Here is a 70596-nt window from a genome sequence, read left to right as displayed (position 1 = left end):
TTGCACATAATTTCTGGGGACTCAGACCCATAAATGGTCAACCCCAGGAGGAGGTGACCCCTGCTGGCTTCACGGATTCCCCCCCGTGTCTGTCCCCACCCCTGTGCATGCTCCCTTCTGGACCAATGCACTCTGAAGGTCCCATGTGTCAGGATGTCGATAAGCTACAGAGAGAAAATTATTTGATTCCTTTTTGCTTTTATCCATAGAAGCTATTTTCAATGTGGAGTTGTTTCTGAGGAAAAATACGATATTGTTTAATATGAAACTTTTATTATAGAAATTATTTTGAATTTTCTTCCTACCTAACCTCTGTTTATAAAATTAAATCGATTGCCTCAGTCTGCTCTAAAAATAAAGGAGACTATTTGATATGGTGATATAAAATTGGTTGTGTTCTTGTTTGATGTTTGAGGGGAGTTTGGCCTAGAAACCACACAAACGAACATTCTGTTGACCTTTCTCCAACTGTCAGTTCTCTTTAAACTCAAAACAAGAACACTCTTTAAGTTGTCCTTAAATGTGAAGGAAATAGCCCTTGAAACATGTATTATTTATAAACCCACGGCAGCAACACCATCATCAATAATTCAAGGCTCCCATCTGCCTTTCCTCTAACGCAACCACCCTTAACTCCCACGTGGCCCAGGCCCCCGGGTGGCAGTGGTTCACACCCACCACACTCCGCATTTCCAAGTCAAGTGGGGAAAACAAATCAGCAGGGGAGGGAGTCAGTTAAATGCTAATTTTGGACCACTAAGACGTGAATAAATGACAGATCAAAAGGCTGATATTGACCCTATGGTGCCCATCATTTGTCCATTTAACTTTTAAGAAAAAGAGAGAATTTTGGCATCTAGAATGAGTCAAACAGTATAAGAAAGTAAAAATTGGCTGGGTCTGGTGGCTCAGGCCTGTAATCCTAGCACTCTGGGAGGCCAAGGTAGGTGAATTGCCTAAGCTCCGGAGTGAGTTCCTGTCTCTAAAAAAAAAAGAAAGAAAAGAAAAAGAAAACTAGCCAGGTGTTGTGGCAGGTGCCTATCATCCCAGCTACTTGAGAGGCTTAGGCTAGAGGATTGCTTGAGTCCAGGAGTTTGAGGTTGCTGTGAGGTATGATGCCACAGCACTCTACCCAGTGATACAGTGAGACTCTGTCTTTAAAAAGAAAAGAAAAAAAAAGAAAGTAAAAATTACATCGAAAATGTTAAGACACCAAATAATAATTGTAGCTTCCTCTGAGCACTTCCTATGTGCTGATCACCTGGTCCAGGGCTTTACATTTCCACCTTAGGCTACTGAGACTCCAGGAGTTGGAGTAAGTAACTGGTCTGAGGGTCCATCCCCACTGATAAATGGCTGGATTAAATTTCCAATCTCAGTCTGTGTGAATCTAAACTTATGCTTCTGGCCGGGCACGGTGGCTCATGCCTGTAATCCTAGCACTCTGGGAGTCTGAGGAGGGTGGATTGCTTAAGCACACAAGTTCGAGACCAGCCTGAGAAAAAGCGAGACATCCCCCCACCCCGGTTCTACTAAAAATAGAAAAACTGAGGCAAGAGGATCGCTTGATTGCTGTGAGCTATGATACCACTGTACTCTACCCAGGGTGACAGCTTGAGACTCTGTCTTAAAAAAATAAATAAACTGACGCTTCAACCTTAAAGCCATCCTGAAGAGTTTTTAGATCCAAGAGTATTTTGTAAGTTCAATATATTTTTTGAGAGCTGTTAGAGAGTGGGTGGGGGTTAGCACACTTCCGTCCTCAGTGACTGCGGGTCCTTCGTCCTGCTCCACAGGTGCTGAGGAAGCTGAGGCTGATTAACAGAGGGATTGAAGCAGAGGACAGATGGGAGAGCCCAGGGGCCGCCCCGGCCCAGCCAGGGCACCAGCTGGTTTCTCAGCCCTGGGCATTGCTTTGCTGTCAGGAATTCGGTCACTTCCTCAGGTCTTTTCACTTCACTGTGTGGGCAGCAAGCGACTCTGGGCCCTTCAAGGCAGAAGGAAATGTGCTTAAATTTTAAGTCCCTTCAGAGGAAGAATTGATTCAATTATCATTGCCCTAGAACCCAGCAGTTATCATAATAAAAGTCACACTGTAGGCCCAGCTCTGTCACTGCATGTGAGGACCACAACACCAGTCTGCGCTTTTCTCCCAGGGCCACAGTAACAAAATACCACAACCCCAGTGGTATTTTAATAGAGCACAACTTTACTGCATCAAAGTTCTGAGGCTAGAAGTCTGAAATCAAGGGCTGGTGAGGCCACGCTCCCCAGGGAGGGAGGAAAACCTTCCTCGCCTCTCCAGCTTCTGGTCACGGAGGGCTTCCATGCGCTGGCAGCATCTCCCTGGCCTTGGCCTTTGAGGTTCGGTCACCTTCTCCGTGGCTCTGCCTCCTCCACTTCTGTCTCTTACAAGCAAGCCCGCTAGGTGATTTAGGACCTACCACGTATCTAGGATCATCTCATGTCTAAATTCTTAACTTGATTCCGTCTGCAAAGACCCTTTGTCCAAAGAAGGTAACATTCGTAAATACTGGAGGTCGAGACATGGCATGTCTTTTGGGAATGCCAGTCATCCCACTACCATGAGGCGGGATTGCATGGTGAGGATTTGATTAGAAATGTCTGTAACAGCAGCTACTGAATCACACAGGACAGTACACACTTCCTTCCTTCCAGAGAGCAGCACTTCCATGTGACAGCAAGAGACCGGGAGCCGGTGAGGAGACCCAGAAAGTCTGACTGATTTTACAGAAAATGATACAGATTTCTTGTTCTTTGGAAGGAAACAGAAACTGGAAAGCTGTTCCTATGATGGTTCCCGATTAACAGTTCTCAAATTTTAATGTGCCTCAGAGTCAAGGGTGGTGGCTGTCTTAGAAGATCAGATTCCCAGGCCCATTAGAAATCCGAATTCAGGGAGGCTGGAGAGAGACCCCGAAAAGTGCATTTTTTTTTTTTTCAGAAAGTGCATTTTTAAAAAGTCCCAGAAGTGTCCCTAATGCAGGTGGCCAGCATGACACATCTGAGGAATCCTCCTCCAGAGAGTTTCAGGAAGATTTCTGCTGGTCCATCTACAGTGTGGTTCTGTGATATCATAGACTTCGACATTTCTGGGACATCTGTGTCCCTGCAAATTTGAAACCCCCTAATGCTAGCAATATTCTGAAGTTGCTGTACAGGCACTGTGCTGTGTGAGAAAAGGCTCATTCAACATCAGGCTGAGTCCTACTGTGTTCTGGGCTCAGTGATAGATGCGGAAATATAGTTAGAAAATGCACATTTACTTTGTTAGGTTCTCAAGGAACATTTATGAAAATTACCTCTTGCTGACACACAAAAACTTTTGACAGCTGACAAAGAATCTATTCTAGAGAACATTCTCTGTCCACAAAGAAGAAAACTAAGAATTAATTCCAGGGTGGCGCCTGTGGCTCAGTGAGTAGGGCACCGGCCCCATATGCTGAGGGTGGCGGGTTCAAACCCAGCCCCGGCCAAACTGCAACAACAACAACAACAAAGAATTAATTCCAAAAAAATAAACCCAGCTTCCCCTTCCTGGGGATATCACAAGGTTATATCAGTCCTCTATTTTTTTTTTTGTAGAGACAGAGTCTCACTGTACCGCCCTCGGGTAGAGTGCCATGGCGTCACAGGGCTCACAGCAACCTCTAACTCTTGGGCTTACGCGATTCTCTTGCCTCAGCCTCCCAAGCAGCTGGGACTACAGGCGCCCGCCACAACGCCCGGCTATTTTTTGGTTGCAGTTTGGCCGGGGCTGGGTTTGAACCCGCCACCCTCGGCATACGGGGACAGCGCCCTACTCACTGAGCCACAGGCGCCGCCCAGTCCTCTATTTTTTAAGGTGTCAGTTAAGTTAATAAAGGATAGAACTTTATGGTAGTCAGGTGTCAGCAGTCTGTGAACACAAATGTGACAATATAACTGTGAGACGCTAATTACTCCAGTTCTAACCCTCTACAGTTGTGCAGCATGCAGCCCCCTCCCCAACCGTCCTTGTTATTTAGGCTTCCTTGCTTCTTGGCTGAGCAAGGTCATCTTTCCAAATGCCAAAGGCACCTTAGAGTCTGAGGCAGTGGAGAGGGATGTGGAATGGGAGGGGGGTCCTGCTTAGCCAGAAGATGATGGGGCAGTGTCTGTAAAGACCTGAAAGAAAAAAAAAATGCTGCCGACACAGTTTATTCCCAGCAGAAACGTATTTTACAAAGAAAGGTGAAATAGAATTTTTTACAGACATATAAAAGTCAGGAGACTCTTCCATCTTGAGAGGACACAGTGTTTGTACCTTCCACCTTGTGAAGACGCAGCAAGAAGCTCATCTTAGAAGAGAGCAAACCCTTTCCAGAGACGGAATCTGCTGGCACTTTGATCTTGGACTTCCTAGCCTCTAGAAGTGTAAGAAATAAATTTCTACTGTTTATGAAAAAAAAAAATAATAAAAAAAAAATAAAAGTCAGGAGACGACAAGCAGCAAACCTATGCTATTAGAAATGTTATTTTATAAAAATGAAAAGCAAAGGAAAGGAAAGTCCCAGCTACTCAGGAGGCTAAAGCAGGAGGATTGCGTGGGCCCAGGAGTTTGGAGGCTGTAGTGAGCTACGGTTGTACCATTGAGCTCCTGCCTAATGTGGTGAGCCCCTGTCTCTTAAAAAAAAAAAAAGAAAGAAAGAGACTGGGCACAGAGGCTCATGCCTGTAATCCCAGCACTCTGAGAGGCCGAAGTGGGCTGACCGCCTGAGCTCAGGAGTTCAAGATCAGCTTGAGCACAAGAGAGACCCCGTCTCTAAAAAATTGTCTCTTCCTTGGCTCAGCTCTTGTGGCTCAAGTGGCTAAGGCGCCAGTCACATACACCTGAGCTGGAGGATTCGTATTCAGCCCAGGCCCACCAAACAATGACGGCTGCAACCAAAAAATAGCTGGGCTTTGTGGCAGGTGCCTGTAGTCCCAGCTACTTGGGAGGCTGAGGCGAGAGAATCGCTTAAGCCCAGGAGTTGGAGGTTGCTGTGAGCTGTGATGCCACAGCCCTCTACCCAGGGTAACAGCTTGAGGCTCTGTCTCAAAAAAAAAAAAAAAATTGTCTCTCCCAACAATTTCATTCCCCTGAAGTACCATTATTAAGCATTTGTTGTATTAAAAAAAAAACATATTTAATTATTTTTTCACATTAGACTTTGTAATGTCCTTTTACATTTCAATAACATTATATGGATATCTGTGTCATATTTTAATGGCTACACATTACTTAATTGTATGGATTTACCCAAATTTATTTAATAATACCCCTTTTAATATTATTCAAGTTAGCAATATTTTGCTATTATAAACAATTTTATATCTTGAGTTCTGTTTTTGTTTGATAATAACTTTGTGAAATATTTTTTTTTATTATTGTTGGGGAATCATGGAGGGTACAGAGACCCTTCTTAGCTGTCTCTTTTGCTGGTTCTCCCAGGAAAACTTGCGGCTGGTCTCCTGGTTCATTTCCTCTTACCTGAGTACCAAGCAAATCCCTACTGTTGTTGACAGTGCTCTTGGTGCAAGCTCTGTTGCAAATAAAGGCAGTCTCCTTAGGAAGAGCTGTATAGCCCCCTATTCCAGCCCATCCCTGCTCTCGGGCAAAACCTGCATCAAAGCATTAGCGCAGGGAGCAGGGGCCACGGGTGGCTTATGTCTCAGTGTGACACCCCTGCCCTGAAACTGGACATATGGGGCATGATAGGCCCTGGTGAGCTTTTATCCCCATCCTCAGCTGGGTTGGACTCCTGGCTCAGTATCTGGAGAGAACGAATGGACCTCTAATCTTTTGCTTGGAGGAAGAAAGGAGCTAGACTCCAGTGTGTGTTATATAGACACTCAGAGGGTGTCCTATAGGTTTGCTCACACGTACCCCCATTTCCTAAATATCCAGAGCCCCCAGTTCCTGGGCCGTTCTGGGATATGCGATGCCGGTGGACTTCCTCTAGGGCTTTCTCCGCTGCTGGCTTAGGGTTCTGCTTTTGGGGTTCATCAAGTCAATTATCACTCATCCATGTCTCCCAGCTTCCAAGACTTTGTCCTTTTCTTTCAGCTCCTTTGCCTCTGTGAACTTACAGTCTTTCACTTTCTTCTGTGGCACTTAATGGAATTTCACTTCAATAAGAGGCATTTTTCCAATAGACCAGATTTAACTAGAAGTCTCTCCCCAGTGACTCCCAGGACAGAGAAGAACTTTCCCAGGGGCTCCCAAGGCGGACTTCCCCTTCATCTCAACTGTCAGAACTAAGTCACACTCCCCGTTCCAAACTGATACCCAGCATGGCCCACTGACATGCTGACGGAGAGTCACCCGGGGTGAGATGGATGTTTGAGATCAATCACAATAGCACCTTCCAGAACCTTCACTGGGGGTTGGAAATTCAAACTCCAAACCACTACCCAAGTCAGAAGATAACTTCTTACAGGCAGTGGCCTTATTTTACAAACTCTTTATATTTTTAGCAATGGAGATGGGTATTCGACTGAGGAAATGATTGATTACATAAGTACCAGCTATGGAGACCATTTTTATGCATGAAAGGGGTGCTGGCAAATGCTAGGTAATAAAGAAGGTTGAATAACTCAGACAAGACCTGGAATCACAGAAGGAGGAAAACTTTACATCTTGTGGTTAAGCCGCCTAAATCCTTCTGGCTAACCAGTATCAGTGAGTCTTGCTGTGTGAACAGGCATTTTAAATGTCAAGGAGCTAAAAGATAGGATTATAGTAGCTTGCAAGCTAAACACTAAATCAAATTACTTCAGGGCCTCTGGTCTTAAGGTCATATTTATAGAGCAATGGCCTAACTGGACTAGACGGAAGCGTGTGGGCTGTTTTGCTGACTGTGGCTTATGTAGAGCAGAGATGCTCATTTGGAAAGTCTGTTTCTATCCGGCAAGGCCTTAAGAGAGCTTGCGACCAATTTAATCAAGTGAAATTTGAGTCTGAAATTAAAATCGGTCATACTCATGAGGCTTGGGCTTACTATGAGATAGCAAAGAGAAAGTCTATTTATTAAACAGAATAAAAGACATGATCTTCTTCGATGCCTACAAAACAAGCACAGAGAAAACGTGGAAGGTCATATTTTCTCGTACAGGGAGTCCTAACATGTCTGCTACAAAACCTTATGTTCAAGAAAGAATTCATGAGGCTAAAGAGGTACTCTTTGTTTTTCACCTTCTGCTCTGGGAGAAAAATAGAGTATCTCTTACATAAAGGATAGCTGTTTTACTTTGGAAAACACACAGACGGATCCTTCTGCTGAGCAGTGGTTCTCAACCTTCCTAATGCCGTGACCCTTTAATATGGTTCCTGTGGGTCGCGAACTACAGGTTGAGAACTGCTGCTCTATAGCTAGTTGCTCTATAAAGCTAAGATAAATGTTTGTCTAATTTCTGTGGCACTCGGCTTCCCCACCCATAAAAGAAGAACATTTTCGGGAGTGAGTGTGAAAGCAGATTTCTGTAGCCTGTGATGGTCTGCAGCTGGGAGAGCAGGAAGCTCCGGCGACCAGGTGGCTGAAGCTTTTGCTCGTCCAGGTGTGCACAAGGCCTGCTGCACTGACCAGTCCTTTGTTGTCACCAAGCTGCGGTGAAAGCCCCAGTCTCAGAAGCTTTGCAGTAGTGGCAGCGGGAGAAGAAAAGCCAGAGTTGCCCCCCTGGAAAGTATATTAAATTTTGAAAGAAAGACCACCGTGCTGTTATTAGGAACAATGCGTACCAGGATGAAGATGTGTGTGAACAAGAAAACAAGGGGTTTAGCTAATGATTTATTTACTTTGGAGAGTAACATGTGATCAGTGTCTTTAAAGGAGGCAGTATTTTTCTGTGATGAGGAAAAGAAAGTTTTATGCTGTCAGTTGCTGCAAATGCTAAGCTTTTCCTGTCCCCTACTGGCTGCTGGTTGCAACAGAATTTTAGAAAGTCTGAATGAGACCTGTCGTATAAAGAATAACACCACAAAGGTGCATGTGCACAGCCCCAAAGGAAGTCACACATCGCCAGTAAGGTTTGAAGTCTCCTGTGCACACCTCCCTAAGTGAACCTTCCTCCCTTCAGAAACATCCCTTACCTTGGATTGCATGTAACCTTCCTCCCTTCAGAAACATCCCTTACCTTGGATTGCATGTCGATCACCGCAACACATTTCTTTCTTTCTTTTTTTTCGAGTCTCACTTTGTTGCCCCCGGTAGAGTATCCTTGTGTCACAACTCACAGCAACCTCAAACTCTTGGGCTTAAGTGATTGACTTGCCTCAGCTTCCCGAGCAGCTGGGACTACAGGTGCCACAACGCCTGGCTGTTTTTAGACATGAGGTCACACTCTGGTTCAAGCTGGTCTCAAACTCAGGAGCTCAGGCAATCCACCAGGCTCAGCCTCCCAGAGTGCTGGGGTTATAGGCATGAGCCACAGTGCCCGGCCTAACACATTTCTTTACAATTTTTCTACATATGTATGTTTCTGGTACTGGTGTTTTGCATTAAATTTATATAAATGACATTCTTTTTTTTTTTTTTCAGTTTTGGGCCAGGCCGGGTTTGAACTCGCCACCTCCGGTATATGGGGCTGGCACCCTCCTCCTTTGAGCCACAGGCGCTGCCCCATAAATGACATCCTTTTGCATGGAATCCGCTGTAGGTTACTTTTATTTTAACCAACATTGTATTTATCAGATTCGTCCATATTGACCAGTGCAGTTCTTTTCACTGCTGTCTCGAAATCCATTTAATGGGTATGTCATAATTCATTTGTTCACGCTCATTTTGATGGGCATTCTTCTTTTTCTTTTCTTTTCTTGTTTTCAGGCGGAGTCTCACTCTGTTATCCAGGTTAGTATGCAGTGATCCTGTTCCCTCAGTCTCCCAAGTAGCTGGGACAACAGGCACCTGACACAGTGCTCAGCTAGTTTTTCTATTTTTAGAAGAAACGGAGTCTGGCTCTTGCTCAGGCTGGTCTCCGACTCCTGAGCTCAGGTGATCCTCCTGCCTCAGCTTTCCAAAGTGCTAGGATAACAAGTATAGCCACCTCTCCCGGCCTGATGGGTTCTCTGGATCAAACTGGTAAATCCAGGTTTCATCACCAGTAACAATATCAGAAATGCATATAGACTCTCTCTGCGGAACCTGAACAGCGTCTCCACACACTGCTCAACATCAACACGGATCAAAGTGCGAGGCACACATCAGGACAAAGCTTTCCTGACTCAAAAAGAATCATGCAGGATTCTGGGCACTGCGGGCAGTCTGATCTGTTATTTCAATGTCCTTTTAAGGCCACTGAATTGCTTTTGCAACTATTTTTCCCACGGCAACAATGTTCCCTTAGTCACTGTGGTTACTAGACACACATTTCTCTCCTTGTCTTTCCGTGAAGTTTGGCCCCTTCTGAATTCTTGAAACCATTGAAAAATTGTTTGCGTGAGGAGGAGTGGAGTGAGGTCCCTGAAAGCCTGCTACAAATGCTCAAGGCTTTGAAACTTACTTATCCCACTTTTAAAATCATAGAAAACCATCACGTGAAAGTGAGTCTTCCCAACTCCACAGCTGACGCCCACTGAGTTCGGCACGGATGGGAGCAAATGAGGCCTCCCGGTAACACTGAGAAGCTGAATAAGTTGAAACATACACGGGTGAGTCAGAAGGGAACCACTGTCAACTGTGTTTCTTGGAAGTGAAATAATGGACCACAACATAGTCTGTCTCAAAACTTTCATAGTTATCTTTGTATGCTCTGATTCCAACAGATGCAGCAAAGATTGAAACTGGGTGGAACTCAGGTTTCCAGTCCTGTGTTCTACACATATTACTAAACCCTCACCTAGTTCATTTTCTACTTATATTAGTGCTTTCAAAATTATCCTACACTATTCAGAAATATAGAGTCCCCTTTGATTGTATGGAATGTGACTTAATAAAAAGTAAAGCGAATGCAAGTTTTAAGTTGTTTTTTTTGTAGAGACAGAGTCTCACTTTACCGCCTTCGGTAGAGTGCCATGATGTCACAGGACTCACAGCAACCTCTAGCTCTTGGGCTTACGCGATTCTCTTGCCTCAGCCTCCCGAGCAGCTGGGACTACAGGCGCCCGCCACAACGCCCGGCTATTTTTTGGTTGCAGTTCAGCTGGGGCTGGGTTTGAACCCGCCACCCTTGGCATATGGGGCCGGCGCCCTACTCACTGAGCCACAGGCGCCACCCTCATTTTAAGTTTTTTAAGAGAAAGATAAACTAGATCCTTTGATTGACCAATAATGACAAGTTTACAACAGAGTTCATTTGGACCAGGAAGCGACATCCCTCCATACAGACTTGTTTGAAGTCAACTTTACACTCAAACAGCTTAAAAAAGCAGACGTCAGGTTTCAGTCACAAAGCTGCAGGCAAGCAGAGCAGTGACACATTTGTCATTTATTGGTGAATATGTTTCTAATTTCTTAACAGCTATAATTAGTGTTCCTAAAAATTCATAATCCTTTCAAAGCCTACTAGATTTGCCAGGGTCTTTTTCTTTTAACACAGAAAGGGTGTATTTTGACAAGCATTAACTTTGCGTAAATAAGAATTGTTACTAATTCTGTTTCACCATGACAGTAAGGCATCTGAGAAGTGGCCCTAAGCTGGGCATAGTGGCTCAGATCTCTAATCCTAGGGAGGGTAAGGCAGGTGGATTGCTTGCACTTAGGAGTTTGAGACCAGCCTGAAAAAGAGGGAGACCCTGTCTCTAAAAAAAGAAAAAAAACAAAACAAAAAGTGGCCCAAAACATTCAGAACCTTAAGGTAAAATGCAATTACATAAGCAAATTTTGAATAATCACATTTTCAGCCCCTTTTATTCATTGTTAATTTGTAGATAAATGAATATCTGTTCTTGGAACTCATCTAGAAAACCCAATCTCCAGTCCTCTGTGGAAAACATCCCAAGGCTTCAGGGTGAAAAGGGAGAGCCAACTCTGACAACCAACAGTCTCAAGGAAGAAAGGGAGGAACTCCTTTCCCAAAAAGATTTGCTAATCTGAGTCTTGACCCTTTAGAAAGAGTGCAGAAAGGGCGGTGCCTGTGGCTCAGTGAGCAGGGCGCTGGCCCCATATAGCGATGGTGGCGAGTTCAAACCCAGCCCCAGCCAAACTACAACAAAAAAAAATAGCCGGGCATTGTGGCAGGCTCCTGTAGTCCCAGTTACTGGGGAGGCTGAGGCAAGAGAATTGCTTAAACCCAGGAGTTCGAGGTTGCTGTGAGCTGTGATGTCATAGCCCTCTACCAAGGGTGATAAAGTGAGACTCTGTCTCTAAAAAAAATGAAAGAGTGCGGAAAGTGTGACATATCTCCTCAGTAGTTATTATAGTTTCCAATAAGCAGTATTGGGTTGATCAATGCTTCACTGGTATACAAGACAGTAACAGAAGGTCAGACTTTGCTTATGGACTGAATGCTGGAAGATGGTGACTTAACCCTCCTTTCTGAGTTAAAAATCATATTCCATTTGGTTAATAATTCATTTTGTGGGTGGCGCCTGTGGCTCAAGGAGTAGGGCGCCGGTCCCATATGCCAGAGGTGGCGGGTTCAAACCTAGCCCTGGCCAAAAACCAAAAAAAAAAAAAATTCATTTTGTATAATATGCATATTTTAATGATACAATTAAAATTTTAAAATAAATTCAATTCCCTTTTTATTTTGTCTAAACCTTAATTTTCATTTAAAATTTATATTCTTTCATAATAAAAAGAGAAAAGGAAATACTTAAAATGAGTAGCTCTTACAATTAAGAATAATTTTAATCCAAAAACTGATTGTTTGAGCTACATGGTTCATGGTTAAACTTCCCTGCTACTCCCTCCAACCAGCTTTTATTTAAATAAATATGAAAAATTAGGTAAAAATTATTTCATTGTATGGTACAAAACAGGGTAAGATATAAGACGCCTTCAGGAAAGCTTATTAGGTGAAAAAGGCAGAAGTCAGCAGACCACTGAGCAGGGACACTGATATGGGCAAAGAGCTCCCGACACACAGAGGGGTCCATTCACTGGGCAGCACGGCCCATCCAGCCTACACAAGGCACTGGGAGATAAAAACAAACTCCTGAGGACATAATTAATGAGGAAAAAATGCAGTTACAGAAAGGTTGAAAATTAACGATGGGTATGCTTCAGGATGTGGGAAAGGCCATTAATGCAATTAAAGCGTTGTTAGTAGAAGCAGTATCACAAATTCACCTGTACTGATAGTACATTTATCACAGGATAGACTCTAGGAGGAAGTTATTCCAGTGGCTGAATTTTTATTTTTTAATTTTACAAAAATGTTCTCATCAAAATGGCATAAGCTCCAGGATTCTTGCTTCCCAAGATGAATGTTTATTTCTGGATGACTGTATCCCGAGGAAATCAGAGGTCTTCACGAGGTCAAGTCTCCATCTCTGATTACGGTGTACCTGCTGGTCCCTACAGGCTCCCTGAGCCCAGACCTCATGAGCCATTTGTATTTGAGTAACAGACGACTTGGAGACGCAATCACAACAAACAAAAATAGAACAAACAAACAAAAAAACTGGAAAAAGTCACAGGTGAAATTATTTTATGCCAACAAAGATTTTTACAATGCTGTTCATGATTTAGTAGAAAGAATTAGGCGGTTGATGCCGTATTGTTTAACAATAATCCTTATGTCACTCATTTTCTGAGGCTTCATTCCAACGAGAGTTGCACACTATCACCTTGGTTTTGTGGCTGTTGACAGTCGTATTTCCTTGCTATGAAAAAAAAACAACAACAAGAAAAGAAGTGATAAAATTAATGAAATTGCAAAGTAATCACCAGCTAACATTGTTAAATCACAGTCAAGCCACGATTCTCAGTAAAGAATTGGTTTAGAATTAAGCTGTTTTATTTCTTTGGAGATTTATTCTATTTCATGGTCCTCTAGTTCCTTGACATTGCTGTTCCCATTTTGATATGTTTATTATTATTTATGTATCAGGATTATAACTTTAAAATACAAGGTAAACATTAAGCAATTAAAGTTAATGTTCTGCGATTTCCTTCCTTATTACCCCCATTTCTACCTTCATAGCACTTTTGTCCCCACTACACGGATTCTGACTATTTTTTAACGTACAAGCCTATGAGACTTACAGTTGAACATAAGTGTGGACAATATAAACCATAAGAAAAATCAGATATGCATTTCTGTCTTTTTGTACTATTAAGAAAAGTCTGTTGGGGTGGCATCTGTGCCCAATGAGTAGGGCGCCGGCCCCATATACGGAGGGTGGCAGAATCAAACACAGCCCCAGCCAAACTGCAATAAAAAAAGAAAAAACAGAAAAGTTTGTTGAAGAAAAACTGTCTTAATCTGAAACTAGAGAGAACACAGCAAATATCACACACTACTTTAAAACTGACTCAACCTCTTCTTTTAAGTCTTTACTAGCCAAGAAAGAGATACTATTTGTTTACGCTATTCTGGGTAGACCCACGTTTGTGACTAAAGGATTTTGGGGGTCTTCTTTAAGAAAAAGAATTTTGTTTGTGATTTCCTCTTCAACTGCCAGACTCTGTTGTGATAAGATATGTCAAGAACCCCAGGATGCTGAGACTCCCTGTGCAGATCCACACAGCTACTCACAGTCTATGTCAGGGGTCCTCAAACCGCGGGCCCTGGGCCACAGGAAGGGGTGTGATTGCATTTGTTCCTATTTTGTTTTTTTACTTCAAAATAAGGTATGTGCAGTGTGCATAAAAATTTGTTCATAGTTTTTTTTTTAACTATAGTCCAGCCCTCCAATGGTCTGAGGGATAGTGAACTAGCCCCATTTAAAAAGTTTGAGGACCTCTGGCTATGTCATGAACACCCTACAAACACGGATTCCAACTAACTTTGTGTCATTCCCATCAAAATATCAAGAAAGAAGAATACTGTACAGCGGGTTTATAATTGTATCTGCTATATTATTCAGAATATTACTGATAGAGGATAACTTCTGAGTAGGCATAAATAAAACTTAATTCGCCTAATTTTCCATATAGAATTTCGGCCCCTGTATTTTTTTTAAAACAATATTTAAATTCTGCAAAGGATTTTTTATTGTGGTCAAATATACATAACATGAAATTTACCACTGTGACCATTTCTCAGTATATAGTTCCGGGGCCTCACACACAGTCCCACTGGTGCGTAACCATCACCGCCATCCACAGAACTCTTGCCATCATCCCAAATTGAGCTCTGGACCCATTAACAGTAACTCCCTCCACCCCTCTGCCCTCAACCCCGGGAACCACCATTCTGCCTCTTGTCTCCGACTTGCCTCCTGTGAGTGAAGTGAGGCAACGTGCCCTGCTGTGAAGGCTCATTTCACTCAGCCTCGTGCCCGCAAGGCTCTCCCAGGCTGCAGTGAGCATCAGGGTGTTCTTCTTTTTAGAGGCTGAATAACATTCTATTGTGGGTGCCACACTTTGTTTATCCATTCACTGGTGGAGGACATTTGGGTTACTGCACCTTTTGGCTCTTGTGAATAATACTGCTATGTTCAATTAAATATTTTCCTATTTTGAACTGGTTAAGACAAACAGATGATATAAAATGTAAAAGGAACAAAGACTGAAGCATCTCAAAGGGTGATTTGTAAAAGGTACCAAGTTTTCATTACCTAGTACTTCTGATAACCTTCTGCTAATTGAACTCGATTCCAGAAAATCTACTTTAACCATGCCTCCATGTATAGTTCAGCACAGAATACACTTACAAATGGAATACATCTCCAGTTGTTGTCTTAAACGAATTTTGCTTATTGTGTCATAAAAGTTGGGCTCTGACGTTTCTTCTGTAGGTGGCACGCTGAATATCCTCATAATTTTCCTTTTGTTCCTAAAATACAAAATCAATGCAGAAGAGAGGTTTCCATGGATGTCTACAGCACTGTCACAGTCTCATGATCCTGGTGCTCAGACGCTATGTTACAGGGACTTGAACAACAAGAAGCTCATCTTATTTTCTGTTTTGTCTTTGTGACATGCTTCCTTGGCACAAGTATTCTTTCTTTCACTAACAAATATGAAGCTGTACACACACAGCCAGGGGACTGTAAGAGAGAAAGTAGCCCACCAAACACTTCCACCTAATACAACACAGTGACGTTACCGCCGGTGTGATTTCCCCAATCTCCAAAGCCACATATTGTATAAAAAAATGCACAAACGTGAAAACATCTGATTTTTCCTCCCTCTCCAGTCATCTAGATAAACCTAAATTATTGGGTTAGAAAATAAACTGGATTTGAACAGACCTCAATTGAGGAAAACAATGAATAAACATATTTCTTAAATACAATAGGCCTTTGTACAGTGGGGGCATCTTTTTAATTAAGAACAGTGTGCCTCTGCTTTTAAAATAAAGCTGGGGAGGAAGTGGGGGCTATTTTTAGAGGAAAGCTGTTACCTGCAAGGGGATCAGGATCAGGGTGGAGGGTGTATTCTCCTCCCCCCGCCCCTAGAGTTCAGGCAGCCCATGGTCCCGCTGCCCCAGGAGAGCTCAGCCAGGAGGGTGGGCTCAGAGCCATTCCCTAGGCCAAACCTAAGTTATTTCTGGATTACTAATTATTAATACTTTGAACTATTTCATGCCTTTTATTTTTAACTTGTAGAAGACATCCTGAAGCCCGTGGCTGTGATAAACACCTGAGTCTAACTAAGATTGCTTTTGCTTTTCTTTTTTCTTTTTTTTTGTAGAGACAGAGTTTCACCTTATCGCCCTCGGTAGAGTGCTGTGGCGTCACACAGCTCACAGCAACCTCCAAATCCTTGGGCTTAGGCGATTCTCTTGACTCAGCCTCCCAAGTAGCTGGGACTACAAGTGCCTGCCACAACGCCTGGCCATTTTTTTGTTGTAGTTTGGCTGGGGCTGGGTTTGAACCCGCCACCTTCGGCATATGGGGCTGGCGCCCTACCCGCTGAGCCACAGGCGCCGCCCCTGCTTTTGCTTTTCAAAGCACTCCTCACCTTTTTGTTTGTTTTCTGACTGTACTTTGGAGAAGGGAGCCAGAGAGTGTGGCAGAACAGTTAAATTCAGCTACAATGTCTGGAATTAAGGCAGGAAATATTTATCAAGGATTTACACTACATTACACGCCCAGGACTCAAAGGTGAAAGACAGAGGACATTAGGTGGGGTGGACAGACAAGGCCCTGAGGAGACCAGCACTGCTCAGCGAGTGCTACGATGCAGACACGCACCAGTGACAAGGACAGGCTCAGTGGCTGAGCAGAGATGTGCGGAATGTACAGGAGTTAGTGCTTGTGCATCTTAAGGACGTGGGTCAGAAAACTGGGCTCGCTGAAGGGTGAAGGTGAACCCAGGCTGGCTGATAAAATTGGGCTATTCACGTATCAGAAATTATGAATCAGGAGATTAAAGCAGCTGGCTTGGCGGCTGAGAGATGTGCTTACGCCATTAATTACAGCAATGGTGTTTTCAGAGCCCAATCTTGGTCACCAGGGCTCAAGGAGAGACCTGAGCAGGAACAGATAGTATGATGAAATTATTTTTATGTGTTCAATACAGATTTTTCTTTAAAAAGTACAAAACTTATAATTGCCCAGGCTAGAGTGTCGTGGTATCACCATAGCTCACAGCAACCTCAAACTCCTGGGCTCAAGAGATCCTCCTGCCTCAGCTTCCACAGTAGCTGGGAATATAGGTGCCTGTGGCCAATTTATCTACTTACAGTAGAGAGGTGGTCTCGCTCTTGCTCAGCTGGTCTCAAACTCTCGACCTCAAGGAAGTCCCCCTCCTTGGCTTCCCAGAGTGCCAGGATTACAGGCATTAGCCACCAAGTTCCACAGTTTCTTAATTACCCTGAGAAACTAAAAATTGTACCTCTTGGCATACATGAAGAGCCCGAAGCTAACGAGGATAACGATCAAGTAAACATTGGTGGCTTCGTTCCAGGCTTCATGAACAGTGTAATCAATAGAGGCGTCGTCTCCCATCATTCCATACCCTCCGGCCATGGGGCTGTAAGAGAGAAGACAAAGCAGACTTCTTCCCGCTAACGACGGTGTGCCCTTCTGGACAAGGGCTGGCACAAGTGGCCCGCTGGCCAAATCCACTCCTCCGCCTATTTGTGCATGGCCCGTGAGCCAGAAGAGATTCGTATTTCTACACATATGCCTTAAATAGCCATAGGTCCAGACAGTCCTCCATATTCACGGGTTCTGTATCTACAGATTCAATAAACCACAGATGGAAAATATGTGGAGAAAAAAATAATAAAAAATCAAAGATGACAATTAAAACTATAAATTAAAAAATAGAGTATAACAACTATTCACCTAACATTTAAACTATGTTAGGCTTCCAAGTTCTCTAGAGGTGATTTTGAGCACACAGAAGTTGTGTTTAGGTCATAAGCAAATACTACGGCATTTTACATCAGGGACTGGAATGTGTCTGGATTCTGGCATTCCCAAGGGTCCTGGGACCAACCTTCCAGACACCAGGGAGGACTGTACCTATACACTATCCTGATCATGCTTCACAGCCCACAAACCTAAAGTAGTCACCATCTGGCCCTTTAAGGACATGCTTACCGACCCCTGGCCTAGATAATCAGAGCACATAGCTCCCTTGCTCTCATGTTTAACTCTGAAGTACAAAAAGAGTACTGATTTCCTATTTGTGTTTGAGAAGTTAATTAAATTTTGCCTTAAAGACAAAATTCCTCTCTTGTGTTAGAGGGTAAATCAAGGAAAAGAACCTAATAAGTGAAATTCAGAGTGTTAGAATCTCCATAAAAAGGAGAAAAACAAAACAAATGATGGGTGGTAACTGTACCGTAATTTCTAAGAACAAGTCACTTTCTAATACCAAGAAAAAAAGAGTATCTGGAATGTCTAAAAAGTTTGGCTTTTTTTTCTAGGCTGCCTAAAATAAAAAAGCATTGCATAATTCTTCCAGTAAAATACCTGGCAGTCCAGCCTGTAAGTCTCCAAAAATATTCATTAGTGCAGTTTGCTAGGAGTCACATAACTGCTCCCAAGTTGTAGCATTGGGGCTCTGATCCGGGCTCCGGATCCCATGTTTAGGTGGGTCTGAAACTTAGCACTGCTTGGCATCATCATGCCTTCAATGTTATCATACTTGACTCTGAATTAGAACCTCGTCATTCTGATAGAAATTCAGATTTTAAACAGTCCCTAAAGTTCCTCACCACAAAACCCACTGCATAAATGAACAAGATTTCCTTCTCTCAGCCCGGTGAGAGAAACCCTCGAGGTTCGGGATGGTCCAGCAGAAGGGCCCACGTCCCAGCCGGGTCCGCGCCCGCGGAGTCCACGACCCCCTCCCGGGAGGCCCCGGCTCCGCTTCACAGAAGGGGGTGGCGGTTGCGTTTCCACCACCTGCCCGGAGTCTCACGGGCCAGGGCTGTCACACACCTCTCACCCCGACTCTTCAACCGGGACCCCAATCGGGCGAGGCCGGCTCCTCCCGGAAGGAAACCGAGTCGGGCGGCGACACCGCGTCCTCCTCTCCGAGAAGCGGCCCGGAGCCCCCGGCGCCGCCTCAGCCCAGTCCCGCCGACGCGCGCCGCCCGCCCGCGCAGCCCCGCGATGGGCCCCGCGGCTCCTCCGCGCGCGTGTCCCGGACGCGCAGCCCCCCGAGCGCCCGCGCGCCGAGGTCCGGACGGGGCCGGGCTGGGGGCGGGGCGGGGCCGGTGACGCGGCCGGGAGGGGCGGGGCGGGGCCGGTGACGCGGCCGGGAGGGGCGGGGCGTCGGGCCGCTCCCTCCGCCGGCTCCGAGGGCGGCTCGCGGCCGGCGCTGCTCCGCTCCCGGGCGCTTTCCCCGGCGTCGGGGCCGGGCGCGCGGGAACCGGGACCGAGCGCAGCCGTCGCCCTCCGCCTTCGTCACTTCCTGCCGGCCCGTCGGTTTCCGGATGAAACGAGGAGCCAGGTCTTTTTTTTTTTTGGCTTTTTCCTCCCGCTTCCCCCTTTCAGTTTTTGAAACGGAGAGACGCGGCGACGGCCCCGGTGCCGCCCCGGGCGCGTGAGTGGAGCCCGGGCCCCGCGGGAGGGACGCCGGGGAGGTGGGCTCGGGTCCGCGTCCTGCTCGCGCACGTGGATCTGCAGCCAGGCCGACTCGGCATGGGAGTGGCGGCGTGCGGAGTCCCCGCCGCGTCGGGAAGCCGGCGGCCCCCCTAGGTCTTTGGCGGTGGAGGGCCCGCGGCTCCCTGAGCGTGGCGTGTAGTCGAAAGCGCGCGCTCTGCAGCTGCAGGTGCACCTGCCCTGTCAGAATAAATGACACGTGGCGGGGACTGCAGTGTTTTAAAAGACTGCTCGCGGCCTGATGCTGTAGCTTTGGAGTTGAAGTGTTTGGGGGTATTTTTGTGTGTGTAGTGACTTGAAATAAGATTTTTCCAGCTTGAGACCGGGTAATGAATTCATGTAGGATTTCAGCGTCGGTATTGGAGTGATCCTGTGTCAGTGGTTGGTCCAGCCTTGCAAATAAATGGCCGCTTGCGCACGTGTGTGAGGTCTGACTGTTGGTTTGGAGCAAGTTCTCAAGGATCACCTGACTGTAATTGTAATTTATTCTATACCACGTGGAGGTTAAATTCTTAATTGATAAACAGAGATAAACTAACATTTAACACTTTACTCCTTAAGTTTTCCATCCTTTGTGGGTCATCTGTCACAGACTCACCTTTGTCTTGGTTAAGACCATTACTTATACAATAAATACCAGCTTTACTTATAGTATATTAAACTAATATGTTATTAGTTATGTATATTACATGCACATAGTCACATATATGATTTTTTAACCATCTAGTTTGCCTAAAGTTGGAAAATTAAGGACAGGAATAGGCAATGTCGAGTAATGACTGGTTGGTTGCCAGGTGCCTGTGAAATGATCTACATGCTTCATCTCACTTAACTCTTCAGCGACACCTTTTTGCACAAGCATAAGTTGTTCAGAAACGTTTGAATGCGTGAGTTTGGGTTGAATGTCTCCACTGTGGGATGTGTGCATTCAGTACTTGTTTCTGTTTTTGTAAAATAAGGGTGTTGGTGATACAAAGTGACCCACAGAGTAAATTGATGTTTTTCAAGTCAGAAGATGACTTTAGAAATTCATAGAACTGCAATTAGTCTCTTTATGGCTGTAGTTTTTGAATAGTTTCCAAAGTTCTGCATCTCTTATTTATCCAAGTTTCTGGTTACATAACACTGTCACTTAATGAACACACTATGAGAGTATTGGGAAAGCTCTAATAGCCCATTTTTAAGTGGACCCCGTTTCCTGTTTAATTTCTAAGTTACATTCTTAATTAAGTGTAAACAAATGACATAATAAAACAAGACTAAATTTCTAATACTACACCAAGGAAATAAAAACAATTTCACAAAGGATGTTACATTATACACACTGTAGATAGTTGTGAAAGATTTGTGTCCCTAATTCTTTAGTTTGCCTTTAAATATCTTCAACACATGGTTACTGCTGAGTTAAGTACTCAGCATTAAGAAATGTAAGTTTTTGGGGGCAGCACCTGTGGCTCAAAGGAGTAGGGCACCAACCCCATATACCGGAGGTGGTGGGTTCAAACCCGGCCCCGGCCAAAAACTGCAAAATAAATAAATAAATAAGAAATTTGGCTTGGTGCCTGTGGCTCAAGCGGCTAAGGCACCAGCCACATACACCTGAGCTGGTGGGTTCGAATCCAGCCCGGGCCGCCACACAATTACCGCTGCAACTAAAAAATAGCCAGGCATTGTGGCAGGCGCCTGTGGTCCCAGCTACTTGGGAGGCGGAGGCAGGAGAATCTCTTGAGCCCAGAAGTTTGAGGTTGCTGTGAGCTGTGATGTCACCGTACTTTACCCAGGTGACAGCTTGAGGCTCTGTCTCAAAAAATTTAAAAAAAAAAAAAAAAAAATTTAAGATTTTGATTGGATTTAATTAAGTAGTTTTGGCTGGCTTAACAAGTTTATTTTGGCTGTGTTTCCAAAGGTACAGTTTGTTTACACATTGTCATTTATTTAGGGATAACAGTTGGAATTAATACTGACTTGAGATGAGGGTGGGGGTCTCACAGTTTACATCTTAAGAAGCAGTTGAAAGGACCAGAGAGGAGGAAAAGTACTTGGAGGTGTGTCTCTTTGTGGTTAAAACTTATTGGAACTTACCAGAAGATTCTAGTGGTCCATCTTTGGGAAGAGAAGAAGGTTGAGAATGCTTTGCCAGTTGGTATTTACAGGAGGGTATCTTTACCTAAAAGCATTCTGGGGGAAGGGCATGAGTGGAGAGTTGTCCTCAGTAGAAGGATCTTAGAGGGAAAAGATGCGCATATGTTTTCTTTTGGAGTTAATACAACTGTGTCTCACTCAGGGTGACTACCCGACTCCTGCCTCCACGTGTGCCTTTGGCACTTTCTCAGCTCTGCTGTTTGTGGACAGTTGCTGGTAGAAGAAACCAGGGGAAGGGGGAGTGGACAAAACCGCACTCTTCAATCGACAGAAGTGAGTGAAAAGGAAATTCACCATTTCTAGTCCTCACTGGGGTTTCAGAGAACACAGGTGCACTGTTGCCATTAGACTAGTGGTTCTGGACTCTGACTTGGGTGACGGTCGCTGGATGGAACTTACTGTGCGATCATGTTCTTAGGGTTGCCCCGTGTTTGCAACTGACCTGTGTGACGTATCCAAAGTGTTTGCTTAAGCTGGTTAAGAGAGACCAAGATGTCCCTTATTACCCCTCTCGTAGTTGAAGCTGTATGAAAAATCCTTTAGGTTGTGGAAATGGGTATCTATTGCAAAAAGCTTTACATAAAATATTTTTAAAGCCCTGTATCTTGGGGTGGCTCGCACCTGTAATCTGAACCCTCTGGGAGGCCAAGGCTGGAAGATCACTTGAAGTCGGGAGTTTGAGACCAAGGTGAGCAAAATGAGACACCATCTTTACTTAAAGTAGTAAAATTAGCTGGGCATTGTGGCAAATGTCTATGATCCCAGATATGGAGAGGTGGAGGCAGGAGGAGTGCTTGAGCCCAGGTGTTTGAGGTTGCTGAGAGCTTGAGTGAGGCCGCGGCTCTCTAGCCCAGGCAACAGAATGAGACTCTGTCTAAAAAAAAAAAATACCCTATATCTCACACATAGTAGTCTTGGAGCAGGTGAGGGCTGCTGCCACTTTGGATACCCTGATTTTCATTCCTTTCATCACACCAGAGGGGTGTAGGTTAGAGGTTCAGAAGACAGGCTCACGGGGTTCAAATGTGGCTCCAGGATTTAGTGTCGGGTGCTCCTGATGTCACATGTCTGTTTTCACACTTTTAAGGAAAGACAGTGCTAGCACTAGCGCGGCCCCTGCCCCAGACAGAGCCCCACAACTGCCCTGTCACCGGAGCTGCTCTCACCGTTTGTCTGATTTCACAAATGGGGTCTTGTACTCTTGAATGAGGCATGTCTAAAACGAAATTTTTTGTATCTGTGGTCGCACCTCTCTCATACTAAACCTGCTCCTGCTGTCACCTCCTGTCACTGAACCTCCTCCAGCTGGACCCTCCTGTCACCTCCTGTCACTGAACCTCCTCCAGCTGGACCCTCCTGTGACCTCCCGTCACTAACCCTACTCCAGCTGTACCTTCCTGTCACTTCCGTCACTGAATCTTCTCTAGCTGTACCTTCCTGTCACCTCTCGTCACTAACCCTACTCCAGCTGTACCCTCCTGTCACTTCCCGTCACTAACCCTACTCCAGCTGTATCTTCCTGTCACTTCCGTCACTAACCCTACTCCAGCTGTACCTTCCTGTCACCTCTTCGTCAGAGCTAGCATGGGAAGAGCTTAGTCCCACAACTGTCTGGCATGGAATTCCTGCCCCAACACTTCTCTCCGTGTGACCTTGGACACGCTAATTAGCATCTCGGTTTCTTTATTGTGGGCTTGCTGGGATAGCAGTGTGTCCTTCAGAAGTGGGAGAAATCAGTGAGATCAGTGCCAGGTAAGTGCTCAGTGTGGCACCAGACACTGCGGACACAGTGTTGTTATTTATAACTCAAGTGGAAATCACCCTTCGCTCCTCTTCTGAAGCCAGTGCTACGGTTCTTCCTCCAGAGTCTCTCCTGCCTCTTATTCTCTCTGCCTTCACACCAGGCTTTCCTCCCCACCTCCTCTCCAGTCTGTCACCGGGTCACTTTGTAAAACCCGTTTTTGCGTCTCCATCCTGCTCATGCAGGTGTTTTCTCCCCAGTTGCCTATAGCAGCAGATCTCACCTGACCACAGAGTGGAATTACTACAAGGGAAGGTTTTTAAAATACCGAAGGCCAGGCCCCATCACAGACCAATTATCACACTTAGAAAAATACCAGGCATCAGTAGTTTCATAGCTTTCCGGGAGATTTGAATGACTGTCTGGAGGTAAGAGCCTCGGGGCTACGGGATCACCAAGCGAACCCAGCAGCCTGGCACAAATCGGCTTTCTCAGCCTCACCACCCCTCCCCGTTGACATCCTGTCACCTGCACGCTGCACACACTGCTGTTCCCAGAACGTGCTGTGTCGCTTCCTACCTCGGAGCCTTTGCCTAAACCGATCGCTCTTTCCAGAATGTTTCCACCTTGTCTCTGCCAAGCCTCCCCCGAGCCCCAGAGATAACTACATCCCATACTTATGTGCAAAGTTTGGTTACAGGACTTCCAGTGTCTCATAACCATGTGCGTGGCCGTCTCCCAGAGCACACTGGGCCCTAGAAGACAGGACGCTGTTCAATCGTCTCTCTAGACCTGGGCACCAGGTTAAGCGGCTCCCCGCGAGCTGGGTGGGCAAATCAGTGGATGAGAACAAACAGACGGCAGCTCCTCTGGGGAATCGCGGAGACTGCGGGGTGCAGGACGAGAGTCAGGACTGTGTGCCCCACGTGGTTGGGAACATGGCCAGGTTTTCCGTCTTACACGCGTTTGTGAGGAGGAGAGATGAAAATAGAGGAAGTTTATCATCAGGGACCAGGAAAGCTAAGACTGGGTTTTAAAAACATCCCCAAACGACATGATTGCAAGAGGGACTTTACCTAACAATTGCAATCAGTGTAACCTGGCTTACTGTACCCTCAATGAATCCCCAACAATAAAGAAAAAAAAAAAGAATATATGGAACATTCACTAAAAAAAAAAAAAAATCCCCAGACATTGAATGTAATTGCAAATAACAGCATAGTCGTGACATACCTGTCTCCTGAGACTCTGGAGATTTCTGCGAGAGGGACGGAGAGTCAGCCACTGTGTTGACGGTGGCTGTTTATTTTGCCCAGTAGATTATCCCAGCTTAGTTACTAACGTACCGATACCCTTATAGGGACAGTTTTGTAGACATTCATGCTTCTAATTTTGATCTCACTCCTGGCCTTTATGTTTTAGCTGCTGTCAAATCCTTCTCTGGGCTATTTTTGATAACTTTTTCCCCCTCATATGTCTCGGAATTGTCCAACACATTCTAAAGAATTGCAACTTCAATGTGATTTGTTCTTCCTGTTTTTTCAGTCCCAGGCTTAATTTAAGTTAAAGGTGTTTGGAGGGAGGTTACTTTAGCAAGTGATCTCAGACATTCTCTTCTGGATATTGTTTTAAAGGGATGTGTTACTTATTTTCCTTTTATCTCAATTATTTTTCCTGAACATTGCCACAAAACTCTTTTGAGAAGAAATGGTTTACTTAAAGCAGATTCAAAGAACAGTGAATACTGATCTGGTGTGATTTGGGTATACAGCGTTGATATGCTGCGTGTGAACAACTAGAATAGTCCAGCTGGTTATTACTTTAATAATGTGGGATAAGAAGGGCAAGATTTGTCTTTTTCATAAAGAAATCCTCCCCTCCCCTCTCCTCTCTGAATAGTATTCCATGATAAGCTACATTTTTTAATTCACTTAATCAGTTGGTGGTTGATTCCATATTTTTACAAGTGTAAATTGTGCTGTGATAAACATACTTGTGCTGGTATCTTTTTAATATAATGACTTCTTTTCCTTTGCATAGATACCTGGCTGTGGGATTGCTAGAGTGAATGGTAGATCTTTTTTTGTTTTTTTTTTGAGACAGAGTCTCACTTTGTTGCCCCTGATAGAGTGCTGTAGCGTCATAGCTCGCAGCAACCTCAGACTCTTGGGCTCAAGTGTTTCTCTTGCCTCAGCCTCCCACGTAGCTGAGACTACCCGTGCCCACCACAACACCCAGCTATTTTTATAGACTGGGTCTGGCTCTAGCTCAGGCTGGTCTTGAACTGGTCAACTTAGGTGATCTGCCGGCCTTGGCCTCCCACAGTGCTGGGATTACAGGTGTGAGCCACAGCGCCTAACCTGGTAGATTTACTTTTAGCTCTTTGAGAAATCTCTGTACTGTTTTCCATAGAGGTTGTACTAATTTACATTCCTACCCACAGTGTATAAGTGGTCCCTTGTCACCATATCTGTGTCAACATCTATTGCTTTTTCACTCTTTATCTTTTTTTTTTTTGTAGAGACAGAGTCTCACTTTATGGCCCTCGGTAGAGTGCCGTGGCCTCACACAGCTCACAGCAACCTCCAACTCCTGGGCTTAGGCGATTCTCTTGCCTCAGCCTCCCGAGTAGCTGGGACTACAGGTGCTGCCACAGCTTTTTCACTCTTTAATACTGGCCATTCTGACCGGGATGTTGGTGGTAATCTCATTGTGGTTTTAATTTGCATTTCTCTAATAATTAGTGATTTTGAACATTTTTTCGTATGTTTGTTGGAAATTTGGATATCTTCTTTTGAAAAATGGTTATTTACGTCTTTTGTCCATTGTTTAATGGGGTTATTTTTTTTTCTTGCTGAGTTGTTTGAGCTCTTTGTACAACTTACTGTGGATGTTAGTCTTTGTAAGATGGATAATTTGTGAATATATTCTCCCGTTGTGTAGTTGTCTGTTTACTGTGTTGGTTATTTCTTTTGCTGTACACTAGGATATTTTTAGTTAAGTCCCATTTGTTTGTTTTTGTTGCATTTGCTTTTGGGTTTTAATAATAAATTATCTGCCTAGACAAATGTCCAGAAGAGTTTTTATAGGTTTTATTCCAGAATTTTTAACATTTCAGTGCTTACATTTAAGTTGGGTTGCCGTAGTAGATGGTATAGTTTGAAGTCAGGTAATGTGGTGCCTCCAGTTTTTTCTTTCTGCTTAGGATTGCTTTGGTTCTTTGGGCTCTTTTTTGGTTCCAAATGAAACATATGATTACTTTTTTCTAATTCTGTGAAAAAGGGCTTTGGTATTCTGATAGGAATTGTACTAAATCTACAGATTGTGTTGGGCAGTATGGTCATTATAACAATATTGATTCTTCCAGTCCTGGAGCAGGGGGTGTTTTTGTATTTGTTTGTGCCATCTAGGATTTCTTTCATGAGTGTTTTGTAGTTTTCCTTTTAGAGATCTTTCATCTACTTAAGTATATTCCTACATAGTTTTATTTCTTTGTAACTATTGTAAATGAGATTGAATTCTTGATTTGGTTCTCAGTTGATAATTATTTATTTTTAGAAATGCTATTGATTTGTTTGCATTGATTTTCAAATCTGAGATTTTAATGAATACATATATCAAATCTAGGAGTCTTTCAAGGATCCTAAAGGGTTTTGTAGGTATGGGATCTGACTTCCTCTGAGGTCTGACTTCCTCTCTTCTCGTTTGGGTGCCCTTTATTTCTCTTGCCTCATTGCTCTGGCTAGGACTTCTGGACCTATCTTGAATAGAAGTAGTGACAGTGGCATCCTTGTCTTGTTCCAGTTCTCAGGGGAAATGCTTTCAACTTTTCCCCATTCAGTATGGTGCTGGCTGTGTGTTTGTCATATAGGGCTTTTATTATTTTGAGGTATGTTCCTTCTATGCTGAGTTTGTTGAAAGTTTTTTATCATAAAGGATGCTGGATTTTTATCAAATGCTTTTTCTGCATCTATTGAGATGATCAGATGGTTTTTGTTTTTAATTCTGTTTATGTGGTGAGTCACATGTATTGACTTGAGTATGTTGAACCATCCTTGCATCCCTGGGATGAACCCACTAGACTGTGGTGAGTTATCTCCTTGATGTGCTGTTGGATTCAGTTTGCTAGCGTTTTGGTGAGGATGTTTGCATCTCTGTTCGTGAGAGTATCGTCCTATAGTGTTTTTGTGTGTGTGTCCTTCTGTGGCTTTGATATCAGGTGGTACTGGCTTCATAGAATGAGTCCAGGAGGACGCCCCCAGTTTCTGTACTGTAGGTGCTGGTTCTTCTTTGTATGCCAATTTTCAGTCATTGTTTAAGAGACTTTTTCTTTTAGTGGAGAGAGAATGACTGACTGACTGACTCTGTCTCTCCAAGAGCCTTTTTAAAAAAGATGTGAACCAAAGAACTGGGTAATGCACCCTTTTCTGGCAATTTGAGAGACAAGAATATAATGTTAAAAAAATAACTTATAATAAAGGCATTAAGGTCTAAAATGAGTGATTGTCTATTTCACAGTCTGCAATCACACCAACATCTGCTTGGAAGGGACAATTAATCAGAATCCTACTAGCACTAAACTTCTAGGGAAAAGAGGAACATTATAAGAAAACCAGTTGATGACAAGTAAGTAAACATGAATGGGGGACCCGGATGTGATCTGGTGGCAGCTTCTTGCAGCCTCTCGCCAGAGTGGGGAAGAAGCCTGCAGGAGCCGCCCTCTGGACACCAGGAGCGGACGGGAGAAACCAGGTAAGTCAACAGGAAAGCAAGAGGTGGTGCGCGAGCTGCACGGATGTCCCCGCGGCCCCTGCCCGGGTGGTCCGGACAGTCCTGAGCCCTGTGCAGATTGGCCCCACTGGAGGGCCGGAGGGAGCAGGGGAGGGGAAGAGCTACAGGGGGACCCCACCCCCCACCCAGCTATCGGGTGCAACACGCTGGTCTTGGTGCTTTTTCGACTCTGAGCTGGTCACCGGTTAGAAGCTTCCCGCCTGAAGCACGGGCAGATCCGGACACCGGAGGGGAGACAGCGGCCCCGCCCTGACCTCAGAGGGGCGCGGGAGGGCCGCGGGACCTCAGTGAGCCCGAGATAACTCACGCGAGTCCGTCCCACTGGCGGCGGCTTTCCAGAGGCCCGGGGCCCTCCAGGCTTGGGTGGCCGCCGCCAAACGGGTCCCGGACTTGGTGGAACAGTTCGGCGCGGCCTCGTCCTCGCCCCCACCCCATTCAGATCCCTGGCCTCAGTCCCTGTCCGTGACGCTCCAGAGCTTCCTGTCTGTGACCAGAGTCCAGGACGTCTGGCCCCTCCTCAGGCCGGCAGCGTCACCCCCCACCCCCAGCTGGTCACTGCTGTGCGAGGCCCACAGACTGTCCCAGCGCCAAACAGGAAGCTCCTCCCCAAACGTCAAGTTCACGGCCGCTGAAAACCCAGAAGCGGACCGCGCTAGACTGCTGCCTGCCTGCTGTTCCTCTTTTTCTGTTTTTCTTTCTTCCTATTTCTTTTCCAAGGCAACAAAGTGAATTTTAATAATTATAGTTTATAATTTTAGTTTTTTCTCCTTTTCTTTGACGGCAATAAGGAAGATTTTATTTTTTGAGACAGAGCCTCAAGCTGTTGCCCTGGATAGAGTGCTGTGGCATCACAGCTCACAGCAACCTCACAGCAACCTCCAACTCCTGGCCTCAAGCGAGTCTCCTGCCTCCGCTTCCCAAGTAGCTGGGACCACAGGCGCCCGCCACAGCACCCGGCTATTTTTTGGTTGCAGCCGTCATTGTTGTTTGGCTGGATTCGAACCTGCCAGCTTACGTCTATGTGGCTGGCGCCTTAGCCACTTGAACCACAGGCGCCAGTCAACAGGGAAGATTTTAATAATTAAAGTCAAATGTTTTTTCTTTCATTGCTGTTTTCTTTCCTTTTCTATTTCTTTTCCAAGGCAAAAAGGATTTTAACAATTGCAGTAAAATGTTTTTTTTGCTTTTTTTTGACTTCTTTTTCTTACTCCTTAGGGACAACTCAAACCAACAGCCTACATTTCAGGCAGGAAAGGAGGAGGGGAAGTAAACCACCCACGAGGAGGAGCCACATGAGAACCAGATCAATAGTCTCCCCCAGGGTGCACAGTGGAGCTGCCACAGAAAATTCCACATTATTCTCGAAATAATTTCTCCGCCTTTCTCTCTCTCTTCTTTAGAGATGTTCATAATTTGTATATTGATCCCGAGTCCCAAGTTGTCACACTCACCGGAGCTTGGTGGCACTGAGTTGGGATGGGGGAGGTTGGTTAGGGCGAAAATGGGTGTGGCAGAAATGTCAGACTCTTCATGTTCTTGTGGAGATTTCGTGGGTTTTCCTGAATGTTTCTTCATTTGCTGTATATCGTTAGGACAAGTTTTAGACACTTTAAATGGTTGCTTAAAAAAAAAGTTCTTTTAACCAGTACTGCAGAAAGCAGGTGAGCAGAGCTCCTGGTGCGGCCCCTCTGGAAGTCATTTACCTGTCCAGTCAGTTACTGTTCTACAGTTTACTTCACCAAAACCAGTTTAAAACAATGACATTTATTTGTATCTATGAGAATATTTTAAAGATGAAATCTTGATAATTTTAAGACAAAATACTTTGAATTTAGAAAAGAACAAAATTTTTTCAATAGACTTTTAGTTTAAAAAATAGCATTTAGAAAAATCACAGTAGACTAAAGCCATGTTCAAGGTAAAAAGGTATCAAGACATGGAATTACAAGACAATATTACTTTGAGCGAACTTTTCTATTGAAGTATAATAATTATAATTGCTTCTTTGCTTATTTGAAAATCAGTTTGCTCTTCAGTATTCTTTCACATGAGTGACTGTATTTTAAAACACAATGCTATGTAAAACACAATGCTATGCTCAGAAACACCAGCTACCACTAGCCAGGCATAATGTTCTTCAATTAACATTACTCCTCCAGTATCAGGAAGAATAAAAATCAAGCAGGAAATATTTTTTTAAATGCTCTTCAGAGTGGACTATCTTTTTAAAAATTCTGGAACACAAATGGAGTTTTATTTTTTTAGATCAAATAGATTTTTGTTTTTTGAGACAGTCTTACTGTGTCGCCCTGGGTAGAGAGCTGTGGCATCACAGCTCACAGCAACCTCCAACTCTTGGGCTTAAGCAACTCTTGCCTTAGCCTCCCAAGGAGCTGGGACTACAGGTGCCCAACACAATGCACAGCTATTTTTGTTGTTGTTCTAGTTGTCATTGTTGTTTGCCAGGCCCAGGCCGGGTTTGAACCCGCCAGCCCTGGTGTATATGGCTAGTGCTCTAGCCACTGAACTAGACTAGGTGCCGAGCCTAGATCAGATAGATTTTTAAATATATTATGTTGCTTACTACTGACTTTATAAAAAGCCATATGTGTTTTATATATGTATGTATAATTTATTAATAATAAAAGATGATTAGGGAATATTAAGCTTAAAAAGTCCGTATCATGTGAAACTTTCATGTACTTTTCATTATTGTTATAATTCTAAGAATGGATCACAGGAGTTATAGTTAAAAGAAAAAAATCCCCTCATTTACTTTGACTTCCAAGTACAAAGTTTTGCTAATATGTTCCTACTAGACTGATAGGATTATTTTTAGTACATGTAATAGGTATACTATCAGTAAACATTTTAATTATTTTTTTAAATTTTAAAATCTTCATTTAGAATGTGATAGTTCACAGTAAGCAGCAGTTCAAAGTGAAGTTTATGTATACCTTGTAAAGAAGTATAAAAAGAAAGGTAACTGATTCTAATCTGAAATCCATTTTAAAGAATTTAAACACAATAATTGCTTAAGTGCAAATGGTAAACAAAACGGATGACCACTTACCGGAGACGAAGGAGAAAGGTTTGGAGGTCAGACTGTTGTTCAATAATTTCCAAATCCCTTCCAATTCTAAAATGCTATGATTCTACATTTCTCCTAGCAGTTTGATTATTAAAAAACAATTACTTCTTGCCAATATTGCCAGATTATATACACATAAATGGAAACTTAAATAATTTACTATAGGTAAGAATAAACTTCAACTTTCAGCAAATTTACAATGCTGAAATTCACATGGGTCTGCTCCCCAGTTGTCCCATACTAAGACCTTGTCCCTGTTGCAGACTGTTTCGCCATGCTTGGACAGAACAGCCTAAATGTACTACTTTTCTTGGCAATGTTATAAACAATATAGGAAATTATCTTTAACAAACCTTCAACAAATGATACATCACAAATTCTGAAATAAAAATCTGTACCTTTGGCGCAGTGCCTGTAACTCAGCAGCTAGGGCGCCAGCCACATAAACTGGAGCTGGCGGGTTCGAATCCAGCCCAAGGCTGCCAAACAATGACAACTACAAAGAAAAAATAGCGAGGTGTTGTGGCAGGCACCTGTAGTCCCAGCTACTTGGGAGGCTGAGGCAAGAGAATCGCTCAACCTTAAGAGTTTGAGGTTGCTGTGAGCTGTGATGCCAAGGTACTCTACCCAGGGCGACAGCTTGAGACTCTGTCTCAATGAAAAAAAATCCCCAAAAAACAAAAAAAACCCTGTACCTTTAAACTCCCTGTGTTAAAATATTATGATGTATTATTTAATTGCAAGCGGCTGGTACATGTGCTACTTGCTGGGTTCTCTCCAAATGGTGATTTACATCTGTTATGAAAAGAAACTAGCTTCAGGTTAAGTTACAATGCTAAAATGCTAAGTAATTATGATTACTGTTTTATAATAAAAGCTGGATTCTTGGCTCTGGAGACACACACAGAGCAATTTGACTTTTATGTAGCAAATAAGTGAAGTTGAAGACATACTTTCCAAAATACCCACGTATATTCCATGAATTGCTAGAGAAAGTAAATGTAGAAACAAACTACTTGAAGACTTTGTTAGCTTCTAAAAACTGTTATGAGTTCCTTGAGTCCTCTGATTAGCGTTAGTTCTAAATGATGTTATCAGACTATGTAACTTTATGTAATCTCCTAATCATTATTTCAATTTCTGAGATGCTGGTTCATGACTATTACAGTGAAAACAGGTCTACAAAAGACACTTAAACATCATTGTTTCACATCTTTAATATTGTCCGAAAAGGTCTTCAACTATCTCTGTGTATTTTGAAATATAAAAGTAGTAATTATAGTGGAACAGTTACTCTAAATCTGAATAGACAATTCCTATAGCATCATGTGTTACTCAGAACATATTTTCATTTCAAATAACGAAATTTCTCACAAAGTCAGAACACAACTCACAGTTTGAACAGAAACCTCAGTGTTTGTATCTCAGCATTCAGTAAAATAGCACTACCTATTAGGTTGCTTTTGAATAAAAGTTACTTATTTAAGTAAATGGGAGTGAAATAATTTCTAACTTGGGTTAAAACTGAAGAAATAATTTCTTATGTGGTACTTTGACCAAAATCAGCCAAGTGCAAGATTATTACCACATTAGGATACAAATCAAACTGTACTAAAACAACACATTTGTTAGAGACTTGGATGCAGATATTAACTGTAGTTGGGGAACTGGATGTCCTTTAGCTCAGGTGTGATGAGATAAAAAAGCAGATCATGGATTAGGCCTCAATTTTAATTATTTCATTGATAACAATGCCTTATTTATTGAAGAATGTTTCTTTATACTTTTAATTTTAAAATGCTAGACAATGGGGGAGAAAATAGGAGCCACTTATTAAAAATCCGTTCTTTATAGAGTTATTTATTGATTAGATAAGGAATGACTCTTCATTTTCTGCTCTGATCTTTTCAAATATTAACCTGTCAATTTATCCCTAACAGCTGAATCAGAAAGATACATAGCTTTCTGACTCCACAAATCCGAATGTGCATGAGTGTCCCGTGATCAGACCCACACTTCTGGTTTAAAATATAAGTTCTCTCAGTCAACAGCACTAATTTAAAATTTTAAACATAAACCACCCTTACTTCACTGCTCTCATTCTCTTTGCACTTTATTTTTACATTATCTCTGTCAACAGTTAAAAAACAAAAATCTCCAATCTTGGAACCAACTTACATTGGAGGTCTGAGGTTAGTTTTTAACTTCCAAAATATTTTGTTAAAATGTAAAAATCCTAAAATTACAAACAAAAAATTTTTTTATAATTTTACAGCATATATCCAATTTATTTTTTTTAAAAAATATTCTGAATTGCTTTTATATAAGTAATCAAGTGTTATTTTTTCAAATGAAACTCCTTTATAAGCTAAAAGAGGATATGTGGTATTGCCCCATTAAAAATCAATATACATTTCATTTTTTTTATGCTGGTACTTCAACTATTTCAAAGTAGTCATTTGGTAGAATCACATAACCTCTTTCTGAGACGTCATCTTTCTCTTTCTGGAAGTGCACAACCTCCTTTAATTTTTCAAGCTGTCGCTCTTGCCTTCGGCATCGTTGCTGAGCAGTCTTGAGCTTCTTTCTGAGTTTTTCAACTTGCTGTTCCAGCTGATGGATCCTTTTCCTCTGGTGCATTGTATCCTCCACAGTGTAGTTGTGGTCACAGAACACCGAGAGATTATCAGGGGTCTGAAGAGGAGGCATCAGCAAGCCAATAGCAGCATCAACCTGGGAAAGGGGCGGTGTCGCAGGAGGTGGGGGAAGCTGTTCTTGTGGCTCCAGATCTTCCTTCTAAAACAGTAATGCAGACTATGTTTGAATTTAGTGACTAGCAATGATAGCTTAAAAGAATTATTCAAGAAATATTAAACTTTTTTGTGAATCCCAAAGTGAGAAAATAGTTTGTTTTAATTAAACTTTTCTCCTTGAAGTAGAAACGGGATGCAAGAAAGAGATAAAACAATGCATCTTAGTTAAGCTCTTAAAACTGAAGAGAAAAAAGTACTTTTAAATTAAACTGTCGATGATAAAGAAAAACCAAAATTTATCAACATGTAAGTAGGAGTATAGTTACAAAATGATTACAGTAAGTTAGAAAACTATGATAGACATAAGCCTATGTAAAGAATTTATGAAGACGACCCCAATGGTCACAGCAATCACGGCAACAAGAAAAATAAATAAATGGCACCGAATTACATTAAAAAGTTTCTGTATAGGAAACAATCACGGGAGTGAACAGATAACCTACAAAATGGGAGAAAATATATGCATGCTATACATTTGATAAAGGGCTAATAATTAGAATCTAAATGCACGAAAATAAGAGGACATCAAACAACCTCATTAAAAAGTGGGCAAAAAACACGCATGAAGCTTTTCAAAAGAAGACTAATGGCCAGCATATGAAAAAATGCTCTGTACTCATCAGAGAAATGTGAATCAAAACCACAATGACATATCACCTCACTCCAGTGAAATGGCTTTTATCCAAAAGTCCCCAAACAGTGGATGCAGAAAGAAAGGAACCCTTCTACACTCTTGGTGGAACTGCAAACTGGTATGACCTCTATGCAAAGTAGTATGGAGACACCTCAAAGAACGAAAAGTAGGCCTATTGTTTGATCCAGCAATCCCACTACTGAGTATTTACCCAAAGGAAAAAAAGTCATTCTATTAAAAAGGCACTTGCATTCAAATGTTCATAGGAACATAATTCACAATCGCTAAGATGTGGAAATTATCCAAGTGCCCATCAGTACATGAGTATATTAATAAAACGTGTATGTATACCATGGAGTATTACTCAGCCATTAAAAAAATGGTGAACTAATACCCTTTGTAACCTGGAAGGAACTGGACATCATCCTTCTAAATATCACAAGAATGGTAACCACCACACATGCTTGCTTTTAAATTGGAACCAAATGTTCACACATGTATACAAAAAAATGACTTGCAACATGTAAAAAAAATGACTTAAATATTTTTTAAATGAAATTAAGTTTCTTAGTGTGAAGATATTTAAGTTTAATAAAATGTATTTTGTGTTTTTAAAAAGTATACAACCATTATCAGTGTTTATTTACAAGTCATGGGTTCTAGGTTAATGTTATTTTCTTAACAATAACTCTGAATTTTCCAAATTTTCCACAATGAACACATTAATTTTATACATAGAAAATCCAACACTTTATGTTTTACCTTATCATGTGGTTCTGTACAAAGAAATATCGTAGGGACAGCATTCTCTTTCAGTAATTTGTTGTTGCACTCCCTCTTAAAGCAGTCTGGAGTAAAGTGCTCTGAACAGATACTGCTGTATTTGGTGGGTTTAAAGTTTTTTCTTCTGACAGCTGCCTCCCATTTTTTACAAAGATTGGGTCGAGTAAGAGGAAACCTAAAAGGAAGACATAATTCAGTTCTGACTTTATTTAAAAAAAAAAAAAAAGGCACCCAGACTTTCCAGCTTAGGAAAGAACTATCTTAAACTGGTGCTAACATTCCAAGGAGTATTTGATTAAAGATTAATTCCAGTTATCTATCTCATTTATTAATGTTTAACTTTTCATATAGAGGTTACTAAAAGATTCGAGTAAAATATATACTACAGACTAAATGTGTCCTCATATTTTTTACCAGCAATTTTCTATCTACGTCACAAAAAACCCCGAAAAGTGCATATAAAATCTGAGGTAATCATATTATAGGCAAATAATAAATAAATAGAATTATTTGCTTTGGCTCTTAATCCATTAGGTCCAGGTAAAACGAAGTAGTTAGAAGTTTAAATTCATTGCAATTTTACTTTTCTAGGTCAAGAATTTGGCAAACTGGGGGATTAGGAAAAAACCAAAGAAGGATGATTCCAACCTACGTTCCAGGTTTTGTTTTTTTGTCTGTTTTGAGATAGAGTCTTACTTTGTTGCGCTGAGGAGAGTGCCATAGTATCCTACCTCACAGCAACCTCTAACTCTTAGGCTTAAGCAATCCTCTTGCCTCAGCCTCCCAAGTAGCTGGGACTGTAAGTGCCCACCACTACGCTGGGGTATTTTTTTTAGAGACAGAGTCTTACTCTTGCTCAGGCTGGTTTCCTGAGCTCAAGCGATCCACCTGCCTTGGCTCCCAGAGTGCTAGGGTTACAGGTGTGAGGCACAGCACCTGCCTGCCTTTTCTAGATTTTCTCTTCCATGTGCAGTAGGGTAGAGGCTGAGTCTGCTGTTGTAAAGATCTGTGAGATCTTTTCTTTGCATAGCATGGCTTTCTCCACTGCCACTATATAGAAGCTGGGAGAAGAGATACTCCTAGAAAATCTCTGCTGGAAATGGCCTCTAGAGGTACAAACTAGGTAGCAATCCCTGGTAAAATTCAGCATCCTCAAGTCCCCAGATTTCAAATTGTCAGGTGCCTGTCAGGTTCTGTTCTTTTAGGCAAGAGGTAAGATGCAGGTTAACCCTTCTTTTGATTCAATCAACTGTTTAACATCAGCAGAAGCACATTTATTTCTGATCTGTGAATGTTATCCTTAACTATTTTCGAGTGGCAGTGAAGCATTTTCCATATTTTTAGGTTCCCTTTGGCATGCCGTCAGAAATGTGGAGTGGGGGGTGGCACCTGTGGCTCAGTAAGTAGGGTGCCGGCCCCATATACCGAGGGTGGTGGGTTCAAACCCAGCCCAGGACAAACTGCAACAACAACAAAAAAATAGCCGGGCGTCGTGGCGGGCTGTAGTCCCAGCTACTGGGGAGGCTGAGGCAAGAGAATCGCCTAAACCTAGGAGCTGGAGGTTGCTGTGAGCTGTGATGCCACGGCACCCTACCGAGGGTGATAAAGTGAAACTATGTCAAAAGAAAAGAAATACGGAGTGGGGAGCTGAACGGACGGGATCCTGTCGCCATCTCCTGACTTACCTCTACACTTTGAAGTACTGACCAAGAGGTGGTATCAGGACATACTGAGCTAAATCCTGTAAGTGTTCTATCCCCTCTCCCAGGGTGGAGACGTCCACACTGGAGTTCTCTCTGCTCTTGCACTTTTATTTCCAAAGGGTCCATCTCACACATAAAACTGCATCCACATCCCCATTAAACATAAAAAGCTCCCCACCAAAAAAATTCCCAAAGGCATACTTAAAATGTTCCTTTTATAATATTTATTTATGAATAAATAATTCATGTATTTACCACTGGATCTGATTTCTTATTTTTTTTTGTAGAGACTGAGTCTCACTTTATGGCCCTCGGTAGAGTGCTGTGGCGTCACACAGCTCACAGCAACCTCTAACTCTTGGACTTAGGCGATTCTCTTGCCTCAGCCTCCCGAGCAGCTGGGACTACAGGCGCCCGCCACAACGCCCGGCTATTTTTTGGTTGGAGTTTGGCCGGGGCTGGGTTTGAACCCGCCACCCTCGGCATATGGGGCCAGCGCCCCACTCACTGAGCCACAGGCGCCGCCCCTGATTTCTTAGCTATTATCTGTACACAACAGGGAATTCTTGCTAAACAACAACAACAACAAAAAACACCTAACATAGGCCGCCGGACCCATATACCAAGAGTGGCGGGTTCGAACCCGGCCCCAGCCAAACTGCAACAAAAAAATAGCCGGGCGTCGTGGCGGGCACCTGTGGTCCCAGCTACTTGAGAGGCGGAGGCAGGAGGATCGCCTGAGCCCTGGAGTCTGAGGTTGCTGTGAGCTGTGATGCCCTAGTACTCTACCTAAGGCGACAAAGTGACACTGTCTAAAAAGAAAAAAAAAATTCTGCACTGTTCCTATTTTCGAGTAAATGTTTTCCACCTGGACCTCCACCTGCACTAACCGCTGTATGAACAGCCCTGGAAGCTCCGGGGCAGTTTCTCCCGAGGCTTCCTCCACCCGCAGCGGCTCCCCGGCCCCGCGACCGCCACCGCGCGCTGACACTATCATCACTCGTCTGGGAAACACCGGCAGATTTCCCTAAGACAGAAGGGTCCTTAAAGGCTGCTGACTCCAAACACTGGGTCCAAAAACCGCCCTTGATAGCCCAGCCAAAAAAATAAAACAAAACCCTAAACGGTGTGATGCTGCCTCCCATCCACAGAAAAAAGGAAAAACAGTGATTTCTCGGTCCTCTGCAAGGCCTTTGTTTCTGTTTCAAATACGCGCCTAGGGGATATTACACATCGGTTTCTCTATGACTGGTGGTGACAAAATCAACGCGTCCTCGCAAGCCCCTAACTCGCCAACCGAGGCCACGAGTGGACCCCGGCCCGGGACCGGTTCCTCGAGCGCCACGAACCGTCGCCGCAGCCCGAGTTCCGCCGGACCCGGCCGGCCCCGCCCCCGCCGCGCCCCGCCCCTCCCGTTAGGTCTCGCGCGGACACGCGCCGGCTCCGCCCCCAGCCCAAACGGCCGCGCGCCCCCGGCCCCAGGTACGGCCAGTCCCGCGAGGCGTGCCCGGGACTCACTTGTGGAAAGAAACAGGTTTATCCTTATCATAGCGATTCTTGCAGCCGTAGGCGGAACAGGACTGCACCATCCTTCCGGTCCTCAGTCGCTTCACTCCTGCCGTCCCAGAAGGCAGGTGAAGCTGCTGTCAACGTCGCCGCGCTCGGCTTTCACACCCTCCCTCACTCTGTAGCTTTGGTCAACAGTTACAGTGACGATAGCCTCACCCTGAGGTGACTAATGTGCCCGTTTAGTTGTTTGCATTAGCAGAAGGACCACAACCATCGCCCGTCTCCCATCTCCAAGATGGCGGAGGCAGCTTCAAGCTCACCTCTCGCGAGGAGTTCGTCCCACTGTCTCCGATTAGCCCCGAGGTCAGAGGTAACGTTTCCAGGGAAGCAGGCTATTGGTCGAAGCCCGGTGTTTCCTGCGACGAGTTCGGCGTTGCGGAAGTGGGCGGGGCCCCCGGGCTTCCGACGGGGAGCTGGGAACTGCCGGAGGGTGGAGGAGCGGCGAGCTTCCCGAAGTCTCGGGCCGGGCTTCCGCCCCGCGGGTGTTCCTGTACGTCAATGAATCCGTAGCTTTGCTGGGGCGGTTTAGAGTGGGAAACAGATGGGGCCTGGAGGAGGACGTGGCGCACATTTCTGACCGCTTGACTTTTATCCCATTGCCTGTCCTTGCCGGTCTCTCAAGGCTCGGAGGGAGCAGAGGTGGACGTTCTGGGAAAGGAAAGAAGAGCGCGCGCCCTGTCTTCCGAGTCGCCGAGGCGGCAGCGTCGCTGGAGGCCGTTTGCTGCTGTGACTTCCTGGTGCTGTGCAGGAAATCGCGAGCTGCTGTGGCGGTTTTCCCTCCTGATCCCCGGCGCCTTTTCTCTATATGGTTCTAAGGCTGCAAACCTGGAGAGCGGACTGCGGCGCAGTCCCTCGGCCCTTGTGCTGTCTTCTCTGCCCTCCACTGAACACCTTGCTCCTTCGACTCGGTCATTGCCGCGATTCCCTCTTCTACTTCTGTGTAAATCTATTCGGCCTTCTGTATCATCATATGTGAACGTATCTGTTCCACAGTTGTCTAAGCCAGAAATTTTGGCGTCATCTTGGATTTTTTTTCTCTCATTTATTTATTTATTTTTGAGACAGAGTCTCATTGTGTGGCCTTGGTACAGTGCTGTAGCGTCACAGCTCACAGCAACCTCCAGCTCTTGGGCTCAAGCGATCCTCTTGCCTCAGCCTCCCAAGTAGCTGGGACTACAGGCGCCCGCCACAACGCCCCGCTTTTTTTTGGTTGTAGTTGTTTGGCGGGCCCAGGCTGGATTCGAACCGGTGCCCTAGCCGCCGAGCTACAGGCGCCAAAACGTTTTTTCTTACATTTAAAACCCCTTGATGACCAGGTTCATTTTGTAGATAAATGCCTCTTAAATCCATCCGTCTCCCAACAAACCTCGCTGTTATTTATCAATGTCCTAACTGACCTTATCGCCAGATTTGCCTCGTTCCTGCCTGTCCTCTGAAGAAACTTCCTCTTTAGGAACATGTACTTCTGTTTTTCCACCATCCTCTGCCTCTACCTGTGCTTAAACTCTTCCAGCTTTGTTTTAAATTTTTTTTTTTTTTTTTTATTGATACAGAATCTCACTTTGTCACCCTCAGTAGAGTGCTGTGCAGGCCTGGGCCAGGTTCTAACCCACCAGCCCTGGAGTATGCGGCCTGCACCCTAACCACCAGGCTATAACAATGAAAATAAGTTGTGGCATTAAGAAGGTTGAGAACCACTGATTAGGGGGAAGGCTGTTTTCTGGCTCCTTTAAATAGGCTGTTTTCTGTGACCTTTCTATGTGTTACCTTCTTCAACGTGTGCTTTTTACCATCTCTTCTAGCCTCACTAAGGCACCTCTCTTGTTTAATGAAATCTTGCAGGTATCTCTATAAACCATTATGAAACACTAATATCTGTGTACATTTCTGACTGCCATTCAGAACAGAGATGCCATTGAGGATGGTGCCTTAGGCTTGTAACTTCAGCAATGCAGCTTGCAGTGTCTGGTGTAAATTCAGAAAATGTTGGTTGAATCATTGGGTCCCAGAAACTATCTAAAATACTTTGAGAGGCCAGGTGCAGTGGCTCATGCCTGTAATCCCAGCAGTTTGAGAGGCTGAGGTGGCAGGAATGCTGTGGGCCAGGAATTTGAGGCCAACATGGGCAACATGGTGCTGTATAAAGAAAAAAATAATAAGCCAGGCATGGTGGCATGTTCCTATAGTCCAACACACTGCGGAAGCTGGGGTGGGAGGATTGCTTGAGCCCAGGAGTTTGAGGCTGTAGTGAGATATAATTGGGCCACTGCCCTTCAGCCTGGGTGACAGAGTGAGATTCTGCCCCCAAAATAAATTAGTATCATGGTCAGAGATACCTCAGAGATACTGTGCGCTTATTTCAAGAACACCACAACAAACTTTGGTATCTAAGTACGTACAGAACTTATGTTTACACTATAGTATATTAAGTATTAAAAACACTTTCCAAAAAATGTACATTTCTTAATTTTAAAGATACTTCATTGCTGAGCCTTGAGGAAGCTGTGATTGTTTTGCTGGTGGACACTCGTTTCAGTGTTGTTGGCTGCTGGTAGATCGGAATGGGGGTTGTAAAAGGGTGGCATGGCTGTGGGTTTCATTTTTCTGTTTGTGTTTTTTTGTAGAGACAGAGTCTCACTTTATTGCTCTAGGTAGAGTGCCGTGGCGTCACACGGCTCACAGCAACCTCCAACTCCTGGGCTTAGGTGATTCTTCTGTCTCAGCCTCCCAAGTAGCTGGGACTACAGGTGCCCGCCACAATGCCCGGCTATTTTTTTTTGTTACAGTTTGGCCAGGGCCAGGTTTGAACCTGCCACCCTCGGTATATGGGGCCGGCGCTCTACTCCTTTGAGCCACAGGCACCGCCCTGGCTGTGGATTTCTAAAAAATAGGAAAACAGGGAAGTTTGCTGAATTGACTCTTCCTTTCACAAAAGATTTTTTTGTAGTATGCAGTACTGTTCGACAGCATTTTATCCATAGTAGAACTTTTAAAATTGGAGTCAGTCCTGTCAAACTCTGCCCTTGCTTCACAACTAACTTTATGTGACATCCTAAATCCTTTGTTTTCCTTTTGACAGTGTTCACAGCATCTTTATCAGGAGTAGATTCCATCTCCAGAAACCAATTTTGCTCGTCCATAAGAAGCGACTCCTCATCTGTTCAGGTTTTATCAGGAGGTTGCAGCAATTCAGTCACATCTTGAGGATCTGCTGGTAATTCCAGCTGCCTTGCTGTCGCTACCACATGTGCAGTGACTGACTATACTGAAGACTTGGACCCCTCAGAGTCATTCAGGAAGGTTGAAACTCCTATTGATGTGGATATTTTGACTTCCTCTGATGAATTACAAATGTTTTTAATGGAATCAAAAATTGTGAATCCTTTTCAAAACATTTTTTATTTACTTTGCCCAGATCCATGAGAGGAATCATTATCTTTGGCAGCTATAGCCTTATGGAACATTCTTGAAAGTCGAAATTAGGCTGGGCTCGGTGGCTCATACCTGTAATCCTAATGCTCTGGGAGGCCAAGGCAGGTGGATAGCTTGAACTCATGAGTTTGAGACCAGCCTGATCAAAAGCGAGACTCGGGCGGTGCCTGTGGCTCAAGGAGTAGGGCGCCGGTCCCATATGCCGGAGGTGGCGGGTTTAAACCCAGCCTCAGCCAAAAACTACAAAAAAAAAAAGATGAAAGTTGAAATTACTCTGACTTACGGGGTTGCAAAAAGGATAACAAAAACAGTACTAAGCTTGTACATCTCCCATCAGAACACTTGGGTGACCAGGTGCATTTTAAAAGGAATCTCTTTTTCTGAGTGGTAAGTCTCAACAGTGGGTTTAAAGTAGTAAACCATGCTTTAAACTGTTGTTCCTTATATAGAGTATAGGCAGAGTAGATTTAGCATAATTCTTTAGGGCCCTAGGATTTTTATGATAAGTGAACATCAACTTAAAGTCATCAGCGACATTAGCCCCTAAGAAGAAAATCAGCCTGCTCTTTGAAGTTTGGAAACTTCTCTCTAGTTACGAGTCCTAGATAAGCATCTTGCTGTGGAAGGCTGTTTCTTCTACCTTGAAATCTGTTGTTACTGTAGCCATCTTCACCATCAACCTTAGCTCAGTGTTCTGGAGAATTCCTGTGTGCCGCAGCTTCTCCATCAGCACTTGCTGCTTCACCTTGCACATTTGTGTTTGAAGATCCATTCTTTCCTTAAACCTCATGAACCAACCTCTACTAGCTACAAACTTTCTTCTGCAACTTTCTTAAAGGCTTTGTTCTGGATTAGACTTTGGCTTAAGGCAATGTTGTGGCTGGTTTGATCTTCTCTCCAGACCACTCAAACTTTCTCTGTATCAGCAATAAGGCTGTTAGCTTATCATTTGAGTGTTCACTGGAGTAGCGCTTACCATTTTTTTCAAGAACTTTTCCTTTGCATCCACAACTTGGCTGTTTGGCGCAAGAGGCCCAGCTTTTGTCCTGTCTTGGCTTTTGACAGGCCTTCCTTACCAAGCTTGATCATCTCTAGCTCTTGGGGGTTTTTTTGTTGTTTTCCTTTCACTTGAATACTTAGAGACCATTGTAGGGTTATTAATTAGCCTAATTTTTATATTTGTGGAATAGGTAGGCCCAAGGAGAGGGAAAGAGACTGGAGAGTGGTTGGTTTGTGGGACATTTAGAACACTTAAAACATTACACTTAGTCCTTTAGTGTTATGATAAAAAGTAAAATAAATAGAACACAACATTCATTAAGTTTGCCATCTTATGTGAATACAGTCTGCAGTACCCCAAAACAATTGCTGTGGTAACATCAAATATCACTGATCACGGATCAGCATAACAGCTATAATAATAAAAAAGCTTAAAATATTGTAAGAATTACCAAAAGGTGACACAGACATGAAGTGAACACACACTCTTGGAAAAACAGTGTAGATGGACTTGCTAGTGTTCACTGTGTAGACAGGTCAGTATCTGCAATGCTCAGTCAAGCACAGTGCAATGAAAGGAAGTACTCGTGTACCAGAGCACTGGAAGGGTGGTTTATTAGCATTTCTAGGGTATTGAGACAATTAGGACTTTCTGGTCCGCTGTGCCTGTGTCTGATAAATATCAGAATGTAATAACATGTTATGAACTGGATACATAAATTTTAACTTGGAGGTCACTGAAATTTTACTTAATAATTGATTCAACAAATACTGAATATGTTGTATGCATAGTTCTAGAAACTCAGGATTCATTCAGGAACAAGACACAGATTTTTGCCTTCAGGTAGCTAAACACATGTGACCACAGAATGTGTTATTAGGGGAAAGGTGCTCTTGTGGGCTTAGGCAGTTGTGATCTGAAATACAATGGACGGGACAGGCCTGATAGAGGAAGGGATGGTTACAATTTGGAGTTGGAAACAGCGTTAGCTGTGAGGATGTTGGAGGAAGAACCTTGCAGTCAGTGGAAATGGCCCCTGCAAAGCTCCTGAGGCTCGGAGTTCTTGGCCTGTTCTAAGGATGGCAAAGAGGCCAAAGTGGCTGGAGCAGAGTGTGTGTGTTGGGGGGGTGCGGTGGGGGGCGCTGGGAAGAACCATATGAGATGGTCAGGGAGGAACAAGGACAAGGTCATGTAGGGCCTCGTAAGGACTTTTACCGAGGGACGTGGAGAGCAGGCTTTAGAGCAGAGGAGTTAATGGCATCTTCTAAAAGGATCATTCTGCTGAGCTGAGTGTAGGTAGCCCAGGGGCTGGGACACTTGGAGCCTGGCTGGGAAGCTGCAGTGCTCACCCAGGTGGGGTGACGGTGGCAGCAGGGAGAGGGCAAGAAGTTGCGGAAGTCATCTTTTCTTGTTTCTTCTTATTTTTTTTTCCTCTTCCTTTTTCTTTCTCTTCTTTTAAGAAACAGGGTCTCACCGTGTTGCCCAGTGTGGAATGCTGTGGTATGATCAGAGTTCACTGTAGCCTTGAACTCATGGGCTCAAGTGATCCTCCTGCCTTGACCTTAGCCGTGACTAAAGGTGCGCACCACCCCACCTAATTTTTCTTATTTTTTTGTACGGATGGGGTTTCAGTATGTTATCCAGGCTACTCTGGAGCTCCTGACCTCAAAAAACAAAACAAAACAAAGAAGAAGGGCAAGTGGACAAACCACTTAGAGGCAGGGCAGAGATCTGTGTTGGAATTCAAGGTGCAGCTAGAAGGGCCCCTGCTGGCGGGTGGCTGTGATAATGAGCAAGAGAAAACGAGATGGCCTGGGCGACCTGGACTGGAGTTACTGGCCTGAGCACTGAGATGGAGGGACAGTGGTGCCTTTCACTGAGATGCAGATGGCCTTTAAAAAAGAAGGGAGCTACTTCCCCCAACCAGATAAAGGGCTTGGCGGGCGAGAAGGGATTTAGGAAACCAGGTCATGGACTGTGGGGTTGTAGACTGGGGAATGTCAGAAGAGAAAGTATTAATACTTTGTAGTGGCTGGAAATACCAGCCACTGAATTGTGCAAGGGCTGCCAGCCGGGGGGGAGCGCAGCTTGGGTGCGTGTGACCACTAATTAGTCCAGAAAGAAACCAGTTTGGATAATCTCTTAGCCATGTTCTCTTCTGCGCTCCCTTTGCCTGCTCTTTTCTAGTTTTCTGCTATTTTCCATAACTTGGAAATGAAAGATATACTTTTATTATCTGTGGACTATAATCCTAATACTTCCCTCCAAATGATAAGTTTACTGGCATTTACTGGTATGGTAATTGCATATAATTACCATATGGTTGTGAATTGCCTATAATTTTAAAAAATTTTGAAATGAATTTTTTTGTAAAACATCTCTAAATTTTCACTGTGCTCTGTAAATTATTTTCTTAGTAGAAAAGTAATTTTCATCTCCTCTAAACTAACTTAACATACCTGTTGTCTGTTTTTCTTCTTCCTACTTTGCCCATTTCTTTATAGCAATTTCCAAGGCTGGAATCGCTTTTCTTGTTAAGGGGTTTTGCAGGGAACCATTTTTACTTTTATAGATTATTGTGTTGCCTTTTAAATTTCATGGAAACAAACCCAATACCTATTACTAGTTACATGAATAAGTTGTAATACAGTCCACAGTGGACATTACACAGCCATCATAATAAAGTGTGACCCACAACAAAATGGTTGATTCTTATAATGTTGAAGAAGTCAGGCACAAAAGAAAATGAACCATATGATTCATTTTGTAACATTTAAAAAAAAGATTAAATAATGTCAGGAGAAGTTACTTTTTGGGAAAGAGGCAATGAAAGAGGTGATGGCCAGTGTGTTCACTTATGATCATTGATTATCTGACTCGAGGTTTATAAAATTTTGGCATGTGTTATACTTAACAAAATAGCTTCTCAAGGGGTACGTAAGATATGCAAAATTGCCCTTTTTTTCTTTTTTTTGTAGAGACAGAGTCTCACTTTATGGCCCTCGGTAGAGCGCTGTGGCCTCACACAGCTCACGGCAACCTCCAACTCCTGGGCTTAGGCGATTCTCTTGCCTCAGCCTCCCGAGTAGCTGGGACTACAGGCACCCACCACAATGCGTGACTATTTTTTTTGTTGCAGTTTGGCCAGGGCCGGGTTTGAACCCGCCACCCTCGGTATATGGGGCCGGCGCCTTACTGACTGAGTCACAGGTAAGGTTGTTTTTCTTAAACAAGAGATGCTTATATTTTGGTCTAGCAGCCTGAGTTAAGAAGCCAAGTATTCTTTTTCTATAAACAACTTTTATTTTAAAATACCCTAGCACTCGGGTTCTCTGGACCTTAATGTCTTCATCTGTAGAGTAAGACTATGGGACTAAATGAGGAATTTTAAATTTGGACCCTACAGTTGGTCAGATCTTTGAATCCCCTGAAAATGAATGCAAAATTATACATACATAATTGGCCCTCTATATCCCATGAGTATACCAAAAATACTCAAATTGGGTGGTTTAGACCAAGATCAGGGTGCCTGCCAGCACAGCGAGGTTCTGGTGAAGGCCAGTTGTCTCACCGTGTGCTCTATTTGTAGGTGGCTGAGAGAGACAGAATCCCTACATCATCTTATAATAGCCCTAATCCCATTCCTGGGGCCCCATCCTCCATCAACTATGGATTGAAAATATTTCAAAACAAAAGAATAAAAATTAAAAACAAGACAGTATAACAGTTATTTACATAGCATTTATATTTACATGGCATTGGGTATACATGTAGACAAATTCTAGTTTTTCCCCAAGATCTACTACATATATATTATATAATGTATAATAGTGGCTTTATCACTAATGGACATCCAATATCTTACTACCTTTCTAATTAATTTTCCTTAGATATTTTTAAATTTAAAAAGTAGAAAGTAATTGTTTTGTTTTTAAGGAAAATAATTTAATCTGGGCAATCTAGTATAATTATAATATATAATTATATTATATATAATGTATAATATAATCATGTATAATATAATTATAATGTATAATTATATATTATACATTATACTGAAAGCTTTTTTTTGTCGCCCTTGGTAGAGTGTCATAGCGTCACAGCTCACAGTAACCTCAGACTCTTGGGGTTAATCGATTCTCTTGCCTCAGCTTCCCACGCAGCTGGGACCACAGACGCCTGCCACAATGCCCGGCTATTTTTTGGTGTATGTGGCCACCGCCCTACTGAAAGCTTTTTTAAGAGTTCTGAATTTTAAAGCAAATGATATTAAAGAAACAGAATAACTCCTTTAAAAAATTTTTAGATATGTTGCTTTTATTTAAAATAACAAAATACTTGACAAGTTTCAATCACAAAATTTGAACTAAACTGCAATCCCATACAACAACTCTGTGAGGTAGGTATCTGCACAGCCACAGGGATCAGTACAAGTCCCTTCTTCCCTGTCCCTCCCAAACACTGAGAATTACAGCGGCTGAAACCACCGTTCTAGTGGGCAGTTAGAACAGTTTCCCCTGTCTTGTTCCCCACAGAGCTGCCCAAGTTATTACCTGCTCCTGGGGATGGACCATTTGTTTTTTGTGACAGTTACAATATTTAAAAAAATCCAAATTGTTGCTTTGATTTATATGATCTAACTCTGATCACAGACATTACTATGGTGTTTAAAACACTGATTGTTGCATAAAATATTCCCTCAAATCCCTTCTGCGTTTATCAGTCGTGATAAACAAAGGTGACAACAAACAGGTCTAAAATTCTGAGATGTCAGCACATACCCTTTTCAATTTCATAACACTTCGTATCATACCGTGCTTTTGTATGTTACAAAATTTGGTACAATATACCTCGTATAGTAGGAAAGTCTACATTCCAAATATTACAATAAAATTATTGTAACCAAAAATGTGACACTTGGAGCCAAACACATGCACAGAGAATAGAATCCTGTCAAAAAATGACATTGCTGTAGCCCTAAAAATTAGTAACTGGTCGGAACTGCATTTTCAGCTCGGTAAATGGTGGTGTAACAAAATCCTACCGCTTAGCTTTTCACGTTGGTGATTACAGCTGGTATGTTTTTCTATGATGTATGCCACCCTATCAGACATTTTATTTGGAAATGTAAATTTAGGATCCATGACATCTTGATGTGTCATCTTTCTAGACCTTTCCTCCCAGGAGTACCTCCTGTCCTACTCTGATAAAGGAATAATGTTCTATGAAAGATTTCAATAGATCCTAGTTTCTCTCTTGCTTCCCATCTTCACAATGACCTTGGTGTTCATCTAAACAACCTATGCGGGAGTCCTACTAAGGTTAATGCAAATTCTATTCCTTGTTAGGTGACTTCAGGCAAAAACCTTCAATAATAGCCTGAGGATTCCATGTGTGAAAGGGAAGGTGACGTCCTGCCCTTGCAGAGTGTGCAGGAAGCTGTGTTGAGGATGACATGCTGTATCTGAGCATCACTGCTTTTCTCCTTAGCTTTGTCCTTGGCAAATGAGAAAACACAAATTGACGTTTCATTTAGAATCTCATTAGTTGATGGATAATCTGGTTAATTTAGGAGAATGTGACAGATTTTTTCCTGGTCTGTCTGAAGTTTGTGATGCTAATTAATGGATAACAGTGACACCAGTGACTGCGGATGACAACGCTCACACTGACTCCTGGGCATCACCTTACACCTGCTGCCCTAAATCCCCCAGTAAGCAAAGCCAGCTGGACTGAGTCAGGGGCTCCAAATACTTGTGTTGATTCTTCTCTGACACTTTTATTCACTCTGCTTAAGACATAACGCATCTGGACCATCTGCTGCCATCTTGAGAGCATCATAAACGTCTGATGACAACAGAAAACTAACCAACTGGTGTACAGCTAACCAGTAAATTCTCTTGTCAAATTTAAATAGCAATTCTAGTACCTTCCCAGAGGCTTTCATGCTCATAGACGAGAAGAGCCATTTTCCTCAGAAACACATTAAACTACTATGTGTTTGCAGTACTACCCGAGTTCCTAAAAATGATCCCCTTATAATTTCTATCTCCTCCTACAAAAGGACCAAACTCTTGTTTAATATTTTGACTGTGAACATCAAGTATGCTGACAGAGCTCAATGTTTTTCATCTATTGATTACAAAGTGTTCTGTAAACTAGAATATGAAATCAAATTATAAAGTTCAAGTTTCTTCTTTCAGTTTTAGCTGGTAACAAAGAATTATACCAGAATGAAAAAGCAGACCTGCTCCAAATGCACAAAACTCAGCTAGTACTAAAAGAAACACTGACTTTCCTCCAGTATCGTATGGCATTTTATTTTAACAAAAATATTAAGATGAGTTTCACAGCTATATATCCTCATGTAGGTACCCACTGAGGAGGAAAAAGTGGATAAACAGTACATTTAATAGTGTCTTACTACACGTCCAATTTAAGTAATTTTAGGGGAAAGAAAAAGATATAAACATCCCTTTTTCTATAATTCCGTATTTGTTTCCAGACAACACAGAATCAAGATACAACTGTAGATCATTATAATTCTAAACTTAACATTGGTGCTCGCAACGTGTAAAGTTCCAGTTATATATCGCTAGGCATTTGTCAAATAATAATCAAATGTTTTGTCACACAGCGGTGTTAAGCTTATGAGATAATATTCAAATGCTTTATACTGCCAGGGGTCCTTCTGTTGGTTTTTTTACATTAGCTCAGATAGTCCAGTAAACTCATATTTTTTTCATCGGGTTAGCCTTTGGGTTATCACTTCTCGATACATAATAGAGATGTAGATAAGCAACAAAAAGATAACAAAGAAATCATCTAGAAAGCCTAGAATTCCAAACAAGGCTTCAGGCACAAAATCTAGAGGTGATATAAGGTAGAAAAAAGCTCCCATTAAGCAAAGTATTATCCTAATGCGGAACATCCAGAAAAGGCCCCCGACTGAAAACATTTCCCTGAATGCATGCCTCAGTAAAGTGGGTAGATCCATAATTCTCTCCATAATCTGGTAGGGGAGAAAAATAAATATGATTTAGCATCACATGTCAGATTTCAAAATATAATTTTCTTACAACATGAAAACTCAGTTAAGATGAATTAAGGAGTTTCACATATTGACAGGCCATCTTTGTTTTTTTTTTAAGAGAAAGAGCCTGCTATGTTGGCCAGGCTGGAATACAGTGACATAATCAGCTCACTGTAACTGTAAACTCCTGAACTGAAGCAATCCTCCCAGCTTAGCCTCCCAAGAAGCTGGAACTATAGGAACAAACCACCACACCGTTTTTTAAATTTTTTTACCCACATGGGGTCTCATATTGCCCAGATTGGTCTTGAATTCCAGGCCTCAGGCAACCCTCCAACCTTGGCCTCCCAAAGTTCTGGGATTATAAGATGAGCTACTTATATTTTCTAATTATGCATTTTATTTAAATATGGTTTTTTGAATACTGAGTTCTTATAAAATAGGTCTTATTGCAGATAATTGAAGAGCAACCAAAATCTCATTGAGCCTAAAATGTGGGTTACAGTCGTGCAAAACTTGCATTATCTCTAATTTGAATTAGTAAAACAAACTAAGAGCCTAGTATATAAGATCAGAGTGTAAGGCAGGAGCTCAAACTTTAAGGCCAAACAGATCTGGGTTTGAATTCAAAATCATTTATTAGCCAGGTGATCTTGAGAATGGTGGTTTAACTACTAGAGATAATTCAAGGACTAACTGAGGATTTATATGCAATAAGGACTATTAAAAACTAGAAGAGATACAATATATAAAAGAAATTTATAAATTTCCAGACTTTAAAGAGATACTAACTTTGATAGCATTGACAGTTTAAGAACAGCAGTGAAACTGAGGCCTTCCAGTGAATCATTTCCTCTGGTCATTCTTCTGCCTCCAGTTCAGTTATTTTAACAAGATTACAAAATCATGAATCTGACTGGGGGTATGCATTTTATGTAACAAGTGCCAAATAAATTGAGAGGGAGACGGAGGCAAAAATTGAGCAGGTGAGAAGTTTTAAACACTCAAAATCATCCTGCAACTCCTTATAGACTACTTGTCTCAATGGATCTAGAATTACTTCCTATGTTAATTTTCTGCTCTCTATAGAAGAATCTAATATTTAAAATAAAAGTTTTATGGCTTTCACAAAGTCTATGGCAAATGACTTTAGATCTTCTTCTAGTAAACAGCCAATATATTTTGGATAGAGGACATATCAGATATTAAACTGATAAGAGCAGATATTACACTTGATCTTAGCCAAAAGGCTGAGAAGCAATCCAGCATCTATTTTTTTTTTTTTTTTTGAGACAGTCTCACTACGTCACCTTCAGTAGGGTACTGTGGCATCGCAGGTCACAACAACCTCCAACTCTTGGGCTTAAGAGATTCTCTTGCCTCAACCTCTCACGTAGCTGAGACTATAGGCGCCTGGCTATTTTTTGGTTGTAGCCATAATTGTTTGGCGGGCCCGGGCTGGATTTGAAACCTCCAGGTTAGGTGTATGTGGCTGGCGCCTTAGCCGTTTGAGCCATAGGCGCCGAGCCTTTCTTAAAGATTTTTATAAGGCTTTTTGTTTATGTTTTAAGAAAGAAAATTTCAGGCCATGGGAAAGCTATATAACTCAGTGATTGGCAATGATGAAGGTACAAACTTGACCCAGCACACACAGTGAGGTTTTTCACAGTCACAGAATACTTGTTGCTAAATCTCACTTTCCAAGTTTGTACCTGCTATAACGTTACTTACAGATCTGGGCTGCCCTGAGAATCTCCGGTTATAATCATTAATATCTTGATGTAATCTTACAGCATCCTGAGACTGATCATCTTCACCAAATACTGTCAGGAGTAAAGTTACCTGTATATTATAGGAAAAAAACTGTTTCAACTTCTTACATAATTTTTTTCATTTTGTGTCATTCAACAGAATGATAAAAATGTCTGAATTTATATTTTACTCATTTATTTTAATAAAGGCAATCTGGCCAAGGAGGAAGGAATTATTACTGCCTTGCCTTATAATAAAATCCAAGGCAGAATATAATTTGAACTCCTATAAAATAAATAAGCACCATATCCAAATACTGGTTCTAATGTCTTCCTGTCCCCACCAGGGATAAATCCAGTTGTTCTTTGGACTGACAACTATTTGAAGATATAAGAATCATGGGGAAGCATTCAGGAGCAAAGTGACATAACACATACTTATCACTTTGAGAAAGGCAAAATTATGGATTTATTTTTTTGGTTATGAAACTAATGATTCTTTATGCTCACTGTATTTGAAAGATCTTTGAATGCTACCAACCATAACTGAGAGATTAAATTACTACAGGGACCAGCTCACAAACACCAATGCCTACTATAATAAAAAATGTAATTCTTGATGCTCTTGTATAAGATAATACATTTAACTTTGCTTCTTCCATGGCTGTGGTAATGAGAATACACAAATGTCCCAGGGCAACACTGGGATGATCTGAAGGTAAAGGTACCTTGAAAAACAATTTAAAAACATAAAGCCCCTACAGAAATGGTCACTGATGAGTTGATGAGATAAAAATTAGAAGGAATAATGACAGGTTTAGTTTTAAGTCATCTAGCTGTTGTTTTATCCTTCCTCTCTTCGGTGGTAAAACCAGGGCTTTCCACTACTCAGATGCTTTACAAACAGCTGAAACAAAAGAATGACTAAGTGAAGTAGGTGGTGGGAACAGCAGGTACAGACATCTCTTCATTGGCAAATTTGTAAATAAAGATGCATTCTTTCCGGGCGGCGCCTGTGGCTCAAAGGAGTAGGGCGCCGGCCCCATATGCAGGAGGTAGCAGGTTCAAACCCAGCCCCAGCCAAAAACTGCAAAGAAAAAAAAAAAAAAAAAAAATACATTCTTTCCATAAACAGTAAGGAGCACCTGCTCCCATGCTAAGTCCTGGGTATACAAAAACAAAAAGACCCTGGAGATAGGACCCTGCTGCTGGGTGACCACAACAACCACAGTTAAAGGGGAAGCAGACCTGGTCCACGCCTGCTCTCTGGCTCTGTGGCAGGTGAGTAAGCACCTCTTCTTCCTAGTGTGGACAGACAGTTAAAGCTTGAGCTAAGCCTTGAAATGTGTTGAGCTATGTGGAAAGCATCTATGCAGTGGGAAGCTCTGGTCCCACAGGGGTGTGTTCCAGTCGGAGGCAGCAGTCTGTGCATTCCTATTCCCATGGCCATTTACTAAAGGAGCCCCAGGAGGCAGGCCAGGTACCTACCATCTGTCCTGCATCTCGGATGAATGACTTTGCAGTTAGGGAACCCAGAGCTGTTACAGTGAGACAACTTTATTTCCAACTTACTAGCCTCTAGTCAATTTTTGGATGGTACAAAGGATACACCCGCTGAGATACATCTGCCATGTGAAAAGCCATGGGTAGAGCCAAAAAAGTGGGAACTTTAAGTCTTCAATGCAAGACCTACTGCCTGGTCCTGGTGTTGCTGGCTGATGGCAAAAGATGGTGAGAGACAGTCCTGGCAAGTAAGCTTCAGTGCTGACTGCCTGTGTCATACACCGAGTCAGCCAGCACGGAAACACAAAAACCGTCAGTTTTCCTCCTGATCGTGTGATAAAAAGTCCAAGGTGAAAGAGGCACAGTTTGGTTATTCAGAACCAAGAAGAAAGGAAGAAAAGGACCTGGACTTCCCTCTGTACCCAACAGGGAGGCAGCGATGGGGGCAATGAGCAGCCAGAATGAAGGCTGAAGCCTGTGTGTTGAATTATCCCCTGTGGATACGGGGAAACTACTGCGTTTGTGTTGTAAATAAAAAATTAAGTATAGGGCGGCGCCTGTGGCTCAGTGGGTAGGGAGCTGGCCCTAGATACTGAGGGTGGCGGGTTCAAACCCGGCCCCGGCCAAACTGCAACAAAAAATAGCTGGGCGTTGAGGCGGGCGCCTGTAAATCCCAGCTACTTGGAAGGCTGAGGCAAGAGAATCACCTAAGCGCAGGAGTTGGAGGTTGCTGTGAGCTGTATGCCACGGCACTCTACCGAGGGCGACAAACTGAGACTCTGTCTCAAAAAAAAAAAGAAAAAGGAAAACCATTTTTTTTTTTCCCAAAAGAACTATATGTAGGGGAAACATGCCTGAGCCTGACTAGCTGGTCAGGCTAGTTGGGTCTGCCCCTTGCTGGGACTGCAGCAGAGACCTGTTAGAGTTGGGGGAAAGATTCATTTATCAATTGTGTTTCACTATGACCATGGGTTTTCAAACAGAATACCCTTCTTTGGTGGTATCTTAGTTTTAAAAAAATAATCCAGTAACACAAACTAGACGAAGTTCTAAAAAGATGAAAATAATTCAAGTTTTAGTACAAAAAGTACGAAAATTTACAAAATGAACTAATATAAATGATGCTTTCTGGGTATAACACATTACCGTTTGTCTACAGATTGGACAGCTAATTGCCCCGAGCCATGAACCGTACCGCCAGTAAGCAATAATGCAGGCACCTGGTAGAAAGACACCCGTTAATACAGCCTCAGAAAGCTTCAAATATTTGATCTATTTTAACAGTATCACTTTATTTAGAAGTATTTTTTACTTCATCCAACCAACTCTTTACGCATATTCATATCAGGAAACACCCAGCCATTAAAAAATACTTTTTATCTAAAGTACTAGGTAAGCTATAGGCATTTTACACAAACAAAAGCAAGTATGTGTTAACTGTCTTGCTGCTATGAGGCTTCACGGAAAATACTACACTTCCAATGTAATATAAATAAAACAATAATTAAACATCACTGTAGATACAACTCAACAAATCAGAACATACATATTCTGTTCCAAATTTGGTATGTATATGGTATAAAAACAACTTTTACTTTTTAAGAGTTTAGAAAGCCAAATTATTGAAGTATTAGCTAATAAGCAAGGATCAAAAGATAGAAAAATTGTATGCTCTCTGCCCTAATAAAGTTTGTAATCTAGTTCAGTAATTCAACTCTTGTACTCGATGGATTTGATCTTTTGCTTGATAGTATTCATGAGCGGAACCCTAAGGTGGACTGTGCTACCTGAAGGAAGAGTCTGTTTGGCCTCAGAAAGTGGCAGGTGAGCCAGGGTATGAACTTCAGGGTGATAACAGATGAAGGCATACTTTTGCATACTGTCTTGTTTAAGGAGGCAATTCAATTTCTTCTCTGCAGGACAGCTGTGTCTTCCACCACCCAGGTCCCACTGTGCATCTGAATTAAGTGCTAAGTGCTGAACTCAGTCTCCCTCCCTCCAGGATCCTCTCGGTGTCCCTAGTCTTGCCTGAGCAACTTCGCTCTCCTCCGTTCCCTTGCTTTACTCCTCCAGATCAAGTATGTGTTCAGAGTTCGGAAGAAGCAATGGCAATCTAACAGAGGGGATCAAGGTTACTTAAGTCAATTACAAGATCATTAAACCCTGAACTATGTAATACTAACTGTAAGTAGAAAAGGGGTGCAGAGAAGGGTGTGTCACAGAGCAGCTCATGGAGGAGGAAGGGTCTGGACTCTGCAGGACAGGTTAGACTGAGGCAGGCAGCAGACAGGACCCCTCGGTGTCTGGAGGACGTTCAGGTCTCATCAGCGGCAAGAACAAGTGTCAGAGGCAGAATTAAGAGGTGTGTAAGGACATTAGTCCACAAGTAGATGTCCAAGTCGGACACTCCTGTGACTGTGGAAACACTTGTTCGCCAATTTAAAAGCTAAACAATCTTTATCTGTCATCTTAATTCTCAGAGTGCTGTGTTAATTAGATGCTACTTATTGAGTACTTCAAGCAGTCTAATTTCATACAAGAACGACATGAAAACAAAGCTTGTTAATCTGTCTGTATTATCACCACCATCTGAAGTGCTGCCTTACATTTACCTACCACTTCACCCACAAACTCAAGTGTGTTTTGATACATATTAAACTCATTTAATTTCAAATGTCTTTTCCACAAATTCAGGTATAGGTGTCATTGTTTTGAAAATTACGTAGTGGCCGTGTCAGGGCACTGAAAACCCATGACCTGGCAGTTGGACTCCTGAGCTCAGGCAGGGCCACTGTTAGGTTTCCCGTCCCTCAGTGTGGCCACTGTTAGGTTTCCCGTCCCTCAGTGTGGCCACTGTTAGGTTTCCCGTCCCTCAGTGTGGCCACTGTTAGGTTTCCCGTCCCTCAGTGTGGCCACTGTTAGCTTTCCTGTCCCTCAGTGTGGCCACTGTTAGGTTTCCTGTCCCTCAGAGTGGCCTCCTGTAAAGAGACAGCCACCTAAGTGGGCTGCTAGGAGAGATGACTCAGTAACTTTCATCTTGTCACAAAATCACTGAATCTTTTATTTGTAAAATAAATGAGGGGAATAAGACCTCATAAGATTGCTAGAGAATTAAAAGATAACTTGCGTTATAAATGCAAATTAGGTGGTCTGTTACTGCTATTATTCTTAACTTGCCCTAAGGGAACAGAGCTGTGGTCCTAGTTATAGGAACAAAGCTGAAGTGAAAGAAATACTTCTTCATTTATTGAGAAGCTGAAAACTTCCTTTTTTTAACCTTTGATCCCACAGACACTAGTAAAAGTGGCTAACAAGTAGAGCAAGATATCAGAAGCAATCTACCCTATGACCTCAGACCCAGCAGTGAAGCCAAGAACACAACACAGTCATTTTTCAATTGACTGGATTATCCACTCAGGGCATTACCTAGGTTTGGGGTGGCAAAGAGGTTCATCTTGGCTGCCACGCCTCACTGATTTCAAACACCTGCCAGGGGTGCCGTGTTGGAGGAGAACTGAGGCCACATGCAGACTCAGAAGAAAAAAGACTCAGCCTGATCAGGGTTGAGAGGAGAAAATATCTGCCTTTATTTTGCTCCAGATTCACATTTCCAGCCGCAAACTAAAAGACTAACATAGGTATTTTATATTTTGTTACTTATTTAGGCAAAAACCCTAGGGAAGAGATTGAGATTAACAGATGAAGCAACTATGGGACTGGACTGCTAAATGAGCATGGGCATAACAAGCCCTGCCCTGACGGTGTCGGTCTCAGAAATAACAACACTGCATCTAATAACTCCATATGACGGATAGTGCAGCTGAACAAAAGGGAGAAGGCAATTTACAGGATTGTCGTGTGCAACACTTTAGTCTGTATGAGAATTTGGTACATTTGGTGAACAGTTAGACACTATCTGAACACGGCTGTTCAGACAAAAACAAACACTACTTAAACAAAAGGTCTAAACTGAGGCCTGTAGTCCAGCTACTTGGCAGGCTGAGGCAGGAGGGTCATATGAGGCCAGGAGTTCAAGGCTAGCAGCATGCTACTACTGCACTTGCGGACAGCCACTGCTCTCCAGCATGGGCAACATGGCAAGACCCCTCTCTAAAAACAAAAAATAGGTCTCGTGATTGCATGCTCTAAATGCTGAGTAGCTGTTCAGAGTGTTCACCCTTGTAAAAGTCACCACTTGTGTTGCAGAATTGAGTATGGGGCTTGAAGACAGACCCAGGCTTACAAACCCAGCTCTGGGGCGTATGCCTGTCATCCTCGCACTTTGGGAGCCTGAGGCAGGAGGATCGCTTGAGCTCAGGAGTTTGAGACCAGCCTGAACTGACAAGACCCCAGCTCTACAAAAAAAAAATAGAAAAATTAGCCAGCCATGATGGTAGAGTAGACTGCTGGCAGAAGGATTATTCAAGCCCCAGAGTTTTTGGTTACAGTGAGCTACGATGACACTCCTGCACCCTAACCCAGAGACAGAGCAAGCCCTGTCTCTCCCTTTCTCTTTCTCTCTGTAGATATATAAAAGTCCGCAAATACCTGGCTCTGTCTCTTAGCAGCTGCATTACCCTTTATAAAAGTCCTTAATGTCTCTGAGCCTGTTTTCTCATTTATGGGGTTGGAAGAGATGAAGAATGTTAAGTGTCCAGCACACAGTAGGCATGTAATAACTGACACCTGCCCCCCACCTTCTATCTTACATGGCCATAGAAACAACAGCAATATGCGATATCATTATTCTCTGTGAAAACTTTCTGGTGGGTCAGGGGAGTTGAGAAGTACCCCGCTACTGACAGTAAGTGTGAAATCAGCATTCCCTTCTTACTCTACCTCATACTCTCATCCTCCCTCTCCAACCCTCGTGAGGTCACCAAGTAAGAGGCAGAGACTAGGACCTTTCATACTAACTCAGACACCAAAGAGGCAGGAGAGCCAAGGGGAGGTCCCAGGCAGAGTGCAAGGGAAGCAGCTTGCTGCCCTGCGGAGGATGAACAAACGAAACTACCAAAGAACCGACTGGGAAGGCTTCGGTGAATCCTACTGATGGACTTGAACTGCTAGTCACAGAAACATGTTTCTGTTGACTGAGAAGATGAGTGATTACTTTTTTTAACCTTTGAACCCACCGATGCTAAATAATAAATATTAAAAATTTGCTATCTTATTGAGATGCTAAACACACTTGATTGATAGCAGAGCAGAAGATCAGAAGCAATCTACCCTACCCACAAAATACAAAACATGACAAAAAGAAAATGAGGAATCCAGCCTAGGTAACACTTCAAGGTGTTGGTCTAAATAGTCTCTTTTACCAAGTATAACATTGCTTACCACAAAAAAGGTGTCCACAATTCGTTTCAACAGGGAAGGAGGCTTGGTGTAAACAGATGGGACAGTACATGTCGGTGTAGAACTGGTGTCGGGCAGCCACAGGCGCATCCTGGGAAGGAAACACGGGCACAAGTTCAACTGCGTATGTGACACACCCACGTTCTCAGCATTACCTATGTCAATTACACTCAAGCCAGTAGTGTGTAATCCTCATCAAATTTTAGATGTGTAGTAAAGATCTTCTTATATTTTGTAAACTTATATATTTTGCTGTCATTTAAGCTACATGGTTTCTACTCTCCTTCCTGAATACAGGTTAAAGATAAAAACCCAGACTAACTCAGGAGTTCCTCTTTTTTTTTTTTTTTGGAGACAGTCTCACTGTGTTTCCCTTGGTAGAGTGCTGTGGCATCATAGCTCACAGCAATCTCAAACTCTTGGGCTTAAGAGATTCTCTTGCCGGGCTGCCCCTGTGGCTCAAGGAGTAGGGCACCGGTCCCATATGCTGGAGGTGGCGGGTTCAAACCTAGCCCCGGCCAAAAAAAAAAAAAAAGAGATTCTCTTGCCTCAGCCTCCTGAGTAGCTGGGACTACAGGCGCCAGCCACAATGCCCGGCTATTTTTTGGTTGCAGTTGTCATTATTATCTGGCAGACCTGGGCTGGCTCGAACCCACCAGCCTTGGTGTATGTGGCTGGTGCCCTACTCACTGAGCCACAGGCGCCGAGCCAGGAGTTCCTCTTTTACTTTGTTAGAATGAATAAGTTACTCTGAGTAACAAGCTAAGCTAATACATAAGCTAAGAACAAAAAATGTCAAAACTATTTTCTAAGTCAGCTTATTTTCATTTTTAACATCTTTTTACATTTTAACATTTGCCCTCTGACAAGCATTGCATGTAAGCTGTACCTCACAGGCAATGAGAATTAAACCTTCAGAGAAGAGTATTTGGTTATTTTAGAAGCAAGAACAATTTAAGACTACTGGTAACTTGCACTTAATCCTCCACACAGTCATATAAGTAGATATTAATATGTTTCCAGTTCCATCAGTGTTGTGATTGGATAGGAATGGTATTGCTGAATTACCAGTATGAGAAGCGTCCACATATCAAAGACCCCACTAGATTCGTAAGTACTGTGAGGGCAAGGAATTTATCTGTAGGATTCACAGTATCTCAAAAACTAGAAAAGCGTCTAGCTCTAGTACGTATTATTTATCTTTTAAAATACTTATTTATCAAATCCTGTTTTGACAGCACCCAGCACACATAAAGTAGCTAGCATAAAAAACATCTAATTACAGGGAAAATTCTCAAATTTGCTAAATATGAACTATTCTTAAATGAATTAGATTTTTGCTATTCAATAAACCATAACTAAAATTTCATATTTCCTAAAGCAGTCCTAAATTATCAGAATATTCTGTAATTCAAGGTCAGTGTACTCATTTATATAACTTTTAATGGTATAAAAAATGTATAGCACTTACATATTCCCCTCTTCATCTTTTCTAATTATTTTTTAGAAACTGACAAAAACCCCAAACCAGTGTTGTCCAACAGAACTTTCTGCAATAGGAAATCTTTATCAGTGCTGTTCAATACAGTAGCCAGGAGCCACATGTGGCCACTGCATACGTGAAATGTGGCCAGTGTGACTAAAGTACTAAATTTCAAATTGTATTTAATTTTAACTAATTTAAACAGCCACATGTGGCTAGAGGCTGTCATACTGGACAGCACAGAATAGGCTACGTCTCCAGCCTTATTCTAACTCTTAAGAGCCATGCCCCATGCCTGGGGAAGATGTAATGTAGATGAAGGGGCCAGCACTGCAAAGAAATTTGCAAGATTCCCCTCATGTGGTATTCCTACATAGCCAAACCTATTCATAGACTTGCTAGTTTGAGAAAATTTTCAGGAAAATTAAAGGAAATTTTAATGATCCAACATGTTACAGGAGTAATAGTTGACAGCAGCCTTACTTATCATATTTGAAGATTAAGTAAGATAGTTGTTTGTGAAAGCACTTTGTAAATTACAAAATGCTATCACAAAATGAATTATTGATAATAATAGGTCTGGAAATGAATGCTACTGATATGCTTACACTGTTCTTGCATCAATGAATTTAAGCTCTAAGAAAGCAGGAACATGTGTCTGTTAGGTTCACCACTGAATTCCCGATGCCTAGAAAACACGTGCATATGGTAGATATTAAAAATAATATTTTGTAGCTTGGTGCCTGTAGCTCAGTGGCCAGGGCGCCGGCCACATACACTGGAGCTGATGGCTTTGAATCCAGTTTGGGCCTGCCAAACAACAATGACAACTACAACCAAAAAAATATAGCCAGGCCTGTGGCAGGTGCCTGTAGTCCCAGCTACTTGGGAGGCTGAGGCAAGAGACTCGCTTAAGCCCAAGAGTTTGAGGTTGCTGTGAGCTGTGAGCCACGCCACTCTCCCAGGGCGACAGCTTGAGACTCTTTCTGCAATAAATAAATAAATAATAAAAAATAATATTTCGTGAATGGATAAATTATAAAACCATTAATGGAACTAAAGTTTGATCAGGTAGGAAAGCAATTTCTTTTAATTTTTAAATGTTTTTTTTTTTTTTTTTGCAATACTATTTTGGAGACAAGGAAGGCAATTTTTAATTTTTTTTTATGTTAACTATCTCAGCATGAAGGTGTACAGATCCTACTTATTTCTGTCTCCATAAAGTCTTACATTTCTGACTGTTAAGAGATTCAAAATGGTATAAAGTAAAGAAGAGGGTGGTGCCTGTGGCTCAGTGGAGTAGGGCACTGGCCCCATATGCTGGAGGTGGCAGGTTCAAACCCAGCCCCAGCCAAAAACTGCAAAAAAAAAGCAAAGAAGAGACAGAGAAGTTTTCTTTACCTACCCAGTTTTGTTAATTTGGACCATTGAGGAAAAAGAGGAAAAACCCAAGGAGCCACCCCTCCTAGTCATTTCTTTATAGGTCTTAGGAAATACAGTTCTGATCCAACATTCTTGTTAAGGCCAATGAAACAGTGATTACTTTTGCACCAATAAATTGTAGGAAATCTACGGTCTTTTAAAGCAAATTAATAATAATCAAAACATGAAAACATCTGACTACATTAAGACTAGGCAATGTGCCTAGTCTGAAAATATAGTCTATAGAATAAAATAAGGTAATTTAAAGCAGGAAAGAAGGCTGTTTCTAAAAGGCAATTTATTAATGTTTCATCACAATTTCATATACAAAGTGAGTTAAAACATCTACTTACATAAATGCTTATTCACATAAAAGTACCTGTTCAGTTTGAAGTTGTTCTCGAAGCACCCTTACTAGTTCTTGGTTTTCTGGGTGAATATTTTGATGTACATTTCTGGTGAACAGAATATAAAAAGCTTTGAATATAAAATACTGTCAGACGAATCCATTTCCTTTATGGGTCTAATTTTCAACTCAGAACTCCTGTTAACTTTATAAACATGAACAACAGCAGATAACTGCACTTCAATCCCAGGACTGTGAGTTCCAGGCTCATCTGTGGCTACTTCTTCTAAGATCACTGATTTTTAGCTGGTTTCAGGTTAAATGGGTAAATGATAAAATCCAGAGGCCTAGTATTTATTGTCATTGTAAGCTTACAAATAAAGAACAATTAACACATTTCTTTCTTTCGTGGGATTCCTTCAAAATAAGTGGCTATATGGTTCTATATATTATTATTCATTTGACTACTTCTCTACATCTTATTAGGTCTTTCTCTTAACTTTTCAGGTATAATGGGACAAAAACAGAGTTGAAACTAAAATTATATATTATAGAAAAGCCAAAACTTAACATACCACTAATGTCTTAACGTTAACAATTAGAACAGAGAATCAAAGGCAAGAAATTAGGAGCTAATACAATCAAATAGGATAAGACATAGGAGTATTGAGATGGTCAGGTTAGTGGAAAGGGGATGAAGATTTATATTTGAATCACAGCTTAATTTCACTTGGCTATAGATGTTTTTTCTAAACTTAAATGTCTTGAACAACAATATTTTAAGTTTACATAGTCACAGGATTACTCTATAGAAGAGTCTTTAGCCTCTGGGTAAGCCAGTATCCAACAGAAATAAGAACTCATATCCTAATTGGATAGGGAAAATTTAAAAAATCTATTCTATGATAATTCAGTTTTTTGTAAAAATGAAAATTTTAACAAAGACAACCAACAAAATACAACCATTAGTTCAAAGAAGACATAAAAACTATTTAAGGGCAAATATCTAAATAGAAGTTCACTGTATGTAATGAAACTACTGAGCACTTATTTAAACCTCTTAAATGTTTGTGGATTCTTTGTTTTCAATTAAGTTGGCTGGCTCGGTGCCTATAGCTCATAGGCCTGGACTCCGGCCACATGTGCCAGGGCTGATAGGTGTGAGGCTCGGGCCTGCCGAACACCAGTGACAACTTCAATAATGACAACGGCAACAACAACTATAAAAATAGCTGGGCACTGTGGGAGGCTGAGGCAAGAGAATTGCTTAAGCCCAAGAGTTTGATGTTGTTGTGAGCTATGATGCCCATGGCACTCTACCAAGGGCGACATAAACACTCTGTCTCAAAAAAATAAATAAATAAATAAAAATAATAAAATAAAATAAATAAAAATAAAATAAAATAAGCTGGGTGCAGTGGCTCATGCCTATAATCCCAGCACTCTGGGAAGCCAAGGTAGGGGAACTGTTTGAGCTCACAAGTTCGAGACCATCTTGGGCAAGAGCAATACCCCATCTCTACTAAAAATAGAAAAACTGAGGTCAGAGGATCACCTGATCCCAAGAGTTGGAAGTTGCTGTGAACTATGATGATGACATGGCACTCTAATCAGGGGGATAGCTTGAGACTCTGTCTCAAAAAATAAAATAAAATAAAATAAGTTACATTCTTACGACTAAAGAGATGATCAATGAAATAAAGCTACTTCTAAAGAGATGATGGATGGGGCGGCACCTGTGGCTCAAGGAGTAGGGCGCTGATCCCATATGCCAGAGGTGGCGGGTTCAAACCTAGCCCCGGCCAAAAATCACACACAAAAAAAAAAAAAAAAAAAAAAAAGAGATGATGGATGAAATAAAGGTACTTCTACGGGAAAGCAATCTATCAAGGAGCACTCGAGCACAGGAACCACCTTGTTTCAATTCAACCACTGAAGAGCTAGGTAAACGGCATTTTTATGTTCTTTGAGGCTAGAAAACCATTTCTTTTTCATTAAAAAAAAATAGGGATGAGGCTTCACATTACAGACATGAACCCTGTGACTGAAAGGTCCCTTCCTTGGCTTCCTTCTACAAAATACATAGGAATTTTAGGCTAGGTGTGGTGGTTTATCCCTGTAATCCCAGAACTCTGGGAGGCCAAGGTGGAAGGATTGCTTGAGCCCAGAAGTTCCAGACCAGCCTGAGCAAGAGCGAGACCTTGTCTCTACAGTAAATGAAAAAATTAACTAGACATGGTGGTGCACACCTGTAGCCCTAGCTACTTGAGAGGCTGAGGTAGAAGGATCACTTGAGCCCAGGAGTTGAGCTCATGGTGATGCCACTGCACTTTATTTGGAACAACAGAGTGAGGCGCTGTCTCAAAAAAAAAAAAAAAGAATTAAAAAAATCTGACAATAAAATGTTTGAGAAGTCAAAGTATATCCAAAGAATAAGAACAAACACCCAAAGCCACTAAATATTGCTTGTAGCTCAGGAAAGTAAATGTGATTGGCAGCTGTGATTATAGAACAAAAAAATCTGTAATAAAAAGCAATGGAATAATAATTAAGATAGACTAAAATCATGACTGGAAAATCTGGGACATAATGATCACCTTAACTATGAAATTATAGAAGAAACTTAAAATTATATAATGTGTAAAACCATTTGATACTAAGTAGGTCTAAAGTAAGGTTCCAAGATGGTAGCTCAAATGCAGAAGTGAAGTACTTGTTTTGTTACTGCATTTACCAATGACATAAGGTCCTTCCTTGTTCTTTGAAAGTGGAAACTAAAACTACCAAACAGGCTAAGTTGTATGTAGTAAAGAAGCTTGGAAACTCTGTTATAAGGAAAGAAACGATACCCAAATCTTGAGACAAGGAAAGAAAGTCTGAGTCAAGTATACAGACATGAAAGGTGCTTTAGAGTGGTCTGCCAGCAAATGGCAACTATTATAAATATGCAAGAAGGAAGAACAAATACAAATATTTTAAAAGAAATTTAAGGCTGGGCATAGTGGCTCATGCCTGCAGTCCTAGCACTCTGAGAGGCCAAGGCAGGTGGATTTCTTGAGCTCAGGGGTTTGAGACCAGGCTGAACAAGAGTGATACCCTGGGCGGCACCTGTGGCTCAATGGAGTAGGGCGCCAGCCCCATATGCCGGAGGTGGGGCAGGTTCAAACCCAGCCCTGGCCAAAAACTCCAAAAAAAAAAAAAAAAGAGTGATACCCTATCTCTACTAAAAAAAGAAAATACTACCTGGGCCTAGTCCACCCTTTAAAACACTTTTGGAATTCTTTTTTTGAAATGGCCACCAGAGCTGTCATCATACCAATTCTGACAGTTCACAAACTTGCCACCATGTCCTTACAGGGCAGCACTGTGCTAACAAGTCAGTAAGGTGTCATAACCTGGTACATCAGTGTCTCACAGCCACGTCTGTGTTGATGCGGGGCAGCGTCTTGCTGAGTGGCGTTCATTATTGTTGTTGTGTGTTTTTGTGCACCATATGACAGTGGCTCTGATGGTCATTCCAGAAAGAGTTCCGAAATTGCTTAGAAGGATGAACTAGATGCTAGCTTCAGTGTGTAGCTTCCCAAGGACAGCACTTCAAAGGTGACCATAGTGATATTGAGCAGTGGGTATGTAGCACTTTTGGTTAGCACGAGTTTGTGCTTAATTGACAGACCTCACAGTGACACATAAACCAATGGAAAAGAACATAGAGCCTAGAAATAAGTTCTTACATATTTGATTGCTATGGGCTGAATGTTAGTGTCCTTCACCCTTGACAAAACTCTTATGTTGAAATCTTAATCCTTAATGAGACAGTAAGAGGCCACCTTTGGAAAGTAAGTAGGTCATGAAGGTGGGTAATTGGGTCGTGATGGGATTAGGGCCCTTATATTAGTAAGAAGGGAGCTGGCTTCCTGTCTCTACTCTGCCATGTGAAGCTGCAACAAGTAACAGCCACCTGCAAACCAGACACCAGATCTAACAGCACCTTGATCTTGGACTTTCCAGCCTCTGGAACCATGGGAAGTTAAGTGTTTGTTATTTTATTTTTTTTTAATAAATTCTTTTTTTTTTTTCCTGTAGAGACAGAGTCTCACTTTATCGCCCTCAGTAGAGCTGTGGTGTCACAGCTCACAGCAATCTCTAACTCTTCGGTTTAGGCGATTCTCTCGCCTCAGCCTCCCAAACAGCTGGGACTACAGGTGCCTGGCACAACGCCCAGCTATTTTTTTGTTGCAGTTTGGCCAGGGCCAGGTTTGAAACTGCCACCCTCGGTATATGAGGCTGGTGCCCTACCCAGTGAACCACAGGCACCGCCCTTAAATGTTTGTTATTTAAGCAATCCAGCCTATGGTTAACAATCCAAACTAAGACAATGGTCAGCTGATTTTTGATAAGGGGGACAAAACTATTCAATGGGGAAGGTAGAGTCTTTTAACAAATGGTGCCAAGAAAATTGAATATTCACATGCAAAAAAAAAAATTGGGGCTTGGCGCCCGTAGCACAGTAGTTACAGCAACAGCCACATACACTGAGGCTGGCAGGTTCGAACCCAGACAAACAACAATAACAACTGCAGCAAAATATAGCCGGGTGTTGTGGCCGGCGCCTGTAGTCCCAGCTACTTGGGAGGCTGAGGCAAGAGAATCGCTTATGCCCAAGAGTTTGAGGTTGCTGTGAGCTGTAATGCCACAGCACTCTACTGAGAGCAATATAGCGAGACTCTGTCTTAAAAAAAAGAAAATTGGGACCCTCACCTTACCATATATAAAATTAAATAAAAATATATCAAAGGATTAAATTTAACAGTTAAAACTAGTATGGAAATCAGTATAGGTATTTCTCAAAGAACTGCAACTAGATCTCCCATTCGATCCTGCACTCCCACTGCCGGGTAGGACGGGACAGGAGCTATTACATCAGGAAGACATCCGCACTCACATGTTTATCACAATTCACAATCGCAAAGCTACAGAGAATCAAAGTGCACATCAACCAGACTGGATAAAGAAAATGCGGTATTGGGCGGCGCCTGTGGCTCAAAGGAGTAGGGCGCCAGCCCCATATGCTGGAGGTGGCGGGTTCAAACCCAGCCCTGGCCAAAAACTGCAAAAAAAAAAAAAAAAGAAAAGAAAATACGGTACATAGAGGGTGCCAAAAAATGTACACACATTTTTAAAAAGGAAAAAAACTATATTAAAATTGTAATATTCAATATATACCAATAACAAAAGATGATTACAAATCATGTTTGAGCACCTCTTGTAATTGCAGAAGTCAAATGTGACTTAAGTATTACAATTTTAATACAGTTTTTTTCTTTTCTTAAAATGTGTATACCTTTTTTTGGCACCCTCTATATATTACAGAATACTACTCAACAACAAAAAAGAATGAAATCCAATAATGCAATCTGGATGAAACGGGAGGCTTGTATCCTGAGTGAACTAATTCAGGAACGGAAAACCAAATACCATGTTATCACTTGATAAACCTATAAGGGGAGCTAAGCAATGGCTATGTGTGGTCACACGGAAATGGACAGTAGAGACTCTGAAGGGGGAGGCTGGAAGGAGAATGCAGAATGGAAGATTACCTACTGCATACTACTCAGGTAACAGGTACACTGAAGTCTTCACCACTGTATCCATATAACAAAGCTTTACTTATACCACTCAAATCTATTAAAGTTATTTTTTTTTGAGATAGAATCTCAGTCTATCACTCTGGATAGAGTGCTACGGTGTCGTCACAGTTCACAGCAACCTCAAACTCCTGGGTTGGAGCAATCCTCTTGCCTCAGCTTCCCAAGTAGCTGGGACTATAGGTGCCCGCCATAACACCTGGCTAGTTTTTCTACTGTTAGTCGAGATGGGATCTAGCTCCTGCTCTGACAGGTGCGGAACTCCTCGGCTTAAATGATCAGCCTCCCAGAGTGCTAGGATTACAGGTGAGATTAAGCTTATTGAGAGCGGCATGTCAGAAGCCAAGACTGGACAAAAGCTAGGCTTCAAGACAAAATTAATTTTTTAAAAAGTTTAAACTATAGGCTTGGCGCCATAGCTCAGTAAGCAGGCGCCAGCCATATACACCGAGGCTAGCGGGTTCGAGCCCGGCCCGGACCTGCTAAACAATGACAATTGCAACCTAAAAGTAGCTGGGCATTGTGGTGGGTGCCTGCAGTCTCAGCTGCTTGGGAGGCTGAGGCAAGAGGATGCTTGATACAACAGATTGATAGCAACTTCATCCAAGTTGCTATTACATTGAATAGAACAGTTTCAAGGACAGAGCCCTGCAGCAGTGGACAGCGTCCTCCTTTTTGGAGGAGCAACCTGCTGACCAATTATGAATTCACTTAACTCTGCTATCCTGTAGTCATCATTTTCCCCATCACGTTCACGTGTGTATCACCAGTGTTGTTCTGGATTATCACTCTGTAAAATATCCGCTTGGAATCAAGGTAACATTATGCTAACAAGGGACTTCAAACCAGGCACAGGACGCCTGCAACCCAGCACTTTGAGAGGGGAGGCAGGAGGACTGCTTGAGGCCAAACACAGTGAGACCCCTGTCTCAATAAAAAGTAAAAAAAGTTAGTCAGGCAAGTGGGAGGATTGCTTGAGCCCGAGGCTATAGTGAGCCATGATCAGGCCACAGCCTGGGTGAGATCCTAGGTACACAGTTATGATTTAATAAAAAAATTAAAATTGGGTGGCGCCTGTGGCTCAGTGAGTAGGGCGCCAGCCCCATATGCCGAGGGTGGCGGGTTCAAACCCAGCCCCGGCCAAACTGCAACCAAAAAATAGCCGGGCGTTGTGGCGGGCGCCTGTAGTCCCAGCTGCTCGGGAGGCTGAGGCAAGAGAATCTCGTAAGCCCAAGAGTTAAGAGGTTGCTGTGAGCCGTGTGACGCCACGGCACTCTGCCCGAGGGCGGTACAGTGAGACTCTGTCTCTACAAAAAAAAAAAAAAAAAAAAAATTAAAATTAAAATAAACAAAAGACTATCAATGCATAGGTAAATGGTTAATCACCATTTTTTCAAGTTTCCACATTTTTAAATAATCCTTTCTGCAGTTTTTATAGAAAAACATAAACTGATTTGTAATTTTCAGAATTAAGCTTTTTTCTATTTTGTACTTTTTTCATTTCTGCTTTAATGTGTATAACAAAATTTTATTCATCTTCATATGTTAACTCTTAAATTTCTACTTTACTGTCTAGTACCTACATTATTGATACACAGACATCTGAGATTTTTAAATATTATTCCTGATTTCATAATAGTTAATTAAGACTAATTAATTAAAATTAATTCTAGAGTGGGCACAGCGCCTATAGATGCAGGAAATTCGGAGGCTTAGGTGGGAGGACTACATGAGCCTAGGAGTTTGAGTCCAGCCCGGCAACAGAGTGAGATCCCCAAGTCTAAAAAATAAAATAAGTAAACAGCTAATAAGTAAACTAAAATTAATTCTAATATTAATTTTCTTCACACTATCCAAGTCCTTTTTTACTTCAGTTTTTCCATCTAAAACTGAAAATACTTTGCCCTAATTATCTATATCACTTGTGAGTTGGATTCAATTATGAGAAGTATTTTTAAACTGTGATACTCCCATAGAACATATTAATATTTCATTTAAAATATGAATGAATTTAAATATTATCTTGTTAAGATAGTTAATGACAGGAAAAATATATGCTAGCCATCAGAGCCCAGTTGAAAATAAAATACCTTAGTAACTATCTACAATCACTGAGATCTATTATTTGCTTTTCATATTAAGTATTACGCATGACTAGGAGTCAGAAAGTCAGTGGTGCTTGTAAATATATAATATTTCCATTCCTTTGTTCTTTAGTCTCACCTGAAAAGTGCAAACACCAGGGTAGCAACCAAAGCGAAACTGACCACAACTGCCACAAGTACTTGGTCACTTACTCCTTCTATCACTGAATCATCATCCAGTTTCAAACTTTGAACTTCACTTTGATATCTGGCCATTCCAGGTCTAAAATATGAAAAAATAAGAAAAAAGTTACAAATGACATAATGAAAATAAAATGCACTAGTAAAGTACTGAAACTGACTTCTAAGACATTTAATTTTTGCAGCGCCCATATGAGGTAGGCTGCATTAAGCATAACCCCAGTGGGCAGTCTCCTATTATTGGGGTCTTTAAAAGATACCAGGCACATTCGTTTGGGGAGTACAAAATTCTATTTCCTTTAAGGAAGACAATTATTATAATTTATCATTCAATTATATTTTTAAAAACAATTTTTTTTTGAGACAGAGTCTTGCTGTGTCACCCCAACTAGAGTGCAGTGGTATCATCATGGCTCAGAGCAACCTCAAACTCCTGGGCTCAAGGCATTTTCCTAAGTCAGCCTTCTAAGTAGCTACTATAGGTGCATACCAGGATACCTGGATACTTTTTCTATTTTTTATAGCTATGGGGTCTTGCTCTTGCTCAGGCTAGTTTTAACTCTGAGCTCAAACAATACCCCCACTTCAGCCTCCCAGAGTGGTAGGATTACAGGGGTAACCCACCATGCCTGGCCTAAAATAAAATTAAAAAAAAAATACTTTTTCTTCTTGGGGCGGCACCTGTGGCTCAAAGGAGTAGGGCACCGGCCCCATATGCCGAAGGTGGCGGGTTCAAACCCAGCCCCGGCCAAAAGATGCTCTGCCAACTGCTCGTTTCTTACTCCTGAATAACAAAAAATTCTCCAAGTAGGTCAGATCCCTCTTCTCCCTCATTGCACCGAATGTGTACGTCTTACAGAATTTACCATGTATGGATGGAGAGGGAAACACATTTTACTCTTTTGTAAACGTTCCTATAACATAAGCCCTTGTAGGACC

The 70596-nt window shown here is 42.4% G+C and overlaps 3 protein-coding genes and 1 pseudogene across 20 annotated transcripts in view; all 4 read right to left on the bottom strand.

Annotated features, from left to right (window-relative positions):
- Positions 1 to 12293: 12293 nt before the first annotated feature.
- On the bottom strand, positions 12294 to 20620 carry LOC128576512 (small integral membrane protein 19). Of its 4 annotated transcripts, XM_053578716.1 has the most exons (5): positions 18467 to 18976; positions 16908 to 17045; positions 14780 to 14901; positions 13167 to 13332; positions 12294 to 12784 (listed from the first exon to the last, which is right to left on the bottom strand). In XM_053578716.1, exons 2-5 carry the CDS (start codon positions 17039 to 17041, stop codon positions 12745 to 12747), a joined length of 462 nt encoding a protein of 153 aa, XP_053434691.1. In that variant the 5' UTR covers positions 17042 to 17045; positions 18467 to 18976; the 3' UTR covers positions 12294 to 12744. The 4 variants fall into 4 exon arrangements, 2 of the variants coding, with proteins under 2 accessions (XP_053434691.1, XP_053434692.1); XM_053578717.1 differs by lacking the exon at positions 13167 to 13332 and having other exon boundaries at positions 18467 to 18762; XR_008377406.1 differs by lacking the exons at positions 12294 to 12784; positions 13167 to 13332; positions 14780 to 14901 and having other exon boundaries at positions 16917 to 17045; positions 18467 to 20609.
- A 12125-nt stretch (positions 20621 to 32745) lies between these two features.
- On the bottom strand, positions 32746 to 39153 carry THAP1 (THAP domain containing 1). 3 transcript variants are annotated; one of them, XM_053578805.1, is made up of 3 exons: positions 38349 to 38743; positions 35107 to 35302; positions 32746 to 33693 (listed from the first exon to the last, which is right to left on the bottom strand). In XM_053578805.1, the coding sequence occupies exons 1-3, from the start codon at positions 38417 to 38419 to the stop codon at positions 33322 to 33324; spliced, it is 639 nt and encodes a 212-aa protein (XP_053434780.1). In that variant the 5' UTR covers positions 38420 to 38743; the 3' UTR covers positions 32746 to 33321. The 3 variants fall into 3 exon arrangements, with proteins under 3 accessions (XP_053434780.1, XP_053434779.1, XP_053434781.1); XM_053578804.1 differs by lacking the exon at positions 38349 to 38743 and adding an exon at positions 37721 to 38188; XM_053578806.1 differs by lacking the exon at positions 35107 to 35302 and having other exon boundaries at positions 33455 to 33693; positions 38349 to 39153.
- Positions 39154 to 49146: 9993 nt separating this feature from the next.
- The window catches only part of RNF170 (ring finger protein 170), a 29252-nt gene continuing 7802 nt past the window's right edge, over positions 49147 to 70596 (bottom strand). For 11 of the 13 annotated variants that reach the window (XM_053578802.1, XM_053578791.1, XM_053578790.1 and 8 more), the window contains 6 exons: positions 69596 to 69739; positions 61761 to 61836; positions 58459 to 58567; positions 54265 to 54338; positions 51596 to 51706; positions 49147 to 49843 (listed from right to left, as the gene is read on the bottom strand). In XM_053578802.1, coding sequence (XP_053434777.1) covers positions 49574 to 49843; positions 51596 to 51706; positions 54265 to 54338; positions 58459 to 58567; positions 61761 to 61836; positions 69596 to 69732 — 777 coding nt within the window. In that variant the 5' untranslated portion in view covers positions 69733 to 69739 and the 3' untranslated portion in view covers positions 49147 to 49573. The remainder of the gene's footprint in view (positions 49844 to 51595; positions 51707 to 54264; positions 54339 to 58458; positions 58568 to 61760; positions 61837 to 69595; positions 69740 to 70596) is intronic. The other 2 variants (XM_053578800.1, XM_053578803.1) reach the window with 1 other exon arrangement.
- On the bottom strand, positions 50974 to 51126 carry LOC128576616 (uncharacterized; annotated as a pseudogene).

The sequence above is a fragment of the Nycticebus coucang genome, chromosome 24, assembly GCF_027406575.1.
Source record: "Nycticebus coucang isolate mNycCou1 chromosome 24, mNycCou1.pri, whole genome shotgun sequence".
NCBI lineage: Eukaryota > Metazoa > Chordata > Mammalia > Primates > Lorisidae > Nycticebus > Nycticebus coucang.
The sequence above is the reverse complement of the archived record's forward strand: the minus strand, read 5'-3'. Positions and strand labels throughout refer to the sequence as shown.

Excerpts from the sequence above, each read along its gene's own strand:
- THAP1 (XM_053578804.1), bottom strand. The coding sequence starts at position 37,827 with ATGATAGTGTCAGCGCGCGGTGGCGGTCGCGGGGCCGGGGAGCCGCTG. Across the intron at positions 35,303-37,720 it reads CCAGGGCTGTTCATACAGCG|GTTTCCTCTTACTCGACCCA; the intron begins GTTAGTGCAGGT and ends TCTTCCTTTTAG. Across the intron at positions 33,694-35,106 it reads GTACAGAACCACATGATAAG|AAGGAAGATCTGGAGCCACA; the intron begins GTAAAACATAAA and ends TTACTGTTTTAG.
- LOC128576512 (XM_053578716.1), bottom strand. The coding sequence starts at position 17,041 with ATGGCCGGAGGGTATGGAATGATGGGAGACGACGCCTCTATTGATTAC. Across the intron at positions 14,902-16,907 it reads CTCTTCATGTATGCCAAGAG|GAACAAAAGGAAAATTATGA; the intron begins GTACAATTTTTA and ends TTTGTATTTTAG. Across the intron at positions 12,785-13,166 it reads GTCCACACTTATGTTCAACT|CAAGGAAATACGACTGTCAA; the intron begins GTAAGTCTCATA and ends TTTTTTTCATAG.